The 72089-nt window shown below is 40.3% G+C and overlaps 1 protein-coding gene across 1 annotated transcript; it reads left to right on the top strand.

Annotated features, from left to right (window-relative positions):
- Nucleotides 1-26931: 26931 nt before the first annotated feature.
- CMAS (cytidine monophosphate N-acetylneuraminic acid synthetase) lies at nucleotides 26932-42456 on the top strand. Its single transcript, XM_052640306.1, has 8 exons — nucleotides 26932-27292; nucleotides 34093-34235; nucleotides 34394-34549; nucleotides 37054-37187; nucleotides 38902-38996; nucleotides 39369-39540; nucleotides 40644-40797; nucleotides 41864-42456. The coding sequence occupies exons 1-8, from the start codon at nucleotides 27033-27035 to the stop codon at nucleotides 42052-42054; spliced, it is 1305 nt and encodes a 434-aa protein (XP_052496266.1). The 5' UTR covers nucleotides 26932-27032; the 3' UTR covers nucleotides 42055-42456.
- The last annotated feature ends 29633 nt before the right edge of the window (nucleotides 42457-72089 follow it).

The following is a 72089-nucleotide window of genomic DNA, read 5'->3' as shown; positions in this document are numbered from 1 at the left end:
TCCTCCATCCATGGGATTCTCCAGGCAAGAGTACTGGAGTGGGTTGCCATTTCCTCCTCCAGGGGATCTTCCCGACACAGGGATCGAACCCAGGTCTCCCACATTGCAGGCAGACGCTTTTAATCTCGGCACCACCAGAGAAGCCCTTGAGTATAGCAATACACATATGCCCTCCCTCTTGAGCCCCTCTCCACTTCGCCCATCCAACCCCTCTAGGTCGTCACAGGCACCGGGCTGGGCTGCCTGTTGCATGTAGCAACTTCCCAGCAGCCGTATCTTCCGCGTGATCGTGCGCAGATGTCGATGCTCCTCTCTCCATTTGTCCCGCTCTCTTCTCCCCACTGAGTCCGCAAGTCTGTTCTCTACATCTGCGTCTCCATTCCTTCCCTGAAAATAGTTCATCAATACTGTTTTTTCAAATTCCATATGTATGCATTCGGAGAAGGCAATGGCACCCCACTCCAGTACTCTTGCCTGGAAAATCCCATGGATGGAGGAGCCTGGTGGGCTGCAGTCCATGAGGTCGCAAAGAGTCAGACACGACTGAGCGACTTCAGTTTCACTTTTCACTTTCATGCATTGGAGAAGGAAATGGCAACCCACTCCAGTGTTCTTGCCTGGAGAATCCCAGGGACGGGGGAGCCTGGTGGGCGGCCGTCTATGGGGTCACACAGAGTCGGACACAACTGAAGCGACTTAGCAGCAGCAGCAGCAGGTATGCATTAATATACAATATTTGCTTTTCTCTTTCTGACTTACTTCGCTCTATATAACAGGCTCTAGGTTCTTCCACCTCACTAGAACTGACTCAAATTTGTTCTTTTTTGAGTTGAGTAATAGTCCATTGCATACATGTACCCCATCTTCTTTGTCTGTTCATCTGTAGATGGACACCTACGCTGCATCCATGTCCTGGCTATTGTAAATAGTGTTGCCGTAAACACTGGGGTGCGTGTGTCTTCTAGAATTGTTTTCTCAGGGTATATGTGCAGTAGTGGGATTGCTGGGTCATATGGTAGACTTATTTCCAGTTTTTTAAAGAATCTCCATACTGTTTTCCATTGTGGTTGCATCAGTTTACATTCCCACCAACAGTGTAGAAAGGTTCCCTTTTCTTCACATCCTCTCTAGCATTTATTGTTTGTAAACTTTTTGATGATGGCCATTCTGACTGGTTTGAGGTGATACCTCATTGTAGTTTTAATTTGCATTTCTCTAATAATTAGTAATGCTGAGCATCTTTTCATGCATTTATTGGCCATCTGTGTGTCTTCATTGCAGAAATATCCATTTACATCTTCTTCCCACTTTGAGGGGAGGCTGTTTTTCTGATATTGGGCTGTATGAGCTGCTTATAAGTTTTGGAGACTAATCCTTTGTCAGTTGTTCTGTTTGCAATTATTTTCTCTCATTCTGAAGATAGTCTTTTAATTGTGTTTATTGTTTCCTTTGCTGTGCAAAAACTTTTAAATTTCATTAGGTCCCACTTGTTTGTTTTTATTTCTGTTACTCTAGCAGGTGGATCAAAGAGGATCTTGCTGTGATTTATGTCAGAGTGTACTGCCTCTGTTTTTCTCTAAGAGTTTTGTAGTTTCTGGCCTTACATTTAAGTTTTTAATCTGTTTTGAGTGTATTTTATACTCAACATCTTCTCTCCATATTCTTTCCTTATTTTTTCTCCCTTTGGAATCAACAGAAAAATATTTTATTCATTCGATAAGATCAATTTGTAGACTCCCCTAGAATATAGGTCATTGTGTTTTATGATAGTAGAAGATCATTGTTTACTGATTTCTCTGTGCTTTATGCACCCCTCATCTACAAGGAAATCATGTTCCCATCTTCACTTGCCAACACTTTAATTATTTTACAAATCATTTACAGAACAGTAAATAGTAAACTTTAAAGGTAAGTCAAACTTTAGCAAAGTCAAATGAAGAAATTACAGTGCTTCCTCCCTTCCTTTCCTCCATCTTTCTATTTGTTCAGTCACTCAGCAAATATTTACTGTATTCCTGCTACATGCAGGCTCTGGGTTTACAGTGGTGAGCAAACTATGGCGAATGGAACTAAGAATGAATCACAGGAACAGGAACAGCAAAGAGAAGACAGAGACAGAATTACAAGTTGAAGATCCTGGTCATTTTTATTTCTACTCCAACCAGCTCATCTTCAGCCCACCTTAATGCTCTATTGTGTTCAAGAAACAAGAGGTCTCAAACTCACCTGTGTCCTCTTAGTAGGTAAAGAGAAAGAAGCCTGGGAGGAAGACCAGGGGAAATGACATGACAGTGAAATGAGAACATGTGCTGTATTGCATCCGTCCCTTCCCGTCCTCTGTAGGGCTCGTTCCAAAAGGCCATGTCCTCCTGGAAGTCTCCCGATGCTCTAACTGGAGGGAGTTTTCCCTTTGGGCTTCCCTGGTGGTTCAGATGGGAGGTCTCCCATGTGGGAGACCTGGGTTCAGTCCCTGGGACAGGAAGATCCCCTGGAGAAGGAAATGGCAACCCATTCCAGTACTCTTGCCTGGAAAATTCCAGGGATGGAGGAACCTGATAGGCTATAGCCCATGGGGTCGCAAAGACTCAGAAAAGACTGAATGATTTCCCCTTCCTTTCCCCTTTAAATACTAAGCTCTATTATTTATTCTTTGGTACTCACGTTTCTCCACCCACCTTCTGTTAACTCTACTTACACAATGCCCTTCAATAACTCCTTGAAGATAAAAACTGTCTCTTACTCATTCTAGTATCTTCTACATAATATAATCAATAAATGTTGATTACTTGAATCTTTTTTTAACTCTAGTCTTAAAAGTTTTTTTATTTATTTTCTTTTTGATTGAAGTATAGTTGATTTACAATGTGTTAATTTCTGCTGAACAGCAAAGTAATTCAGTTATATTAATACATATATATACATTCTTTTTTTAAAGATTGAATCTTTAAAATCATAATTAATCTGCCTACAACCAAATGTTACACAAATCAAACTGACTTGTTTAGCATCGATTGTCCTTTAAAAGAAGTGCACTCAATTCAAAATTCTGTGTGCGTGTATATACATACACAAAATGTGATCATTTATATTTTATACAAGTATATATATTTCATATGATGAAATGTTCTAGTCTATAAACCACTCTATCACAGTACCCAAGGGATCATTTCAAATATAAAAAGTCACTTCATGAGTGCTCTCAAACAGATCCCATTGAATGAAATAAAATCCTTTTCCAGGTTACTAAGCTGGCTTTCATCTTCAATTCATAACCTTTTATGAGAAAAATAAAAGTTGTGATTAAAAATTATTTGGCTATTTGAAATCTAGTAGGAGATAACTACCCTCCACCTCCCCAAAGAGTATGAGGCATACAAAATAGTTCCTGTATTTGAAATATCAAATCAAAAGCAGACAAAAAGATATAAGATTTGCACAACTTAGTTCACTGAGTGAAAACTGAACAATATTAGAAAATCTGTTGAACCATCCAGAAGCTAAATATACACCACAGTCACATTTTGTAATCATCTCTGAGGAAGGCTTCTTAGTAACTTTTCTGCCAACAAGGTCTGTGAATTAAGGTTAGCAAAACTCAAAAGAAAGTGGCAGGTTGCAATGTAGACTGTCAAAGAAACAGTGCAAACTATGAGAAACACCATAAAAGTATTTAGTACTAGAACCCAAAGGGTTCAAAATGGGTTTAGATTGCAACTACGGTGACTCAGATTCTGGCCATGTGAAACAGGTCCCAAATAAATGTTCCCTATAATGATGCTCCTTTGACACATATCTTTAGCAAGGCAGTAAACATCTAGTCAAGCACAACTTCTGGTTAGGATTTTTCATTTTCATTAATAATAGATTGCCACAAAGAACTTATAACGGTAGGTTAGGATTTAGGGAATAAGTTAAGGCAAAACAGAAGTTTATTTCATTCAGAGAAAAGGAATCATAAAGACATCCGAATGTCCGAGATGAGATTTTTAGTATTTTCTGAGTCTGGTGGAAGGAAAAGTCCTGGGTTAAGATTTTCAGGACATTATCCTTAGGTAAACTAACTGACTTTTTTCTCTCATTTCACTCAATTTTGATTTCTTTATGAAAGAATGCATACTATTATTGTTTCTTAGGAATTCAAGGCAATCTACTGAACAGTTTTTAAATGTCAAATCCTTAGTTATCTTTGTATCATTTGAATTTTTCAGTGTTAATCCAGCTCTCTAGTAGCAAGTAAAAATAAGTCAATAGTAAATTACCTTCCATGATGGAGGTAGGATATGATATAATAAAACATAGCTTTTATACACAAGTATATTTACATATACTTTATAAATATAAGTAGCTTTGTAATTTGATTTAGGTAACATGTGAATTAAAATATTTTGTATCAGCATGTTAATCAGGCTCTGAGTACTTTCTCATCTTTATACTGCTTAGATAGCCTGTATATATTCTCAGCAGGTACCCACTGAATTAAATTGATTTCTATTTAAAATTTAAGCAAACAAGACTCTAAATTTGTTACCCTTTCTTATAGCTGATAATCAGATAATTCACACATATTTTTCCTAGGGGTTTTAAGTAAAGTATGATCTGGCTATGGGATTAAATTCTATATTTCTCCAAGTTTATGTTACTCCATGAATAATATAGGGAATTTGGTCAACTTGCTTTTAATTTTGTATCCCATAAAATCGTTATTGTCAATGACATGAGAAATTTGTGCTATTCAAGACTTTGAGATTATGTGTAAAAAAAAAAAGTATATAGATATGGTCATTAAACCCAAATCTTTGGCGTCTTGACATTTATCATAGTATTTTATAAAGCCAACACATGCATATACAACAACACAAAATACTTTCTGAAAATACTACTTTGATACTAAAATATTTTAACTTCAAAAATTTGACAGTAAAGATTGGTTTTGATGCAACTTTCTGGTATAGTGATGAGCAATTATTAAAGTTATTAGCATTATTCACTAGTTACTTGCATATTCAATTAAAGAAGATATTTTATTATCATAGATCTAAGTAAGTCAAGATTAAATAGACCAGAGAGAACAAACTTTTTCCAAGTAATTCAGTGCTTTTTTATGACCCACTGGGTTTTTTGTTGTTCAGTTGCTCAGTCATGTCCTACTCTTTGCGACCACCGGACTGCAGCAAGCCAGGCTTCCCTGTCCTTCACTATCTCCTGGAGTTTGCTCAAACCCATGTCCACTGAGACCATGATGCCATCTAACCATCTCATCCTCCATCGCCCCCTTTTCTTCCTACCCTCAATATTTCCCAGCATCAGGATCTCCACAAGCTTTAGAGAGTCTTAAAATTTGAAACAAGTAGTTTTGTATCTATCTAAACACATGAGGCAACTTTCCTTCAAATAGATTAAGAGACTTGATCAAGTCATCAACACTGAGTGAGTTAAGAGCAAGAACAATGTATTGAATTGACATTAGGGTAATGAAGTAAACAATAAGGCCCCAAATATATAGATATTATGCCTCTCATTAACATCTTGGAAAACTCAAGAGAAATTAAAAATCTAAAAATTATAATAGAACAAAACATGTCATTTAATAATTAATTGCTACAATTTGAGCTGATGAACTTCCAAAGAAGGCAGAATTCCTTACAAAACAAAAGAAGCAGCAAAAACCTGGACTTTGGTTTAGAGAAAATACTGCAAAATGTCAGTGTGATCATAAAGGTGAGTTTACTTCATCAAACTTTTAAGGCAGAAAGAAAATTAAAGACTTAGCTCCCTTGCTCTGTTCCCCTTTCCCCACCATTGTCTTCTCAGCCATAAGAAACCTCTCCCTGTCAGCAGCCCAGAAGCCACAGTTCACCCCTGTGGAAATGGAGATTTTCTACTACTAAGACCAGTTCAGAGGAGACCTGGGGATGGGCTGAAGTTGAAATATTTTCTCCCTAGATTTTTACCAGTTTCACATAATTCCAGCCATCACCTCGGACCACCAAACCTGGATTGGTGTTGTCAGTTGTCCTCCTTTCAGGAAGGGACTTTGCAGCTTTTTGGCTCAATGCAAGCCTGATGGAAGCCGTGTGTGTGTGTGTGTGTGTGTGTGTGTGTGTGTGTGTGTGTGTGCACGCATGTGTGTGAGACAGAGAGAGATCTCCATCCATTAGGCACATATCTGTTAGCATATCTTGTGTGCATGTGTGCGTGTGCTCAGTAACTTCAGTTGTGTCTAACTCTTTGCGACCTTATAGACTGTAGCCCTCCAGGCTCCTCTGTCCATGAGATTCTCCATGCAAGAATATTGGAGTGGGTTGTCATGCCCTTCTCCAGGGGATCTTCCCAACCCAGGGATTGAACCTGCGTCTCTTATGTCTCTTGCATTGGCGGGTGGGTTCTTTACCACTAGCACCACCTGGGAAGCCCATTAACATACATTGCTTAAATTCATATCAAGGAACAATGTCCACTAGGCATCACCTATGTTATATGTGAATAATATAAGCTGAGATGGCATGGCTCCTGTACTTCGGGAGCTCAGAGTAATGCAAAAGGCAAATACAGGCATAGCATAAAATGATGTGTGTAACAAATAGGTTAAAAAATTTTATAAGAGTGTGGGAAAGGAGGGATTATTTGCAAATGGATACTTTGAAAGGGATTTATTAAGCATAATGTCTTGGAAAACAGCCAAAACATTAGCAAATTAAGATGAAAAAGTATACTTACCAGGTAAAGGAACAAAGATAAACAGAGTTATGATAATAATGAAGAATGGTCTTAAGAAACAACAACTAATTTTATGGTAGAGAGTTCAGATGTCAATTTACAGAAGGTTAAAGAGATTATTCCATTTATATTGGTGAACCATGGAGAGTTTTGAGGAAAGGAATAACATAACAGGATGTATTTAAGGATGTTAACTCTGGCACAGTAAGTAGCTGAACTAACAATGGATAAGACAACCAAGGGGCTTCCCAGGTGGTGCCAGTGGCAAAGAACCCACCTACCAATGCAGGTGGATGTAAGAGACATGGGTTTGATCCCTGGGTCAGAAAGATTTTCCTTAGAGGAGAGCATAGAAACACACTCCAGTATTCTTCTGGACAACTCCATGGACAGAGGTGCCTGGCAATCTACAGTTCATGGGTCGCAGAGTTGGACACGACAGAAGCGACTAAACATGCACCCAAGACAGCCAAGAATAACAGTCCACAGAATCCAGGTGTAGGGTCCAAAGCAAAGTGATATCAGCAGAAGTAAAAAGAAGGTTAGATTGGAGATACTTTGACCACAGGATGGACAAAATAAAGTGCAAATATGATTCTAAAATTTTCAGCTAAATTACTTGAGAGAAAGAACTCTGATGCCATTGACCAAGATCAAGAACATCAAAGTATGAAAGTGGAAGAAAGTGAAAGTGAAAGTTGCTCAGTCGTGTCTGACTCTTTGGGACCCCATGGACTATACAGTCCATGGAACTCTCCAGGCCAGAATACTGGAGTGGGTAGCCTTTCCCTTCTCCAGGGGATCTTCCCAACCCAGGGATTGAACTCAGGTCCCCCACATTACAGGAAGATTCTTTACCAGCTGAGCCACCAGGGAAGCCCCATCCAAGTATAGAGAAGGACAATGATAATAGGAGTTCCTGAGGAATACCCATGTGAAGTTAACAATAGGCAAAGGAGAAGATAATCAGAAGGACAGAAACCAGGGTAGAGATGAAAATTTAATTGTAATTCATCCAGATGAAACTGTGCACAGATAAACTACAAAAGAAGAATGTAACATATATACAAGAGAGCATTACTCAGCCATTAAAAAGAATGAAATAATGCCATTTGTAGCAACGTGAATGGACCTAGAGATTGTCACACAGGGTGAAGTAGGCCAGACAGAGAAAGAGAAATATCATATGAAATCCCTTATATGTGAAACCTATAAAGAAATGAAATAAATGAACTTGTTTACAAAAAAGACCCACAGACTTAGAAAACAAATCTACAGTTACCATGGGGGAAAGATGGGAGGAAAGGATATTTAGGGAGTTTGAGATCGACATACACACTGCTTTATTTTAAATGGGTATCCAGCAAGGACTACTGTATAGCACAGAGAACTCTGTTTAATGTTATGCGATAGCCTGGATGAGAGGAGACTTTGGGGGAGAATGGATATGTGTATATGTATGGCTGAGTCCCTTTACTGTCCACCTGAAACTATCACAACATTGTCAATTGGCTACACTCCAATATAAAATAAGAAGTTATAAAAAGAACAATGTAAAGAGAAGACAAGAGTAAAAAAAAAAAAAAAGGGATAAAAAAGTTTTCAAATTTAAGCTAGACCTCTCTTGTTTCCAAAGCTGGCATTTCTGCCTTCTCTTTATGGAAATCATCCAAGAGCAGTAAGGAAAAAGAGAAATATAAACACTGAAGTTGCTTTTGGCAAAATTAGAAGAGAGTTGAAACTTCAAACCAGAAAATAGGTGAAAGGGCTTTCAAAAGCAATAAGGGTCAAGCAGAAAAATGCCCACAAAAAAGTGCAGGTTGGTGGGGGGCGGGGGGGGGGGGGCTGCTGCAACTGTATAACTTGAAAGATCCAGAGTAAAAGTACATATGCCAAAGCAGAAGTGTGCACACTAAGTACAAAATCTTATATCCCCCCGGTCTACAACAGTAGGAGGAAGGTTGTGTGTGTGTGTGCTCGGCCGTGTCCAACTCTTTGTGACCCCATGGATTGTAGATCGCCAGGCTTTTTTGTCTACAGGATTTCCCAGGCAAGAATACTGGAGTGGGTTGCCATTTCCCCCTCCAAGGTATCCTCCCAATCCAGGGATCGAACCAGTGTCTCTTACATCTCCTGCACTGGCAGGCAGGCGCTTTACCACTAGTGCCACCTGGGGGAGCAATGCATCAACTGTAGGAACTTAGTTTCGTTCTTGATGAAGCAGTTTGTCTCCATGATAGTGGAAGAGATTCTCCCTTGCTAAACAGTTGAACTTTGTGGTGGTCTATCCAGCTATTCTGCCACAAAGCCTAGGTCCTTCCACAAAGCCTAGGTTCTTCCACAAAGTGTAGGTTCTTCTGCGCTCTCCCAAATTCCTGCAAATAGCTAGAGGAAATGACCTGTTTCATAAATGACATGCTTGATACATTTTAAAAAGGAAATCTGTTCAGGATCCACATAAAGATATTAGAAGGAGAAGGAGGGGAAAGAGAAGAAGAAAAAAACAGGGGAAAAAAATCAACTGACAAGTTAGGGACATTCACTAAAATTATGTCACCGAGGAAGAAATCTAAATTATCACCAGATAATATAAATAAGAAAAGTCTAAGTTAGTGGTTGCCTCTATGGATTAAGAATAAGGAGCACAGATCAAGCAATTCAACAAAGATTTTGTGAGGAGCTAGAAATAAAATATAAGCAGGGAGAAATAAGAAGAGGAAATATTAAAGCATTCACAGAACAAAAGTGAGTTGGAAGTGGACCTTCCCTGGAGGTGCAGTGGTTAAGACTCCACTCTGCCACTGCAGGGGGTGCAGGTTCAATCCCTGGTCAGGGAACTAAGATCCCATATGCCTCACAGTGTGGATGAAAAAAAAAAAAGTGAGTTGGAAGAAGCACAAAGGAGAATCGGTACTGCTGAAAGTAAGGAGCCTGCGTGTGTGCTCAGCTGCTCAGTTGTCTGACTCTTTGCTACCCCATGGACGGTAGCCCACCAGTCTTCTCAGTCCTTGGGATTCTCCAGGCAAGAATAACGGAGTGAGTTGCCATTTCCTTCTCCAGGGGATCTTCCCAGTGATACAATGAACTGCTGCCTCCTGCAGTGGCAGGCAGATTCTTCTACCACTGAGCGACCTAGGAAGCCCAGAAGATAAAAAATAAGGTGAGCCCACAAAATGAAATAAAATGAAGAGTTAAAATGATGAGAGAAAAATAAAGAAAAAGGATGATAGTCAGGCAACACACATATCAGTGAAATTCCCATCTAAAATAAAACTTCAAGAACACAATATGTATTTGAAGCTATGTTATTCAAGAAACTTGTCCTAAAATAATAGACACGCATCTTTTCAGGAAAATTTGATCCAGAGCAGTCAACATCATGAAACAGACAGATAAAGTTTCTGGATTTCAAATAAGCTTTAGGAATGCAGATATATGTAAAAACAGAATTAAAACTATTCCTGCAAAAATGTTTCAAAAAAGTAGCAAAGGAGGGACCATTTCCCAACTTATTCTGTGCAGCCAGTTTCACTCTGATACCAAAGCCAAAGATATCACAAGGAAACTAGAGATCAGTATTCCTCATGAATAGTCAGGCAACAGTCTTCAACAGAATACTGGTATGTTGGTTTTCTCTTGCTACTGTAACAAATTACCCAGATTTGGGGCTTTAAAACAACAGAAATTTATTCTTTTGGAGTGCTGAAAGCCAAGGAATATGGCCATCATCACTCCAGTCTCTTTATCCACGGTCACATTGCCTTCTCTTATTCTATCTTTAATTTCCTTCTGCCACTCTCTTCCCAAGGTGGGCTTCCCAAGGTGGCTCAGGGGTAAAGAAGCTGCCTACCAAGCAGGAGATGCAGGTTTGATCCCTCAGTCAGGAAGATCTCCTGGAGGAGGAAATGGCACCCCACTCCAGTATTCTTGCCTGGGAAATCCCATGGAGAGAGGAGCCTGGTGGGCTACAGTCCACGGAGTTGTAAAGAGTTGGACATGGCTTATCAACTAAATGACAACAACCACCTTAAAGGACACCTGTGGTTGCATATAGGGCCTGTCTAGATAGTCCAGGATAATCTCCTCTTAATTTAATCACATTTTCAAAATCTTTGCCATGTAAGGTAACAGTCATAGATTCCACCCAGGAATTATGATATGTGTATCTTTTCAATGCAGTTCAGTTCAGTTCAGTCACTCAGCCGTGTCTGACTCTTTGTGACCCCATGGACTGCAGCACGCAGTGTATCTTTTGGAAAGCCATTATATATAGCCTACCACAAGTAAGACCTCAAGTCTAGCAATATAAAAAAGGATTATATACCAACACTAGTGAGAGCTATCTTAGAAATGCAAGGTGATTCAACATTCCCTCCTAAAATCAATCGACGTAATACACTGTATTAATTGATGCAGAAATGGTATTTGAGGAAAATCCAGCACCTTTTCATGATAAAAACACAAGATATTAGGAATAGGAGTAGACTTCCCTAACCTGAGGGAAGGAAGGAATCAAATGGACATCTATGAAAAAGACACAGGTAACATCATAGTTGATGGTGAAAGAGTAATATCTTTCCTACTAAGATGACACAAGAATGTTCACTCTTACCACTTCTATTCAATCTGAAGGTTCTAGCCAGGGCAGTTAGTCAGGTAAAGGAAAGAAAAGTCACCATACTGGAAAAAATAAATAGTAAAACTATTAGCAGATGACAAAATCGTGTATTTAGAAAATCCAAAAGAATCCATTAAAAAACTATTATGGCTAATAAGTTCAGTAAAGTTGCTTGAGGATTAAGATTTTGACTTTACTCTGCAAAGAGTCGGGCACGACTGAGCGACTTCACTTTCTTTCTTTCACTTTCTTTACTCTGAAGTTTACATATAATTCTTTCAGGTGCTATAACCCTGTGCTATTCTTTAAAAGAGTGAACTCAGATGCAATTCAAGGAAATTTTCTTCTACTTGTTCTATCACACATGGTTTCACAGCTGCTCACAGACCATCTCCTACAGTTACAAAATCTAAAGCAGAAAACCTCAGTCCATTGCGTGGCCTCCTCCACCTGTGACGTAAATGCCAACATTCTAGGGTGTTTATGTAATGTCAAAAAATAAGGGTGAAACATCTGGTCTTAGTCATTATTGTCCATCTATTTTAGCAGCTGCTGCCAAGGTCTGCATTCCAATCAGGTGGTGGGTCTATGCAGGTCACCACTGTACTCTCTTTGTCATGACTATATGAGCGATGGGTTAGAAGCCTGGCTAGATCTGATACACATAATCTCTCTTTGCTACTTCTGTTCTTCTTCTCTGGAGACACAAAAGACTTGGTGAGATCAAAGCCCTTCCTCTCCGGGTAACTGACCAGTACACTGAAAACCAATGGCTGTACCCCGTGTTATGCTAGGAGTGAAATATGCTGGTGTCTCAGGGTGCTGTGTCTACATGTGCCTTCTGTAGAGGCTGTCTGCCCCTCCTACACCACGCAACAGCAGGGCCCAGCTGAGGGTCTTACATTTTTACCAGTCTCTGGTAAAGGAAGAGGGCACTGATCCTTTCTGTTTTATTTTATTTATTTATTTTTAATTGAGATATAATGGACAGAAAACACTGTGTAGGCTTAAGGCATACGCTTGTTGACTTGATACCATTTTGTATATCATCATAGCTTAGTCAGCACCTCTATCATGTCACATGATTATCATTTCCTTTCTTAAGTAAAATAGTAACACTTCCTTTTTTAATATATTAATTTTTAATTAATGAATTTGGTTGCATCACATCTTAGTTGTGACGCATGGGATCTTCACTGCAGTGCGTTGACTTTCTAGTTGTAACACATGGGCTTAGTTGCCTGGCAGCATATGGGATCTCAGTTCCCTGACCAGGGATTGAACTCGAGTCCCCTACACTGGAAGGCAGATTCTTAACCACTGGACCATCAGGAAGTCTCAATCATTTCTTTTTTATGATGAGGATATTTAAGATCTAGTATTTTTGAATATAATCTGTGGGCAGTGCATTAGATCTCTAGAACCTATTCATTTTCTACTTGCAAATTTGTACAAATACATAACAACTCCCCGATTCCCCATCCAATCTTTCTGCTTTTTAGAGTCTTCAAGTTTATCCGGTGATTTTTCTCCCCTCTCTCTACTGGTAGAGCCATTCTGAACAAAATTGTCTAGGTGAAGAAATAACAAATTCTTTCACATAAGACATTTAAAATAGATACGCAAAGCAAAGCTACATTCACACACGCATACGTAGCTGAGGACACAGATGAAACACATTAGAATACGTGTAACGGTAAAGGAGAGAGTAAATGGAGATCAGGAATAAAAGGAGACAAAGTAGAAGACAGGCCTCTCATAGATGGACAGTAATAGAAAATAATGAAGATTGTAATCTCAAATATCAGCACATAAATTTAGGAGACAAAACACCTTCTGCCCAAAGACTGTAAGGACAATCAGCTTATACAGAGAACAGTTCAGTTCAGTTCAGTTCAGTCGCTCAGTCATGTCCGACTCTTTGTGACCCCATGAACTGCAGCACACCAGGCCTCCCTGTCCATCACCAACTCCCGGACATGAGTTTACCCAAACTCATGTCCATTGAGTCAGTGATGCCATCTAACCATCTCATCCTCTATTGTCCCCTTCTCCTCCTGCCTTCAATCTTTCCCAACATCACACATCGGTATTTTTCCAATACGAACAATATACTAAAAGTAGTGAAGTGAAGTCGCTCAGTCTTGTCCAACTCTTTGCTACCCCGTGGAGTCTAGTCCACCAGGCTCCTCTGTCCATGGGATTTTCCAGGGAAGAATACTGGAGTGGGTTGCCATTTCCTTCTCCAGGGGATCTTCCCAACCCAGGGATCGAACCCGGGTCTCCCGCATTGCAGGCAGACGCTTTAACCTCTGAGCCACCCGGGATACTATTAAAAATAGTATCCTGCTACAAATATTTATTTACACATATTTTTATCTGAGCTTTAGGAGGACAGTGTAAATTTCCCCATTTCCCCCATTTCCTGGACTTTCAAGTGTATTTCAGATCAATCTTATATAGATGCTTGTCATTCCTCTTTATGTTTGACGATGCGAAGGTTGAATTTAAAATGACTGCTTCAATATTTCATTTTTTCCTTTGTTAGACCTCAAACACATTTTCTTAGTATGATAATATTATAAATGCAAGGAAAGGAAGCAGCAAGGCACTGCATGTGAAAATAAATGCATGGACATGATGACTAAATACATGAAGCTAGATGACACTTCCTATTCTACATTTATTCCTATAGGTCATATTTCACAATTTACCTCTCCGTTCTCCTCCATAGAATGTTAAGGTTTTTTTCTTTTGGAGCTCTGTGGGCTTTTTAAAAGTTATATAACCCACTGCAATGATTAGGAAATTGTTTCTGCTCAGAACACACCCTCAGCAAATATTTGTTGGGTGCAGAGATGAATGGTTCATGAATATGGTGCCGCCAACAACACATATAGTGAGAAACTGAGTTAAGTCCTTGTATAGTCTGTTCTCCCATCTAAAGGAGACAGTTAAATCCTCAAAAAATGAATTTCAATATCATTCCCCTTTTCTTGTCCACGTCTCAACCTTACTGGGTAACACAGAGCAATTTGATCTCATAGACAAGAAAGTCGAGTTCATGGTACAGGTGACATTTGTAAGTAAAAAGGAGAGTGAAAAAAGGAGCTCCTGTATTTATATAACTCTGTAAACAAGAAAGAAAAAGTAGCCAGAGTCTATAGTAACCAGGTTCATGCTTGTGCTCTGTCTTAAGTCGTGTCCGACTCTTTGCGACCCCGTGGACTGTAGCCCGCCAGGCTCCTCTGTCCGAGGGATTCTCCAGGCAACAGTATTGGAGTGAGTTTCCATTTCCTTCTCCAGAGGATCTTCCTGGCTCAGGTTACTGAAAAGGCAAATCATTTTGATGTGTTTCAAGCCCTTGTGTTTTTAGAGATCACGAAACAAATTCTCCAGCCCATGGGGATGGGGCCACCTAGTGGTCAAGAACTTTAATTTTTGCGGTTTTTGAATGCATTCCACCTTTAAAATGCCTGCTACAAGAATCCTGCATTCATCCCTGGAAACCCTACAGATAAGTCTTGGAAATTAGTTGGTCTATATGTATCAGGAGTCCTCGGAGAAGGCAATGGCAACCCACTCCACTGCTCTTGCCTGGAAAATCCCGTGGACGAAGGAGCCTGGTAGGCTGCAGTCCATGGGGTCGCTAAGAGTCAGGCACGACTGAGCGACTTTACTTTCACTTTTCACTTTAATGCATTGGAGAAGGAAATGGCAACCCACTCCAGTGTTCTTGCCTGGAGAATCCCAGGGACGGGGGAGCCTGGTGGGCTGCCGTCTCTGGGGTCGCACAGAGTCGGACACGACTGAAACGACTTAGCAGCAGTAGCAGCAGCATCAGGAGTCCTAAAACTGATGTTGTCCAAGTTTCTCCAGGCTATATAGATGAAGTAACAGAAATGGTAATAATTCAAACTGTCTGGCTTTCCCTGCACCTTTAAGAGCTCATCCTTCCATCAGTGTCCATCAAGTCTTTCAAGCAGTCTTCAGGAATGTCTATAATTTCTTCAAACAAGTTGTACCCTATCAGTGACACTGCTGGTTCTCCTGGCACGGTCTCCTCCAGCCCTTACTCCCTGCCCCCCAGTCATGGACTCTGAGGCTTCTCTCTGTCTGCCAGTAGCACCCTCTTAGCCTAAGAGCAGTGCTAGCCCTCACTTGCCCTGCTCTGTGTCATACTCTCTCAGCCAGAGCCCTAAGCATGACTGCTTTTGCCCTCATCCATCAAATTCTCTTCATGAGGACAGCTCCTTCATCTTCTACCCACAACTCTTTCCCGGAGGCCGACCCAGAGGACTTGGCGCAGGACAGACACCACCCTGTCCTCTGCTTTTCCACTGTTGCCCAATACTCTGTATTAGTCTCCTATGGGTACTGAAGCAAATTTGGCTTCCCCGGTGGCTCAGATGGCAAAAAATCTGCCTGTAATACAGGTGACCCAGATTTGATCCCTGGGTTGGGAAAATCCCCTGGAGAAGGGAATGTCAACCCACTCCAGTATTCTTGCCTGAACAATCCCATGGACAGAGGAGCCTGGTGGGCTACAGTCCGTCGGGTCACAGTCAGTCACAACTGAGGGACCAACACACACACACACACTGTAACAAATTACTTTAAATTTAGTGCCTTCAAACCGCTAAAATTTATTGGCTTACTGTTCTAGAGGTCAAAAGTCCAAAATCCATTTCCCTGGGCTAAGGTCAGGGCATCTACAAGTCTTCAGTCCTTCTGAAGGTTCTATGGGAGAACTCTTGCCTTTTCCAGGTTTTAGAGGCTGCTTGCTTTCCTTGGCTCCTGGTCCCTTCCTCTGTCTTCTAAGACACCAGTGCAGGATCTTCTCTCCTCTCTGGCTTCTGCTTCTGTTCTCACATCTTCTCACTCTGACTTTGACACGCCTGTCTTCTTCTTGTAAGAACTCTCCTAAGTTGTTGAGGATAGCCTCCTCATCTCAAAATCCTTAACTGAATTTCACATGCAAGTCCCCTTTTACCGTGTATCTCATTCACAAGTCCTGGGGGATAGGATTTGGACATCTTTGGGAAGCTGCTATTCAGCCTCCTTTATCTTCCTTCACTGAAACACATGTGCTTTAATGAGAACAAAGATAACTGAGCCCTTCATGACTCATCATTATTTTTGCCAGCCATTCACCAAGATGTCTAAGTTTGGAATCAAACTAATAATAATTGTAATATAAGTATCACTTGTTGCTGCTTGGCCTTTTGGTAAGATCAAATGAAGAAACACTTGTTTATAGATCCTCAAAGTCCTTGTACTTCAAGATTTGAATAAAATTTTCTCATACTCCCATACTGTGTATAGCTGGATATCCATTATCCCTGTGTATTTCTCGGCAGACTTCTGGGATTCTTCCACTTCTACTCGTCTCTACTTCATTGTTTTCCCTGAAGTACAGTTGGTTTGCAGTGTTGCATTAGTTTTAGGTGTATAGCATGGTGACTCAGTTGTGTGTGTATTTAGTCACTCAGTCACGTCCGACTCTGTGACCCCGTGGACTACAGGCTCTTCAGTCCATGGAATTTTCCAGGCAAGAATACTGGAGTGGGTTGCCATTCCCTTCTCCAGAGGATCTTTTCAACCCAGGGATAGAAGCTGCGTTGCCCACATTGCAGATTCTTTACCATGTAAGCCACCAGGGAAGCCCACAGCATAGCAAACATCTTAAAATTGCTCTAATCCCAGCTCATCCACGCCATGTGCTTCACTTTTCCACCCCAAATCGCCTTCCACCCCTTTTAAACCCAAAGAGCTTCTCAAGGCATTAAAAAAATAAAAAGTTCAGTTGTCCTCTGATGAAATACGAAATATTGTACCAACTCATAAACTAACATTTTTTTTTCTCTAATACATAACTATTTCATTAATTCCACTCATTGGTCCCTTATATGATGTGTTATTCATTGCGCTAAATGCTTTTTATACATTGTTCCTTAATCTTCAAAACGATCTGGTGATGTGGCCATTATGAGATAGATGAGAAAATTCAGACTCACAGAGGCTAAGCTATTTGTCAAAGTCAATCAACTAAAAAGTGATAAAGGGAAAATCTGAACACAGAGACTATTGAGCACAAGGCATGCACAGGAGACACTGTCTTCTTTCAACCCAGTGCAAAAATCTTTGTATCACTTCGTGGCAGTTGGAGAAATGGGCAGAATGTTAACTAGGCTACTCTGATACTTCTGGCTTCCTCCAGGGTCACAGACTCCCAAATGCTTAAAAAGAACTGTGCTGGCCAGACCCATGCCCACACTGGGCAGGAGCAGTGCATGTGATCAGGACACTGGTCAACTCTGTGATGTCCTCTGTAGATGACTCATCTCATTCTACAGCCTCATTTTTTCCCACCACAGGCTCCTTCAGGAATGGGGCTGGACCTCCAAGTTGGGCCCTGTTTCTCCTTGTCCCTGTAACCTGGGACTAGGAGCTGTCTTCTGCTCAAGGCAACATCCAGGGACAAAGGTGAGCAGATCATCTGATCATCCAGGTGATCAGATGATTCCCCTTTTTTATCCTCTGATTAAGGGACCACCCTGTGTTTCTACTCACTATGTGGCTCCTTTTAAGATATCTTCTTCCCACCCTTTTCCAGCTGCAGGGCCCCTGGACCAAGGGAACAGTGGAATTTTCTACCAGCTCCCTTTCAGGAAGTAGTTTATGAGGGCACCTGATGATACCAGCACTGCTCACTCCTAAGATCTCATGGTTTCCATAGGTTCTCCACAATCTCAGCCAAGAATTCCATTTGTGTAAAAGACTAGGCACACTGCAAAAGCATCTCTCACCAGATGCTGTTTATTCTGGACCTGGATGCCCTTTCTGTGCTTCCCTCTCCCCATCAAGGCAGACTTCAACTACTAAATCATTCAAAATGGGTTCTCATCACATAAGGGTTCAGAGCCCAGATTCCAGAGTTCAAGATTATACATTCAACCTTTAGACCATGACATTTTTGATCCTTGCTTTACATCCTTGGATACGCTCCAGTGTCTCCTGGTTTATAGTCTACAGGAACTTGAATAGAATTTGTATCCTGCTGGTGTGTGAAAATTATATAAATTTTAATTATGTTGGAATGGTTCATAGTGCTTTTCAGGTCTACTATATCCTTCTATTCTCCCATCTATTCCGTCCATTAATTATTGAGAGTTTGACATTGAAACTCCAACTAAAAATCTTAATTTCTCTACTTAAAAAATAATTTTAATATACAGTGAAACTATATGTAACTTTGTTCCTTATTTTCCAAGTCTTTTGTAAATGTGTTATCATACTTTCATAATTTAAAAAGTAAAAAGGAAAGAAGAAAAAAAAAAAGATTCTGCATTCAAATCTCATCCTGAGCACTTGCTGGTACTGGGGTTTTGAAGAGCACTTAAAGTTCCTTAAAAAGCCAAACGGGGCTCAGTTTTCTTATCTACCATTGGGGACGATGTTAAGAGTTGGGGGTACAGGTTAAAAATAATAATAATAATAAATAAAAGGGTTAGGGTTGTCAAAGATCTTCCCTAGTGGCTCAGAGGTTAAAGCGTCTGCCTCCAATGCAGGAGACCTGGGTTCGATCCCTGGGTCAGGAAGATTCCCCTGGAGAAGGAAATGGCAACCCACTCCAGTATTCCTGCCTGGAGAATCCCATGGATGGAGAAGCCTGATAGGCTACAGTCCACGGGGTCGCAAAGAGTCGGACACGACTGAGCGACTTCACCTTCACACTTTAGGGTTGTCATGACCATACCAGACCACCTGACCTGCCTCCTGAGAAATCTGTATGCAGGTCAAGAAGCAACGTTAGAACCGGACATGGAACAACAGACTGATTCCAAATTGAGAAAGTAGTATATCAAGGCTGTATATAGTCACCCCACTTACTTAACTTATATGCAGAGTACATCATGTGAAATGCCGAGTTGGATGAAGCACAAGCTGGAATCAAGATTGCCAGGAGAAATATCAATAACCTCAGATACACAGATGACACCACCCTTCTGGCAGAAAGTGAAGAGAAACTGAAGAGCCTCTGGATGAAAGTGAAAGAAGAGAGTGAAAAAGCTGGCTTAAAACTCAACATTCACAAAACTAAGATCATATCATTTGGTCCCACCACTTCATGGCTAATAGATGGGGAAACAATGGAAACAGTGACAGACTATTTTCTTGGGCTCCAAAATCACTGCAGATGGTGACCACAGCCATGAAATTAAAAGACACTTGCTCCTTGGAAGGAAAGCTATGACCAACTTAGACAGCATATTAAAAAGCAGAGACATTACTTTGCTGACAAAATTCCCTCTAGTCAAAGCTATGGTTTTTCCAGTACTTATGTATGGATGTGAGAGTTGGACTATAAAGAAAGCTGAGCACCTAAGAATTGATGCTTTTGAACTGTGGTGTTGGAGAAGACTCTTGAGAGTCCCTTGGACTGCAAAGAGATCCAACCAGTCCATCCTAAAGGAGATCAGTCCTGAATATTCGTTGGAAGGACTGATGCTGAAGCTGAAACTCCAATACTTTGGCCACCTGATGGGAAGAACTGACTCACTAGAAAAGACCCTGATGCTGGGAAAGATTGAAGGCAGGCGGAGAAGGGGATAACAGAGGATGAGATGGTTGGATGGCATCACTGACTCAATGGACATGAGTTTGAGCAGGTTTTGGGAGTTGGTGATGGACAGGGAAGCCTGGAGTGCTGCAGTGCATGGGGTCTCAAAGAGTCGGACACGACTGAGCGACTGAACTGAACTGAAGGGTTGTCAAGAACCTGAAATGAGATAACACATGTAGACTCAGCAGTCTGCCTGGCACCAAGTTCTCCGAAAATAACTATACTTATTAATAACTACACTTATAAATACATCCTTCTGTGCTGTGCTAAGTCGCCTCAGCTGTGTCTGATTCTTTGTGACTCCATGGACTCTACCCACCAGGCTCCTCTGTCCACGGAATTCTCCATGCAGGAGTACTGGAGTGAGTTGTCACGCCCTCCTTCAGGGGATCTTCCCAACCCAGGGATTGAATCCACATCTCTTAGGTCTCCTGCACTGGCAAGCTGGTTCTTTACCACTGTCCTTCTAAAAAGCGGTCATTCTCTATTAACATCAAAAAAGTGGTGGGAATTTTTCATTCACCACATTGCACAGTATTGTTCCAGAAACATTATCTGTTCAGGATTTTCTTTGGTTGCTGTTGTCATTCTTGCCTTAAATCTAGTCTTTGAGGGGTTGGGTCCATAGCTTAATGGAATATAAAATCTTGGTGTCTTTCCGACCCTTCTCGTGCCCCTGCCTTGGCATCCTCAGTAACAGTAGATGGCTCCCTTGGCAGTTACACTTTACCTGTTTTCCTCCAAACAAGTCACAGAACCATGGTTTTGTTTGCCTGTAAAAAGCTGATACATTGTCTAGCAGACAGTTCTGATCAGATGTTTTCAATACCACAGGCAACTCCCCCACCCTCTGGCCTCACTCTTATCGACTTCTTCCTCCCATAGAGTTCAAAGTCTCTAATAGCTGGAGGCCTGACTGGTTCTGAGATCAGGTGTTCTAAGGCACCCGTTTTTCCTTCTCCTAAAATGCTTAACAGATAAGGATCCAGGAAGTCCTTCAAGTCCACTAAATAATCTGAGCTTCCACAGTAACATTTCTTTACAGATGAATGCTTCTTTTACTTGTTTCATGAACGTTTTCAAGTTTATTTTCTACAGCTCCTTTCCAACCTGCTTTTTGAGATCGTTTCCTTAGCATTAATATATGCATGTTTTAAAAAAACATTTGTCTTGATATAGATTGAAAAATTCATCTGTTCATTCCAGGTGTTACATGCCAGCTCAAATCTAAAGAAATATAAGGTCTCAAACACCAAACCATGAGCAATTTTGTGGCAGTGGAAGTCTTGTTGGTCAGGATTTTAAACTCTGTTTATTACTTACTACTTCTGCTTGACAGATGTGTATCTTGGGTTGTTGTTGTTCAGTCGCTCAGTCGTGTCCGACACTTTGTGACCCCATGGAGTGCAGCCCGCCAGGCTTCCCTGTCCTTTACCATCTCCTGGAGCTTGCTCAAACTCATGTCCATTGAGTCAGTTTTGCCATCCAACAATTTCATCCTCTGTCGCTCTCTTCTCCTCCTGCCCTCAATCTTTCCCAGCATCAGGGGCTTTTCCAATGGGTCAGCTCTTTGCATCAGGTGGCCAAAGTATTGGAGCTTCAGCTTCAACATCAGTCCTTCAGCATCTTGGGTTACATCCCAGCAAAGAGTCTGGCCAAGTTGAAATTTCTCCCCCACAGGTACTGTTGTCACATCTTCCTGGAAAACCTATGATTTGGTGACCATGTAGGACTCTCTCATGGGCTGTAAAAAAATTCTACCAGATCTATTGTCTGTTTGGGGTTATCAATCTAGTGTTTGGGCTTCCCTGGGATCTCAATTGGTAAAGAAGCTGCCTGCAATGCAAGAGACCTGGGTTCGATCCCTGGGTCGGGAAGATCCCCTGGAGAAGGAAATGGCAACCCACCCCAGTATTCTTGCCTGGAGAAATCCATGGACAGAGTATTCGGGCTTCCTAGGTGGCGCTAATGGTAAAGAACCTGCCTGCCAATGCAGGAGACATAAGGGATGCGGGTGTGGTCCCTGGGTGGGAAGATCCCCAGAGGAGGGCATGGCAACTGACTCCAATATTCTTGCCTGGAGAATCCCATGGACAGAGGAGCTTGCTGGGACACAGTCCATAGGGTCCCAACCCAGGAATCGAACCAGCCTCTCTTATGTCTCCCTTAAGTCTCCCGCATTGGCAGGTGGGTTCTTTACCCCTGGTGTCACCTGGGATGCCCTTGATGGTACTGTTTTTCACTCTGTCTTGAATCACTTGCTCTGGGAATGCAGCTGCTATACTGTGAGCTGCCCTGTGGAGGGGCCCATGCGGCTAGGAGCTGAGCGAGGCCTTTGGACACACAACCAGCCAGCAAGGAACAGAGGCCTGCCAACAGCCAGGTGGATGAGCCACATTACAAGTGGATTCTCTAGCTCGGTCAGGCCCTGAGATAATCGTGGTCCCAGTTGAGAACTTGACTGAAACCTCATGAGAAAACTGTAGCTAGAACTACACATTTAAATCCCTCTCTGAGCCTCAGAAACTGTGAAATTGAAATGTCTGTTCATTTAAGCTGCTAAGTTTTAAGGTAATTTATTGTGTGGCAAGAGATAACTTATACATGAATGGTAATGTGGCCAACCTTCCCAGATAAAGCACTGAATCTTAATTTGGATTCAAACGAAGATGCATTTTAATTGGGTAATTTCATTTATAGAAATCTATTCCAGAAACTATTGCCTACATCATTACAAATTTATACACAATGTTATTGGGGATTATTACCTTACATAAAAGTGTCCAGCAATAAGGAATTGCTAAATAAAGTATGGTCTGTCCCTTGAAAGTAATTTTAAATAACTTCTAACAGAAAGTTTAAGGACTTTATACTGTAAAGATAGAAACAAAAGAAGATAAAATTTTATATACAATACAATTTTATATTGTTATATTTATGTCCCAGCTTTCCTGGTAGCCCAGCAGTAAGGAATCTGCCTGCCAATGCAGAAGATGCAGGTTCAATCCCTGGGTCGGGAAGATGCCCTAGAGCAGGAAATGGCAGCCCACTCCAGTACTCTTGTCTGCATAATCCCGTGGACAGAGGAGCCCAGTGGGCTTCAGTACCTAGGTCACCAAGAGTTGGACTGAGCAACTAAACAACAGCATACACATACACAAAGACATATAGAATTTACAACTCAAAAAAAAAAAAAAAATCCATGTGTTAAAAAACCGGTAAGAAAGTCTTAGCTGTAGCTCCAGAGAGAGAAGTAAGTCTGTGGGTCTCCAGCAACGGCATTCACTGTAAGTCGCAGCCACGACTTTCACTTACATGGGCACATGTAAGACACTCATGAGGACTCCCAGAAATACTAAGAGCAGGGCACTTTCTGCAGAGTTGGGACTCTTCCATCACCAGAGACTGACTGACCTCTAGATTCAGACGTTGGTGTGGCTTCATTCCTACCCATGTGACGGTGAGATTCACCAGCATTAAAGAATGCTAATGGTCAGAGGCCAAAGACCCTTCTACCACTTTTGTCTTCCTTCTTCTCTCACACCCCTCATTTGACCTGTCAGCAAATCGTATTCACTATACTTGGAAATTGGGCACTTTCCACCACCTTCCATCTATTTCCAGGGCCTGGTGAAGTACCTGGGACCCAGTAGTTATGCAGTAATGATTTGTTGAAAGAATGGGGTGAGTCTTATGCTCTTCATAATGTCCACAAGGTCTGGCCCCTAACAGCTTTATGTGCTGTTATCTGGCCCATATGATCCCCTCTCTTATCATCTTTTATCACAAACCCACCCATGTCATATGCTCAAATTATAGTGAACTACTTCTAGTTTCCCAGTTTCTCATTGGGAAGCTGTTTCATTCTTCTGTGACCTCTCCAGTACTATTCCCTCAGCCTAGAAGAGATTCTTACACTTAAACAGTATTGCACGAGTCATCTTAGCCAACAAAAACTCACTCTAGTCTAAATACTTCTCCCTTGTTCTTCTCTCCTTGTTCTTACCCCAGCACATGCATTTCTATCAAAGCACAAACTGCGCTCTACTGAGGTCTGCCTATCTCCCCATCAGAACACTAAGTTCTGTGTCTTGGCCATCTTGCTTTGGCATTCCTGAAGTGTCGCACAAGGCCTGGCTTGTGGAATGCAATAAATGCCAGCAAATCAATGAATTAAAGGACTTCTCTGTGTGTTGAGTTTGCTCACATACAGAATCACAAAACAAGAGGCACTACAAAGACACGTTCTTTCACTATAAATACAAATGAATTATTCTTTGGCAGCAATATACTTCACACTCATCTTTAAAGGAAGGATGAGTGTGAATATTTGCTTTGAGAGCAGTTTATTTTTAACTCCTTCAGAGTAACCCAAAGACAACCTAACATTTCCTCTTCTTGGCACAATCATTATCCTTCTCTTTTCTCAAAATTCCATTTATTGTGTTATGAATACATCTGCCATCTTAAATTTTAAGTGTGCAATACATAATTTTTGACTACAGGTTATTCAACATTGTACAGCAGATTGCTAGAATTTACCAATCTTGTTTGTGTGCGTTCTCAGTCTTAACTGACTCTGTGATACCACAAACTGTAGCCCACCAGGCTCCTCCAACCATGGAATTTTCCAGGCAAGAATACTGGAGAGAGTTGCCATTTCCTTCTCCAGGGGATCCTGAAACTTTATGCCCATTGACCATACATAGGAAAAATATATTAAATGAGTATGGTCTTAATTTTCTTGAAAAAATATTATCAAACTGTCATATATTGAACTAGATAATCACTTTCCACTTTGACTATCCCCTCCCGCATTTCTCTCTTTCTTTCTCAAGATTGGGACTCAACCAGCTGTCAGGTCTAACCAAAACTGCCCTGTAAAAATGCAAAGAATACAAGGTGCTTTATTATCATAAGACTTGCAGTGGGATACAAAAGTATGTGTGGGCAAAGACTGGAAAAGTAACATGAGACAGAGTTCTGCCTATTACCAAGCAGACACTGCAACCCACATGCTATTCCGGATGCAATTACAAAGAAGGAACGGTCCCTTTCCTGGAGGAGTCCACAGTCTCGTAGCTTTAACGCAAATTGCTGTAATCTCCTTTGATAAGAAACAATGGTGCCACTGTGTGGAGGACACCAGTGTGCCAGAGGAGTTAAACTACTCAGATGTCTGTGGTCCACTAGGGTTTTCAGGCCCCTAGGGAATGACCATGGAGAATGGCAACTTTCTTATCAGTGGAAACTAAGGTCATTATTGGAGTGGAGAAGGAAAAAGAGGTTTTGTGTGTCAGAAGCAGTAGTAACCTCACATGGTAATCTCACATGGTTGCCAGAAATAATCAGTGTTGCTGTTTCTCAGCATAATGACTGGGAAGGTCCCATTCAAAGAGCCAGTGCATTGAGGGCAAAATGACCATGTGGCCTGTAGTGCTAGGATGGTTCCTGGGGCCTGGCCCCTTCTCCAGGCCCTGCATTGATATCTGTTTATAGTCATCCTTCCCCATATCCAGCACCTTCTCCCAGAACCAGACCCTAGAAGGGCTTTCACAGGGAAAACCATGAGATGTGAAGTTTCCAGTGACTGGGACTCAAAACACTGCAGGCTTACTCTGTCTCCTTCAGAAAGGGCCAAGACCTGGGAACCACGGAGACCTTCTGTCACTCCTGGAGAAGGAAAGGCAATACTACCACCTTTCATTCATTTTGGGTGGACTAGCTTCCACCTAGGACAGACAAACAGACTCTCTACTTCCAGATACAGGCTTGCAAAAGTGGTAAAATGCAAAGTGTATGTTAGGTAGGAGATTTCTTTCTAAAAAATCACACAAAAAAGATATATGTGTGTGTGTACATGAGTGTGTGTGTGTGTGTGTGTGTGTGTGTGTGTGTGTGTGTATGCACCTTTGAATCTTTTGGCTGGATCAAGAGCTTTTCCCTTCTCCCTGTGCGGCTTAACCCTCCTTCCATGTGAACACAAGCCTCCCAGTCAATTTCAGAACAGAAACTCTCCTCATCCCCCTTCCCTCATCCTGCCCTGAGGATTCAGGTTTAGAGGGTCCTTAGCACCCAAATATTCAGCAAGGAAAAGATCCTTTCTTTCTCAGAGTCTCTGGAAAGGACTCGAGGGGGCTCCGCTTGATCATATTCCTGTCTCCCGGCCACAGATCAGCCTGGGTCATACATTCACTGCAACACTGCTGAAGATTTGTGTGAAATGCCCACCATGTAAGAGAGCTAACAATTCCCGAAAGGAAAAGATTTCAGTAGTCCAAAAACAAACAAACAAAACCAAACAGATGTCTGTTGCACTGAGAAGGGACTAAGCAAGGTTGACTTCCAAGTTTTTCCACCTAGGTGGATGGCGATGTTGGTAGAATATGCAGACAGACATATTCACATTGTAGTGATCATATCTCACTATACACAAACACAGAATCACTACATTGGACACCTGAAACGAACACGTTACATGTCAATTATATCTCAATTTAAAAAAAAAAAAGAAAAAGAAAATGCAAAGATAGAAGTAGTTTGAGCCCGTAGGGAGAGCTGTTTTTAAAATGTTGAATTTAAAGGGCCTGGAGGACATTCGAATGAGGTCATCTCTTAGAAACAAGAAGTAGATAGCATAGCAGAAAAACGGACACTTAAATTTTTAAATGAAAATTGTTTCGAGTTAGGATGCATCAGGGTGTGATGTGGGAAACCCACTACAGTTTCTAATGGGGAAATTCTTCAGCAAAAAACTACTTGTTGCCCGTGTTTCTTATTTATTAAGCTCCATTCAATATCAAGCTCCGCAGAATCTGCACTTCCTTCCAGTCAGGACGGGTGCCCGACTCTGGCTTGGGGGTCGCGCAGTTGGAGCCTACTGACCCTGCGAGCAACCCGCGGACTACAACTCCCGGCGTGCCCCGCGAGGGTGCGGGATCGGAGGTGGGCGGGGCCGGGAACAGCCACCCCCGTGGGCAGTCGGGCGGGGAGATCGGGCGGCGCCGAGCTGAGGTGGCGAGACAAGAGCTCCCGGATGTGGAGAAGCTGGGGAGAAGGCGTGGGAGGAAGATGGACTCGGTGGAGAAGGGGGCCGCCACCTCCGTCTCCAACCCGCGAGGGCGACCCTCGCGGGGCCGGCCGCCGAAGCTACAGCGCAACTCCCGCGGCGGCCAGGGCCGAGGGGTGGAGAAGCCCCCGCACATGGCGGCCCTCATCCTGGCCCGGGGCGGCAGCAAGGGCATCCCCCTGAAGAACATTAAGCACCTGGCGGGGGTCCCGCTCATTGGCTGGGTCCTGCGTGCGGCCCTGGACTCGGGGGTCTTCCAGAGGTGCGCATGTGCGAGAGTGGGCGGCGCGGCCTGGGCGGGGGTCGAGAGGGGGAGCCGGGCCGCCGGAGGGGCCAGGGCCCCCGGGTAGCGGCCCCCGGAAGGGGTGCACAAGATCCGGGGTGCCTGGGCCCCGGCCGCCCGCGGGGGAGGCAGGGCTCCAGTTTCTTCCTTGTTCCGTAACTGCTAATAGCCATGAACTTGGGACTGTTCCTGCCCCAGCCCTTGAGAATGACACCCGTAAAAGGGGAGATTTCCTCTTTTCAAAAGTCTGCGCTGCCCAGGTTGACCTCACAGGGTAAAGGCAAGGAGGCCACCCTTGTGAAACATCTGAGATAATACCTCCTTTAGACGAAGGCCACTAGCTTTCCCCTGTTGCTCAGCGTCTGCTACCCACCTGGTGCTGATCGATTAAGGAGGCGTCAGGTTCATGAATGGAGTGGGGTGTCAAGGCTTTTCTCATTTCCAGCTCAGCTTGGAGATCCTTTCCTGACCTTTGGAAAACACTCTAAGCTATCTGCCTGTTGTGAGTCAGCACAATCTAGAAAGCTGCCCACATTTGTACCTGGGTGCGAGACAGTGGAACAGCATACTGTGGGGCTGTTTGATGAAATGCTTCTAAATGATTTGATCATACCTTTGGAACCTCGTTTGCCCTAAGGACGGTTTTAATTGTGCATCATTTAAGAGACATGGCCATATGCCATGTTAGTCAGGAGTTATGTCATTCATAAAAGGGAGGAGGCATTCTGTGCCAAGAATGAATTTACACATGGTAATTTCAGCCTAATAGTGCTTGAATTTGTTCCCCGTGAAAAGTAAATTATCTTCACCTTTTGATTGTCGAGTTTTGTTTTTAAAGAGATGGCTGTCTCTGGAGCATATTAATTACATACATTAATATGTGAATAAATGATTTTCATTTAACCGAACGTGTTTACAAAGGAGATACCAAAATAGTATAAATTTACTAATTTTCTTGATGTTTTTATCCAAAGGAAGTCTTGGGTGGTGCTGGGTGAATAGAAGCCTGCACACAGAAGATATTAATAACAGTAATGTAACAGGAAGTGTGCAGAGGAGAGATAGGGAAAGACTTGGGGATTTGGTTCAATACGGTAAACACTGAGTCTGAGTTTCTGCCATACACATCCAAGGGGATTACAAGATGAATGTGACATGACTCACAGACTTTGGGACATTTTTACCTCCTCACAAAAGGTACACACTGGAAAACAAAAAAGGACCGAGAGAAGATGTATCCAAGTTAGTAGTGATGTAGTAAAACCCTATTTCTGTGACATAAACCAGAGATCAAAATCACATTCTTAATAGATTGAGAACAGAACTCCTTTACAACTCCTACTGCATATGTCAGGAAACCCTTTTCAAACTGGCTTAACCTAAAAGAAGGTAGGACGTCTTTGAGATACAAATTCAAGAGCAAAAATGATTCATTCATTCTGCAAATATTTATTGACTACCTACTATGTGACAGGCACTGTTATGTGTCCTTAACCAGGAGTTTAGCAGTAGGGTCCATCCATAGATGGAGCTGGCATTATAACAGGGAGAAGATAGTTAATATATAGTGTACTGTATCAGGTAGTAATTCATATTTTTTTTTTTTTAAAAAGTAAGGGGATGGTGCATGTGATCACCATAATCCTGTTTCTTGGTTCCTCTAAGGCTCTCCCTTTTATGGTATGGGGGTGGTTTTGCTGAAAACTGCAAAACTTTATACACATAACAACTCTATCCAAGCCTCTGTGGTCAACCAAACTCCATCACGGTTTCTAACGGCTTAAAGGCTTTGTTCTTAGGATGATTCCAGCCCCATAAAAGGAGTTCTCAATGCTGCCAGGAGGATTTACCTTCTTTCTGGCAGATAGCCGCTATACACCCTCCTTCAGCAGTTAATTTAGGAAACTTGTAATTATCCATTCATTCTCTTCCCTTTGAGGTCTAATCTACCACCCCAAAGGGGTAAGTTTGAATTTAATTGACTTATTCTGAAGCTGCAGTCAGTTTGGAGCAGCCTTCCTGCTTCTCACCTTCTACTTTCTTCAAAAAAAAAAAAATCTACCCTGTGAAGGAATTGGAGAAAACTGTAGCTCACCCTGTTTGTTTTTCAGGCCTGGAGATTACTTTGTCCAAAATCATTTTGAATTGAGTTTCTAGCCTGCTTAGAATCAAAGCTAACAATACTTTCAAGGTTGCTAACTTTGCCCATTAACTTACATAGTTAACAGTCAAGAAAAAAAGCTGTGATATTTTCATTTAGTAAAAAGTCATTGTGAGAGCTGAGTTTGTAAGAGCTTGGTTTTCAACAGTGGTTGAATGCTGTGTAAGTAAATCTTAGAGTGCATCGATTTTTTTACATGTTGCCTAATATATTTGTGAAAAATAAACATAAGTGTTGGTTTCACTTTTAGGGTGTGGATTTATGATTAATGAAAGGCTTGGGCTGTGTTGTCCTTGAAATGGCAGTTTATGATTTGAAGTTTCTGTTTCAGGGACCATGGTTGATGCTCCTGTTCCTCCTCTTAGATGTAGTATGACTTCACTTGAGGCTAAAGCCATCATCATTCCACTTTGATGTTTACTTTATACTTGATTTTAAATTTTATTAAAAAAGCCTGTTTGTTCATTTGTTCATCCTTTTCTCTTGCATTTGCTAATGTAATGGTGCCCCTTAGCTGAGTGGAAATGATTGACTTCCTTATGATGATGTAATAAGTGATAATCACTGTATTTTAAGTGTACATGTAGGATGCTGTTTTCATATTCATAGTGCCATTGCCTTACATAGTACAAATAAATTAAACGTTTGGACCTTTGAAGGTGTGAAAGCAAAACTTCAGTTTTCCTTCAAACAGAGCTAGTGTGAGGATTAAATGAGACTGTCAGCTGTTCCTTTATCACCATCCCTATTATTTTCAATAGCTATTACTTACTAAACATTTATTCTATATTGTGGTTTATATTGATTTGTCGTAACAACCATATTTGATAATGGCTGTCATTGTCACCTCTGTTTTAGTGAAAATTTAGGCTTAGGGAGATTTGGCCTTGGGTCATATAACTAGCTTGTGGTAGAACCAAGACTTGAGGCCCTTCCTTCAGAGTCCATGCTCTTAACCATTTACTGTTTCATTCATTCAGCAAGTGTATATTGAGCACCTGTTATGTTGCAGGCACTATAAAAATACTTTGTAAAAAGTAAAGCATTATAGAAAGGTCAGTTATTGCTTCCTGGCCATTCTCTATTTCTACTAATAGGTTAAGAATTTCTCATGTCAATGAATTTTGTATCCCTGGTGTCCAGAGAAGGGCCTGAAACAGACTATGCAGTCAAGAGTCATTTCCATTTCATGAAAAAAGGAATAAAAGAAGAAACATAGGCAAACCTCTGTTTTTATTTACCACTTAAGCATTTCCAAAAGATCACTGAATCTTGAGGTGTTGAATGTTTATCATAGTAAAGATCAGGATGTTAAAGTAAATGGCTTCAGTAATATATTTCAGTTAGTGAGTTAACTAGATGTCAAAAGACTGGTCTCTTTTACTGTTTACTTTTTACTTTATACCATCACCACCCTTCTTTTATCCTCTCTTTAAAAAATTTACTGAGTTTTCATTGGTACTTCAGTTTGTTGTATACCTTTGTGACATTTTCCAGTAAAAAACTTATACCAAAACTATTTCATATTTTGCAGTGGAGGGAAATGAGGGCTTCTGTGTTCTGCCTTTTGCAAAATGACACGGGTAGATATGACACACTTGACCTCTAGCCAGTGGCTCATCTTGCTTCCTCTGAAAAAAATTAAGGGGCTCATCTTGCTTCCTCTGAAAAAAATTAAGGGGCTCATCTTGCTTCCTCTGAAAAAATTAACGGGCAAGGTAGGGGTTTATTGACTTTATCTCTAAATTTAAATCTTCCTTCTGCCAATAGTAAAGGGAATTTCTTAAATCTAGAGCTGTTAGAAATTTTTCTTTAGTTTCTTTCTTTTCACTCTTGACAGTTGAGCATAGATGTATGAAACATGCAGTTTCTCTTTCTTTCAGTAGATGTTGAATGAAAGGGGTTAAGAAATACTGTTGACTCTTGAACAATAAGAGGATTGAGATACCAACTCCCCTCAGTCAGGGCAGTCAGAAGTCCCAGATCAGCTTTTGATCTCCCATAACTTAACTACTAGTTGCCTACTGTTGACCAAAGCCTTCCTAATATCATAAACACTTTTTTTTTTTAAATTTAGGGCTTTCCTGGTGGCTCAGATGATAAAGAATATGCCAGCAATGCAGGAGACCTGGGAAGATCCCTGGGTCTTCCCAGGGTTGGGAAGATCCCCTGGAGAAGGGAAGATCCCCTGGAGAAGGGAATATCCCCTGGAGAAGGGAATGGCTACCCACTCCAGTATTCTTGCTGGAGAATTCCACGGATAGAGGAGCCTGGCAGGCTACAGTTCATGGGGTTGTAAAGAGTCAGACACAACTGAACATCTGACTTTTTAAATTAATTAATTAATTTTTAATTAAAGGAAAAATTCTTTAAATTCTGTAGTGCTTTACAGTTTTCAAAAGTTTTACACACATGATTTCATGTAATCTCATTTTTTCTCCCTGCCCCTGTATTGGCCTTCCTCCCCCTTTCCCTCTCCCCACTGGTAACCATTAGTTCTCTATATCTGAGACACATTATGCTTTATTTAGTTTTATTTATTTTCATTATTTATTAACACATTTTATATATTTATTATATAGTATGTTACAGTAAAGTAAGCTAGAGAAAAGAAAATGTTAGCAAGGAAATCATAAGAAAGACAAAATACATTTACAGCACTTAGCTATAATGATATCATAATTGTACTTTGTTTACAAGATGGATCATCTATCAGTACCTACATCAATATTGTCTTATACAAAACACTGTAGATATTATATATATTACTAACACTGAACATCAAAAATGAAAAGATATTGTAAAAAAGAAATTCATATTTATCTACAAGTATAATGATTCAGGCATTGATAACAAAGAAGCAGTTATATGATTGCTTTGTGGTAGTCTAGGGCTTCCCTGGTGGCTCAGTGGCAAAGAACCCAGCTGCTAATGCTGGAGACTAGGGTTTTAGTCCCTTGGAGAAGGAAATGGCAACCCACTCCAATATTCTTGCCTGGGAAATCCCATGGACAGAATTGTCTGGCAGGCGACAGTCCATGGGGTCACAAAGAGTTGGACAGGACTAAGCAACTAAACAACAATAATGGTGGTATATTTTAATCAGTATGATTGCTTCATGGTAGCCTGGCCCACACACACTAATGAATGAATCAAAAATTTTATGGTATATAGTATTACAGTCATATTCATAATACAGTGTCAGAAACATTGTTCTATTTTTTAAAATCCAAAAGTGCAACATTATTAACTTTATATTAAGTATCATTCATCTTATACTATGTGAGGGTAGATTATTATCTACATGAAAGTAAAGTGAAAGTGTTGTATTATCATGTATTATCTACATGAAAGTAAAGTAAAGTGAAAGACTCAGTCATGTCTACTGTTTGTGACCCCATGGACTGTAGCCTGCCAGGCTCCTCTGTCCACAGAATTGTCCAGTCAAGCATACTAGAGTGGGTTGCCATTTCCTACTTCAGGGGATCTTCCTGACCCAGGGATCAAACCCAGGTCTCCTGCGTTGTGGGCACATTTCTTTACTATCTGAGCCACCAGGGAAACCCACTATCTACGTATGTTTTATGTATTCATGGCATACCTAACTTTATTTTTTCTGATAGTACTAGGCTGCACAGTTTGCAGTTTTGTTCTAACTGTTGCAGATCTCCTTAAATTTTTCCCATACATTTATTGAAACAAATTCACACAGTTCAAACCGGCGTTGGTTAAGGATCAACTGTATGCATGTATACCAAAGAAGTCATTCAGATGTCTTTGTGGAATGTCAGTCTAAAAGCATTGTGGCTAGAGTAAAACAGTCTGTTTCTAGCAATGGAAATTTATAAAGGTTAAGAAAACTTTAGTAGAGACTAGTATGCATCCCCCAAATAATGTTTTATATTTTACTGTGAGTCATCATCTTATAAAGTGCAAAAGGTCAGCTATGTAAGGTGTGGTTAATAGAGCTGTTACCCTAAGCTCTCCTGAGCCAGTCAAGTCATGTTCTCCATGACTTTGATTGTTATTGGTGGCTCCACCCTGTTGATTCTGTGTTCAGATATTTATGTACCCATTGTTAGTTGCCCCCATCCCACCCAAAAAAGAGTTGGCTTGTCTGACTGTTTTGGGTATATAAGTCTTTACTAAGCTTGAAACTCAGCCTTGCGATTTGGCTAAGCCACATCCCTTTTGTTTCTCAGTAGGCGTAGTAACTATACAATGCTTTGGATTTTGATGGGAAAAAAGAAATAGTATCTTCTTTATTTCCTTTAGATTTGAACTTCCAGGTTTACTAGTATTTTTAATAAACCATTAACCTTAAAAATATCAATTTTTTCTAATTTTATAAACTGATATCTAGGGCTGTGTAAACAATATGTATATAAATATTATATATAATATAAATATTATATCTGGGACCACATTTGTAATTCAAGCATTTTAAAATGTGGTTTCCATAGAAAATTCTTTATTTTTCTTTAAGTTTTATATTGCTTTGAATTTGTAACATTATTTTGATGGGACAAAAACTATTCTAACATTATGTAAGCTGTATTTTGGGGGTTGTAGAATTCCTTTTTATCTTTAAATTTTTTTTTTTTTAATATCTGTACAGTGTATGGGTTTCAACAGACCATGATGAAATTGAGAATGTGGCCAAACAGTTTGGTGCACAAGTTCATCGAAGAAGTTCTGAAGCTTCAAAAGACAGTTCTACCTCACTAGATGCCATCATAGAATTTCTTAATTACCACAATGGTATGAATTTAACTAATAGTTTATTCAAAATGTTATGTAATTTCCAACTTGTTACTCATTTCACAAGACTTGCATAACATTTGAATTTAGATCTTAGTATTACTTGCTTGCAAAGAACTTCATTTTGATGTTCTTTTCATTTGTCTTGTCTTTTTAAGAGGTTGACATTGTAGGAAATATTCAAGCTACTTCTCCATGTTTACATCCTACTGATCTTCAAAAAGTTGCAGAAATGATTCGAGAAGAAGGATACGATTCTGTTTTCTCTGTTGTGAGACGGCATCAGTTTCGATGGGGTGAAATTCAGAAAGGAGGTAATCTGTTGTATTGATTTTTATTTTAGCTCATCTTATGGAGAATTTTTCTTACGTAAATATTCTTTAGGAGTGGGAGAGTTAAAAAGGGAGCAGTACAATAGAACGTGGGATTTCTATCACTGCAGTAGATAATGACATTTATAATCAGTTCTAAATCTTGTGATTGTTGAGATAAAACAATGGAAACTAAATTCATTCTCTATCTTTCTTTTTACAAAGGATTATTTTAACCCTCTATTTGTATTTTGAGGCAAATATGCCATTTTTCCAGAGCAGATACTTTTTTGTGTTATTCTACCTATGAATCATATAGAATGGTGGGAAAAGAAGTCTTCCACCAAAAAGTTCTGGAGAAACTCAAGAATGAATCTGTAGAATTGCTTCTCAAAGTTTGCAACTTCTTATACAAAAAGAGTACCATAACATTTAGTTGGAGCCTTATTTCTCTCCAGACAAACTACTAAAATATATCACAAGGAATAGAATTACCAACAAATAGGTAAATGAAACATACATGAAGAAAGGCAGTATGATTTCTGTTCAGTCCTGACATTTGTTGAGTGTTGGAAAACCGGGCCAATTGTCTCTAACCTATGTTTGCTTTAGAGGAGATAGTAAGGAAGATGCAGTCAAAGTGGAGAAGGTCCACAAAAGAGCGATTAAGATAAGATAAAGTTATAGGCAGAAAATGATTTTTAGTCTCTAAATGTGAATGTCATAAAATATATCAATGACTAGTTTATTGATTTCATTCAATAAACAATTATTATCTTCTCTGTAGCAAATTCGTTGTTTTATATATATAATATTTTGAACTTATTCACTAATATCAAGGGGCTTCCCTTGTAGCTCAGTCAGTAAAGAATCTGCCTGCAGTGCAGGAGACCCAGGTTCAATTCCTGCGTCAGGAAGATCCCCTGAAGAAGGAAAATGGCAACCCACTCCAGTATTCTTGCCTGGAGAATCCCATGGACAGAGCCTGGCAGGCTGCAGTCCATGGGGTCGCAAGAGTCAGACACGACTTAGCAACTAAACCACCACCACTAAATATCAAAAATAAAATATAGGAAGAATTAAAGCTTGAAAAGCACACTTTTGAATAAGTTAAGGAAACCCAGTGTTAAACTGAATGTTGAGCTTTATATGATAAAGTTTTATATGATTAAAGTTAAAAAGAGTTAGAAAATATCTATACATATCGACAAATACAAATTTGCAAAAAGTTTAGTGCAAAGGCAAGGGAATTCCGGTATGTACTATACTATGCTATTAATGTACATAGGTTTGACCCTGCCACCCCCACCAGGTTGCATTTATAGGAAAGAAATTATAGAGAAATATACCAATAATGGAGAGAAAAAATCCACTTAAATACCTTGCAAAACTAGATTATCCATAAAATCAAATATTTTACAACCATTGAGAATAGTATTGTAATATATACTCTCGGACATAGTCAGATGTCACAAGTTTTTCACTTTAGAATTAAGCAAGTGTTAATGTATTTGTCAAGTGTCTCCTCTATGCATGCTTGGATCTGGCTGCTGAGACTTATTTCTTACAGAGTGTGTGGTCTAATGATGTCAGGATTTTAAATATCAGTAATGAAATGTTATTAAATACATAATAACTATAAACCATGTATGAGATACATATTTACTAGGACAGTTCGGGTCTAAAAAGAAAAGTATAAGGATACTATGGGAGCGTGTGATCTGGGGACTTCAGGAACAGCCTTTGAATCACATGTGAAGATTCAGTGGAGAAAAATACTATAGGACCTTTAATAGAAAGGCTTCATTTATTATATCATGGTGTAATTAATGTTGGTATTGTTTGGCCTTCATTATTACCAATGATAATAAACATAATTTATTCTTAAGTATATTTTATATTAGTATTTTTTAAATTACTGGTAAGAATGTATCATACGTTATATAAACATTTCTCATCAATATGTAAGGTTGAATAATTTAATGAGGAAGTAGTCATTTTTCAGTATTTCCATAAATGTAGTTTCTCAACCACATTAGATAAATAACACACACATTGTATTTCTATAGAAGCACATAGTGTGCAATAGATTTAAAGGGCTCAAATATTGAATATAGTATTTTATGACAAGTTCAGTTCTTTGGCAACTAAGGTTGCTTTTATGTCCTCCCAAAGGAGGAATAGGAATCCCTTAAATTTGTAGGAATCCCTTAAAACCTTAATTATTCAGAATTTCTCCGTAAGATACTTTATTTTCCTCTTATTATTATTATTGAAGAGCAAAGATAAATCACCAAAATTATTTATCAGAATTATTATCAGATACATCATCTGAGAGTTGTTATCAGAGGTTTTGTTCCTTTAAAAAAATCTTGTAAATTGTTTATTTAGAAACAGAAATATTCTATATTCTGAGTTTATTTTTGTTTGCTTTTTTAAAAAAATTACTGAATGAACTATTTTGGTGTTCAGAGCACCTGGGACTTATTGTAGCTTTTTGCCTTTAGTTCGTGAAATGACTGAGCCTCTGAATTTGAATCCAGCTAAACGACCTCGCAGACAAGACTGGGATGGAGAATTATATGAAAATGGCTCGTTTTATTTTGCTAAAAGACATTTGATAGAGATGGGTTACTTACAGGTTTGTGCCCTTGTTTTGCAAAAAGTCTTTTAAACCCTTTTGTTTAGGTACTTTGTTCTAAGAAAAAAGTACTACGGCACAGTTCATAAAGGAAAGTGTCAACCCCTAGAGGAAAAGGATTAACTGACAAGATTTATCATCCAATGTATTTATCTGGCACACTTAAACCTGAACTGATTTGGGATACATTCAGTGAATGTGTGAGGGATTCTGCTTCAATTCTAACATTAAGAAAAGAAATCAACTATTGAGTATTCTACATATGTTGTGGTATTCATATTATTTCATTCAAAACTCTAATCCATGGTTGTATTATTGTCAAGTTGTGGTGGTACAGTTGAATAATCTTTGCTGCTTTTAAAAGAGACAAAAAAAAAAAAAGCAGCAGTGTAGTAGAGGTAAAAGAGCAACCAAGCTAAGCATCAGGAAAACCAGATTATAGTAATATCTCTATCTGTAACTTTAACCTTGAATATATCATTCTACCTGTTCTGCATCTTAGTGCTCTCCTTTTACAATAAGTGGGTTGGATGTCTCTCTCAGCTTTAGAGCTTACATGGTTATATCATACACTATTTGTTCATTTTAGTTATTGTTGATTCAACGCCTACTGTTGATTTATGAAATACTACATAGGTTATGTCGTATAATGAAATAAAGTGGATGTTCCTAGTTTTGTTTCAGAGGAGGACATGGTAGCTCTGAAAAATGAAGTCATTGGCTCAAAGCAAAAACAAGTTGTAAATGGCATTGTTAGGATTTTAATTCAGATCCTTATGTTACTCAAAAAATAGCATTTTAAAACTCCAAAACTCTACTGTTTATAGTAATTCTCATATGACTCATTCTCTAAGGGAAGAAATTTTCCAGTCTTCTGGTCAGTAGGCATACTGTAGGCTAGCTGTTCAGTTAAGTTTGAGTATTCAGGAAAATTAGATTTGACATCTATAGGTACAGCTTTCCCTATGCTCTTTGCTAAGGGGGAGTGTAATTTGACCCTTTCCTAAGTGTGGAGAAAAATAGAAGTTCCTCATTGTAGCAAGATTTGTAAAGAGACTGACAACTGTGAAAAATGTAAATTTCCAGTAATTGATCTTGACCTTGCAATGATTACAATCATAAGTGCCTCAACCCTCTTGCCCTGTGCATACCCCAGGATCATGATGCTCCTTGTTCTTACTTTTGCCCACATGTGATCCATTTAGTTATTGTTGACTCCTGTCTGTACCTCAGAGATCAGTTCTGTGCAATAGATATTACAGTTCCTTTTCCTCCCCAGTCTGACCCCTATTGCAAATAGGAACAGAAGTTCCAAAAATACTTACACTACTGCTTTTGGATGATGAAGGGAGAAACTACCAGAACAAAGGGAGGAATACAACTAGGGATTCTCAGAAAATTCCTTGTGGTCAGAACCCTGGAAGATATGTATTATTTCTACTCTTGTTCAGTGTTAAAATAGAATTCTGAAAAAAATGGGAACTTGCACTGTGTAGGTAGAATTTGAAAGGGTTAATTTACTTGTTTTACATGATTGAAATATATGAAGCTCTCCCCTCCAAAAGAAATTACATGTTGTATGTCTGAATTTGCTGGGTTGTTCATTTTTCTTAGTACTGTAGCAGTGAATTCATTGTTCTGTATTTTAATAAATTTGTTGATAAGCGTGAATGCGTGTTGACAACAGTCCTCATGGTACTCGTCATATGTTTAGGGTGGGAAGATGGCATACTACGAGATGAGAGCCGAGCACAGTGTGGACATCGATGTGGACATTGATTGGCCTATTGCAGAACAAAGAGTATTAAGGTGAAAACAAGACCTCAGAGCCTTTGCACTAGATCATAACAAATTATCTTTAGTAGATCCATTTAAATTCACTTTTAGACACAGATTTCTGACCCTCCAAACATCTTAGAATCTTTTGTAATATTCTGCTTACGTGAGGAAGACATATACATAAAATATGCCTATAGATGGCTTATTCGGCAACCACATAGTTTGGTTGGACCACACTTAAAGTTCTTGCACTGTAAGCTGAAGTGTGTGTGAAGTAACTTGAAAAGGTAATGTTTGAATAATTGGATGGGAATGGATTATCAACTTTATTGGCGTTAGCCAGATGAGAGGGAGTGATTAGTTTCACACTTGGATTCAAAGGTCTGTTTTGGTTTCTTTTAGATACGGTTATTTTGGCAAAGAGAAACTGAAGGAGATAAAACTTTTTGTTTGCAATATTGATGGATGTCTCACCAATGGCCACATTTATGTATCAGGAGACCAAAAAGAAATAATATCTTATGATGTAAAAGATGCTATTGGGATAAGTTTATTAAAGAAAAGTGGTATTGAGGTATGTGCCCCCTGAACCTAGCGGTATTTTTCAAGATTGTGATATAGGGTCAAGGTACATGTGACTGAAATAAGAGATTTACATTTTTAGTATTATCAATTAAAGTGTCTCAAATTTAGCCTTGACATGCCTAGAAAATTTACGCTGTTTTTACTTTTAGGTGAGTAGAATTAGGAATCTATCAACAAAGAGATTTCTTATTTATTTAATGAATGTGAATATATTATTTTAAATAGTTGCTACCTAATGTTTCCTATAGGATCTTGCAATCAGAAAGATTTCATAGAAAATAGGTGTCAGCATTTGGAAGAAAGCAAATGTCAGATGGATTTTTTTTTGAATGTAGCTTATTCTTGCGATCCCTTGGACTTCAAGGAGATCCAACCAGTCCATCCTAAGGGAAATCAGTCCTGAATATTCATTGGAAGGACTGATGCTGAAGCTGAAACTCCAATACTTTGGCTACCTGATGCGAAGAGCTGACTCATTGGAAAAGACCCTGATAGGAGAAGGGGATGACAGAGGATGAGATGGTTGGATGGCATCACCGACTCAATGGACATGAGCTTGAGTAAATTCAGGGATTTGCTGGTGGACAGGGAGGCCTGGCGTGCTGCAGTCCATGGGGTCGTAAAGAGTCAGACACGACTGAGTGACTGAACTGAACTGAACTGATTCTTACGATTGAATATTTTAATTCAAAGTAACAATACTTATTTATATTTTCAAAAATGAAGTTTAAGATGATTTATTATGATTCATTAGAGATCTTAAATATGTGTTCCTGAGCAGGTCAAAAGATAAGTTATAGACTCTCCTCTGAATAAAATGAATTATAGGGGAATCTTAGACTGCTAACAGACAATGTATGTTTTATTTTTTTCCCTGTAGATAGGTTACTTTTCACTGTGGAAAACAGTCTTTCACCTTTATTGGACTACTAGAAATAAAATCTGCTAAAGCTTCGTCATTTTAAAATAAGTTCGTTGATTTTTCTTAATTAGTCCTTCAAAGGACTACTCACTTGTGATTTGTATTATTTAAAAGGTATTATTTTATTGTGAGTGATATCTGTTTTCTCACTTTGCCCTTTTATTTTTTAGGTGAGGTTAATCTCAGAAAGGGCCTGTTCAAAGCAGACCCTCTCCTCCTTAAAACTGGACTGCAAAATGGAAGTCAATGTGCCAGATAAGCTTGCAGTTGTAGATGAATGGAGAAAAGAAATGGGTCTGTGCTGGAAAGAAGTGGCATATCTTGGTTGGTATCCTTCTTTTCAGCCATAATAATGGAAAGCCATAATTATGCAAAGAGATACTTTAATATTTATTATCTTTCACTGAAAACAATTCAAATTTCCATATATTTAATAATTAAAATTTTCAGTAGATAACATGTAGAACAAATTTAAAATAAACACTCTTTACCAACATTTTATTAGTAGTATTTGGTCTATATTATAGTAATAGTTGTATTCAGAATGATGAATGTTAGGTCCTGGGAGTTTCTGAAATTTATCCAATCAAAGGAAAGATAAGAGAGGGAGGGAGAGAGAGTAAAAGCAAGGCAGGGAGAGGGGTATAGTTAGGTCAGTGTGATGATAATTATTTATCAAGCAGCATACAAATCAGAACTGTTAAAGGGAGACTTAAGATGTATATCAACAAAATGCAATATGTGGACCTTTTTTGATTTCTGACTCAAATAAATCAATTATAAAAAGACAATTTTGAGACAGCTGAGGATATTTGAGCATGTACTAGGTTATTAGATGATAGTAAGGAATTACTGTTGATTTTGTTAATTGGATGATATTGTGTCACTTTCTTAAAAATGTATTTATTATAGGGAAATGGTGAAGTGTTTACGGCTTAAGTATGTTGTCTGGGAACTCCTTCTTCCTTTCCTTCAAAAAACCTGGCAGGGAATGGATAAAAATATTGATAAATAAGGCAAAACATTAATAACTATTCCACATAAGTTTGGGGTTCTTCCTTATTAGAAATTTTCCTTCATAAAAAAGTTTAAATAATTATAATTTATATGTAGAATTTCTAGTACCTGTAATAGGCATGGCACACAGAGAGGATACTCCATTCTCCTCTAATTGATAAGCATTTATTTGAATTGCTTAAGAAAAAACACTAGACCTCAAGTATTTACTATACATAGAAATACTTTAACTCATTTTGTTCCATCTAACCTGTAGCATTCTTATATGCAGTGTCTGAAGTTGCCAGAACTGTTTATTGACTGCTCTTTGCATTATTTAGAAGGAATATTCCTCATCTTTAAATATTTAACTAGTGTTTCTTCAACTTGATAGGAAATGAAGTGTCTGATGAGGAGTGCCTGAAGAAAGCGGGCCTCAGCGGCGTTCCTGCTGACGCCTGTGCCGCTGCCCAGAAGGCTGTTGGATATATTTGCAAAAGCAGTGGAGGCCGTGGTGCCCTCCGAGAGTTTGCAGAGCACATTTTCCTACTCATGGAAAAGGTTATCAATTCATGCCAAAAATAGAAAGTAGTGTTAATGTTGGAAAAGAACATATGCAGCCTTCGTCAACCATTTTGACTTTTATTTTTGATTAACTACAATTCCATGCTGTCATGTTAACAGTGTGATTTAATTTGTGATCTATCTGATATCTTTTAAAGCACTCAAACTCTCACTCTGAAACCTTCTATGAAATAACCGTGCTCTACTTTTCCTCTTTATGCGGAATCATTAATTAGAGGTTGATTACAGTCTTTCTCAGATTTTTAGTCAATGCAAGTAAGAACATCATCAGAATTGACTTTGTATTGTACTCTGTAAAGTTGTGCGTTTGTGTGCTTTTAATGATGCTGAAACTTTATTTATTTGGGGATAGTTTGTCTGATAAGACATGCTCTTCTATTAATAAAATTACATTTCACAAACTTGATGAAAACTGCCTTGTTGTTTTAGAAGAGATTTACCAAACATTGCCCAATTTCCTTTAAACACTGACAGTGCAATCGGCATAAGAAACAAGCTACCAAATACCAGCTGTAGAGCATCCTGTTGTACTTTATATATGGATACATATAGCACATAAATACAAATAGAGATGTCTGAATAAATTTGTGTATTGTGAAGGTTCTATATTGATTTGTAGTATATCATTTGCAATTACCTGTGAGGTCATGGTGATTTTGTATACTATATTTGGATATTATTACAATTTTACAACCACCACAAATCACTCTCCTACCTGCTTAGATTCCAGGAATGGGGCATTAGCTCATAAATGTGGACCCTTACCTAATAAACACTAGCCATTTCCTGTGGAACATTTTCATCTATTTCCACTATAGAAAGAGTTCATGTAAAACTCTAGCAAGAAGCAGGCCATTCATACTGTGCTATATAGGAAGTTGTTTTTCTGTCAGGGCTGAGTGAATCTTCAGTTCCACGACTGCCCCTATAGGCCAGACATAAGGTAGAAGAAAAAAGGATCCTCTTCTACATTAATTTCCTTTACAGTTTGTCCTGGCTTTACTCCCATCTTTCTTGCTTTCCCACAGCAACTTCTTTTCTCCAGTCCCCTTAAATTTACACATTCCCAAAGGTTCTCACCCGTATTCTTGTTCTTCCCAAAGACGACATCTCTTCAAAATTTCAGCTATAGACTCTGTGCAGATGACTCCAAAATCTAATGACTAAAATCTAATGTCCGTTGTGAGTTCTGGTTGCATTTCAAATTCTTATAGGCCAGACACTTGTACCTCATCTCCCAAAGGCCTCATTTTATCATTGGGACACCACAGCCTTCCTCAGTTTCTCCATTTCTAGTCAGACACTAGATCTTGAGCTTGACACTAGAGCCCAATGTCCTTTCAGTTTATCTAATACAATTGCTACTTTGATTATATATTTGCTGTTATCCTTTACAAAACGGATACCACAGAATGTGATCACACATGTCCTGGTCCAAATGTGCTCTGGACATGTAATATTTCCAGCTTTGGTTCCTACTAATCCTTGTGGGTCCCTCCACCCCAATCAAGCTATTCTGTGTAATTCTCCAACAATGCCTCTATTAGCCTATTCCCAAACCCTACCTTCTAATCACCAAATGAGTTACTCATTCCTACAAAAACTCCTGCCAAAATATCTCTCATAAATACCATATGTGAGTATAGATTATACTGGAGTCCTTGCTTCATTTCCATTACCCAAAGCCAAATACCAGGAGACCCTCAGTCCTCACTGTGACTCCTACTTTCTGTGGGCCCGGTAGTAGGGAATCTTAGTCAAGAAAATATATGTTCAGCGCTGACATGTTAAAAAACTTAGAAGTTGCCAACCCCTTCCTCATAAGATGGGCTTCCCTGGTGGCTCAGATGGTAAAGAATCTGCCTGCAGTGCGGGTGACCTGGGTTCAATCCTTGGGTCAGGAAGATCCCCTGGAGAAGGAAATGGCTATCCACTCCAGTATTCTTGCCTGGAGAATTCCATGGACAGAGGAGCCTGGTGGGCTATAGCCCATGGGGACTCAAAGAGTCAGACACGACTGATCCACTAACACTTTGACTTTCCTTAGAAGACAAACAGGCCAAACAAAATCAATGCCCTTTCTTTGGCCTCTCAAGAGAACTGCCGTCTATGGGGTCGCACAGAGTCGGACACGACTGAAGTGACTTAGCAGTAGCAAGAGAACTGAGATAGGACAGACATCCAGAATCTGAAGAGATACACACCTGATAGTGGTTTGCCTAGAGCAAAAGCTGCTGGGTGCCATAAATGAACAGTTAACTACTAATTTGAAAGCTGTTGGAGGCTGTGTGAGCCAAAGTGAGGCAGTAGTCATGGAGATTGTAGTCATGACGGGTGGAAGTGTAGGGCACACCTTCCCTGCAGAAATCACAGACTGGGTCTGAGGATTCAGGAAGAATCCCCATGTGGCCCTGATAGGAGAATAGCCATTGTGAAACCCTTTCTCCCTAGGAAAGGGCCATTCCAGTAGGAAGGACTTCTTCCCCAGAGGGCAATACTAAATGACAACCCAGCAGGGAGAAGGGAACTCTGCTCCACTCCAACTTTTCTGTCTCACCTAAGGTGGGTAAACTCTCCCTTAGTCAACAGGGGAGATAACATCAAGGAAACAGAGTGAATGCTGCAGGCAGAAAGAAAAGCAGGAGGAAGAAAGCTATATACCTTGTAGGAGAGACAAACACTTGTGGAGAACAAGAGAGAGCCAATATTCCCAAGAGCCAACTAAAAGATCAAGACTGAAGATTTTAGAATGTTCTCTGTCTTTCATACCCTATGCCACACACCAACATATTGCTAGCATTACAGTGGATTATACCTTTAAAAGGTACAAGACAGACGTCCTCTGAGGAGCAATACAAAAGGAAGTCCCCAAACTAAAAAGGACATTGGATAAATTTGAGGTCTCTGGTACATCTTGCTACAAGAAACAGCCCAACTCCTAGCAAGATTAATGTGAATCTTCACACTAAAAACCTGTATGTATCAGCACCTATTACTCAATAACATATCTAGCTTTACAAGGCATACCAAAAGATGAGAAAAAGCAGGATCTGAAGAGACAAAGCAATCATCAGATACAGACTCAGATATGACACAGATGTTAGTGTTATCAGACAGGCAATTTAAATAGCTATGATTAATATGAAAGGCTACAATGGGCAAAGTACACAACATGAAAGACTAGCTAGGTAATATCAGTAGAAAAATGGAAACGATAAGGGAATCAGAAAGAAATGCTAGCAATCAGACTCAGTAACAGAAATGAAGAATGTCTTTGAGAGTGGGTGAGTATGCTTGAAACAGCTCAGGAAAGAATGGGTGAACTCTCTAATATTTGCCAATTTTATTTTTCTCTATACACCTGAATTACATGTTTATTTTATTATGTTTTATGATTTTCCAGCTTTATTGAGATTTCCTTGTTGATGTTCAGTCACTCAGTTCTGTACCACTTTTTGCAACCCCATGGACTACAGCACGCTAGGCTTCCCTGTGCACCATCTCCCAGAGCTTGCTCAAACTCATGCCCATTGAGTCAGTGATGCCATCCAACCATCTCATCCTCTGTTATCCCCTTCTCCTCCTGCCTCAATCTTTCCCAGCATCAGTGTATTTTCCAATGAGTCGGCTCTTCACATCAGGTGACCAAATTATTGGAGCTTCAGTTACAGCATCAGTTCTTCCAATGGATACCCAGGACTGATTTCCTTTAGGATAGACTGGTTTGCTCTCCTTGCAGTCCAAGGGACTCTCAAGAGTCTTCTCCAACACCACAGTTCAAAAGCATCAATTTTTCAGTGCTCAGCCTTCTTTATGCTCCAGCTCTCACATCTGAACACGACTACCAGAAAAACCATAGCTTTGACCTGAGCTGTACTTGACATATAACATTGTGTATGTTTAAGGTATTCAACATGATGATTTGAAATACTTATACATTGCATGATTACCACAATAATGTTAATCAACACATCCATTACCTCATACCGTTACCATCCCATGTGTGTGTGTGAATGTGTGTGTGGTAAGAACATTTAAGACTTACTCTTTTAGCAACTTTCAAGTTTCAATACAATTTCAACACAATACAGTATTGCTAACTACAGTCACCATGTTATACACTAGTTCTCAGAAACTTACGCATATTATAACTGAAAGTTTGGACACTTTGACCAACATCATCTATTTGCCTTACTTCCTAGCCCCTGGCAACCATCAATACACTCTCTATTAATCCTTTTTTGTTGGTTTTATTTTATTTTATTTTATTTTAAGATTCCACATGTAAGTGAAATCATGTGGTATTTGTCTTTTTCTCTTGAGTGTATTTCACTTAGCATAATGCCCTTAAGTTTCATTCATGTGGTTGCAAATGGCAGTACTTCTTCCTACTTATGGCTAAATAATATTTCACTGTATGTATCTATGTAAGACTTCCCTAGGGGCTCAGTGGTAAAGAACCTGCCTGCATTGTAAGAGACACAGTAGGAGCCATGGGTTTGATTCCTCGGTCAGGAAGATCCCTTGGAGAAGGAATTACAACCCACTCCAGTATTCTTGCCTGGAAAATCCCATGGACAGCCCATAGGGTAGAAAAAGAATCAGACACAACTTAGTGACACAAACACACACATATGTATTCAACATTTTCTTCATCCATCATTTACAGGTTGTTGACATGAGTTATGAATTTGTCAAGTTAACATTTATAAAGCGGATTACATAGATATGTGTGTGCATGCTTAGTCCTGTCCAACTCTTTGCAGCCCCATGGACTGTACCTCACCAGGTTCTTCTGTCTATGGGATTTTCCAAGCAAGAATAGTGGAGTGGGTTGTCACTTCCTCCTCCAGGGCATCTTCCCAACGCAGTAATCAAACCTGCATCTCCAGTGTCTCCTGCATTGTTGGTGGATTCTTTACCACTGAGCCACCAGGGAAGCCCATCACATAAGGTATGGAATCAACCAATATGGTAACACAAGATACTGCTGAATTCCACACAGACACAGCAGATACACAGCAATTTTCTTTAAAAGAAATTCAAAAACTAGCTGAGTGATTCCTGAACATCAGACACGTGGGAAAAGACCCATGCTGAAACTGGTAGGAAATGCTGAGACACACTCTCCCTATAAACTCCGCCTCCATCACAGTACCAAACAACCAAGAGGAAACTCCCAAATACCAGCTTCTTCCTGAAGACTGAAAGCACCCCCTCTTTTAAGAGTTCTGCCCAAGAAATGGGCCCCCAAAACACCCAACTCTGAGAGCCAATCAGGCTTGCATACCTCAGACCCAGACTGTAGCAAACAGGGAAGAAATTGTTAATGGGCAGGTGAACACTTGCCAACTCTATTCCCTCAGGACTCAGTGCAGAGGAAGCTGGCAAAACACCCTTCTCACAGTTTCTCCCTGGAAGCAGCTAAACTACTTTCTTTACCAGCTGCTGCTTTAGAGTCCAATCTTGGTAAGATATATGTTTCTAGGAATTTATCCACTTCTAGGCTATTCTATTCATTGGACTATAACTTTTCATAGCAGCTTCTTACAGTCCTTCATATTTTTGTGGTGTCAGTTGTAATGCCTCCTCTTTCATTTATAATTTTATTTGAGTCCTCTCTTTTTTTCTTGGTTAGTCAACAGTTTTCCAGTTTTGCTTATTTTTAAAAAAATCAACTCTTAGTTTCACTGATATTTTTCCTGCTGTCTTTCTAGTCTCTGTTTCATTTATTTCTGTTTTAATCTTTATTATTTCATTCTTTCTGTTAACTTGGGGCTTAGTTTGTTCTTTTTCTAATTCTTTGAAGTTAGGTTGTTTGAGATCTTTCTCTTAATATATATGTTTATCACTATAAAATTCCCTCTTAGAACTGCTTTTGCTATGTTCCATAAGTTTCAGTAAGTTGTGTTTCCATTTTCATTTGTCTTGACATATTTTTTATGTCCGGGGGGATGTTAATTTCCACATATGTGTGAATTTTCCCATTTTCCTCCTGCTATTAACTTCTAGTTTTATACCACTGTGGACAGAACAAATTATTGACATGATTTCAATATTCTTAAATTTGTTAAGTCTTGCTTTGTGACCCAACATATGATCTTTGCTAGAGAATGTTCCATGTGTGCTTGAGAGGAATGTGTATTTTGGTGGCCTTGGGTGGAATATTCTATATTGTGTTAGGTCCATTTTGTCTACAGTGTTATTCAGGTCTGCTCTTTCCTTATTGATTTTCTGTCTGGTTAATCTCTCTGGGGTGATTATGACATATGAATAAATTAAATGACTGATAGCATTATCACAAGGGATAGGAAGGCTGACTTGAGAATATGCTCTTATAAAGTGGAGCAGTATAGTATTATTTGAAGGTGGACTTAGCTTATTTTAAAATATATATTATAACTCCTAGGGCAACAACTGAAAATGTGCTTTTTAAATATTAAGATCAAGAGGAAATAAAATAGAATCAATCAAAATTCTCAAACTCATGAAAATCAGAAAAAGATAGGGGGGATAACAATGAACAAATCTAATGAAGAGAAAACAGTTACAAAGATGATATATTTTAATCCAGCTATAGCAATAATCACTTTAAATATGAGTGGTCTATGCACTAGTTCTGGAGGAGAAAATGGCAACCCACTTCAGTATTCTTGCCTGGGAATTCCATGGACAAAGAGGCCTGGCAGGTTACAGTCTATGGGTTTGCAAAGAGTCGGCCGTGATCGAGCATGCCTGCGCACGTGCTAGTTAAAAGACAGAGACTTTCAGACTGGATTAAAGAAAACTAGACCTAACTTCATGCTGTCTACCACAAACATAGTTTAAATATGTGGTTTTTAGCGGCTAAGCCACGTCCAACAGTTGTGACCCCATAGACTATAGCCCTCCAAGCTCCTCTGTCCATGGGATTTCCCAGGCAAGAATACCGGAGTGGGTTGCCATTTCTCCAGGGGATCTTCCCAACCCAGGAATTGTATCCAGGTCTCCTGCATTGTAGGCGGACTCCTGCACCGTAGGCAGATTCTTTACCAACTGAGCTACAAGGGAAGCCCCCACTTAAAATATAATGACTCAGAAAAACTGAAAGTAATGAGATGGAAAAGAAACACCATGCTAACACTAATCAAATGATAATATCATATACTGTACCACTTGTCTATTGCTGTATTATGAACTACTTCAAACTGTATTTGCTTAAAACAGCCACCATTTAATTTCTCACAGTTTTTTGCGTCAGCAGCTAACACAGAATGCAGCATGATTGTGCTTCTGTCTCTCCTGGGCTCACTCTCGTGGTTGCAACCACCTGGTGGCTAGAATGACTGAATGATCCAAGCTAGTTTTACTCACATGATGGCTGTTGCCTAGGTCTTTCTCTTTCTGTAATCTTTCAGCTTCACAGAAAATAATCTAGGCTTTTTAACATGGCAATCCCAGAGCAGCAAGGTGAAATTGAAAGCCACAGCACCTCTCAAGGGCTCCCTTAGAAGTCATCCAATATCACTTCAGTCCCAGTTCTACAGGAGAAAATGAGGCAAGTTGCTGACTACCCAGTCCAGATTAAGAAGTCAGGAGGAGGGAGTCTGTTTCCTAATGGAAGAAGTTTTATTTTTAGCCCACTATCTATGCTGATATGTTCAGGTTTGGGGAATTAAAGAAGCTGGAAAAAGAGATATGTTTAAGGGCTTTTATTATAATTATTGGGTTGGTCAAAAAGTTAAGAAAAAACCCAAATGATCATTTTGTCCAATTTAGTCAATTTCTATGTGCCCTACCTTCCACATTAGAATAGTATCACCTCATAACATTGTGAAGATTAAATGAGATAGTATATTAGTAGTATCTTTACAGAAGTACCTGGTTCATGTAGGGCCCCTAAACATTGATGGTAGTAATGATGATGATGGTGAGTGATGAAATGATTTAGCAATTGTGACTTCTGGATTCTAGATTCAACTTTGTTACTAACTAGCTAGGTGGCATTTTTTAAATCATTGACACTCTCAAGTTAGTTTGACTATGAATTGATAGGCTTATATAATAGACTACCTCTACAATCCCTTCTCATTTTATAATTGCAAATGTTCAGTTCAGTTCAGTTGTGTCTGACTCTGCAATCCTATGAACTGCAATGTGCCAGGCCTCCCTGTCCATCACCAACTCCCAGAGTCTACCCAAACCCATGTCCATTGAATCAGTGATGCCATCCAACCATCTCATCCTCTGTTGCCCCCTTCTCCTCCTGCCCTCAATCTTTCCCAGAATCAGGGTCTTTTCAGATGAGTCAGCTCTTCGTATTAGGTGGCCAAAGTACTGGAGTTTCAGCTTTAGCATCATTCCTTCCAAAGAAATCCAAGGGCTGATCTCCTTCAGAATGGACTGGTTGGATCTCTTTGCAGTCCAAGGGACTCTCAAGAGTCTTCTCCAACAGCACAGTTCAAAAGCATCAATTCTTCTGCACTCAGCTTTCTTTATTGTCCAACTCTCACATCCATACATGACTACTGGAAAAATCATAGTCTTGACTAGATGGACTTTTGTTGGAAAATTAATGTCTCTGCTCTTTAATATGCTGTCTAGGTTGGTCATAACTTTTCTTCCAAGGAGTAAGCGTCTTTTAATTTCATGGCTGCAGTCACCATCTGCAGTGACTTTGGAGCCCAGGAAAATAAAGTCAGCCACTGTTTCCACTGTTTCCCCATCTATTTGCCATGAAGTTATGGGACCAGATGCAATGATCTTAGTTTTCAGAATGCTGAGCTTTAAGCCAACTTTTTCACTTTCCTCTTTCACTTTCATCAAGAGGCCCTTTAGTCCTTCTTCACTTTCTGCCATGAGGGTGGTGTCATCTGCATATGTGAGGTTATTGATATTTCTCCCGGCAATCTTGATTCCAGCTTGTGCTTAATCCAGCCATGCGTTTCTCATGATGTACTCTGCATATAAGCTAAATAAACAGGGTGACAATATACAGCCTTGACGTACTCCTTTTCCTCTTTGGAATCAGTCTGATGTTCCCTGTCCAGTTCTGACTGTTGCTTCCTGACCTGCATACAGGTTTCTCAAGAGGCAGATCAGGTGGTCTGTTATTCCCAACTCTGTCAGAATTTTCCACAGTTTATTGTGATCCACACAGTCAAAGGCTTTGGCATAGTCCATAAAGCAGAAGTAGATGTTTTTATTGAACTCTCTTGCTTTTTCAAATTACAAATATACTGATGTTTTACTGAGAAGAAATGTTTTACATGGGAGAAATATATGCTAAAGTACTTTGGTCACCTCATGCGAAGAGTTGACTCATTGGAAAAGACTTTGATGCTGGGAGGGATTAGGGGCAGGAGGAGAAGGGGATGACAGAGGATGAGATGGCTGGATGGCATCACTGACTTGATGGACATGAATCTGAGTGAACTCTGGGGGTTGGTGATGGACAGGGAGGCCTGGCATGCTGCGATTCATGGGGTCGCAAAGAGTCGGACACGACTGAGCGACTGAACTGAACTGAACTGATGGTAGGTATTTATGGCTCTTGGATGACTGGACACAGAATTGCAGTGCAGAAGTCTTTTAAGTTTCTTTTTAAAAAAATGAACTTGGAAAAGAAATACTCTTCATTAGATTCTGCGGTTCTTTGAGGGAGAGCAACTATCAGCAAAGTAACTTAATCCATTAGGACTATTTACTTTTCTTCACTTCAACAATGGAGCATTTAGCCTATTAAAAATATTGCTATAGTTCCTGAAGATAAAAAGATAAATAAGACACCAGTTCACCACCTCGGCTGATTGATAGATACAGCGGAATGAGATGAAAGATGAGTCTGGAGTGGTAAATAAAGAGAACTAAATCATACATGGTCTTGTTAGTTACACTAAGGCATTTCTATTTTTATTCTAAGACTAAGGGTAGAGAGATGTCCTTAAAGATCTTGAAGTAGGAAAAGCTTTTCAGGTGAAGGTGCAATTTGTCCTGGGCCTTAAAGACTATGGAAATTTATTAGATGTCAAAGGATAACATGAGAGAAATAGGATTAACATATTTAAAGAATAGAAGAGGCCCACTGTGTACATGACCTAGAGAATCTAGAAGGAAATGGTGAGAAACGAGACCAGAAATCTAGGATCAAATTGGGGGTGACCTTTAAAAGAAAATAATCAAGCCTTGTGTTGACTTGGAAATGCCCAAAGTTCTTCCAAGTCAATCTATTGTACTTGTTTGTCTAATTAGCACTTGCAGTTCTCTTTGTAAAAACTTACAGTGACTCCATGGACGTCCCTGGTGGCCCAGTGGTTAGGAATACAGCTGCCAATGCAGGGGACACAGGTTATATCTCCAGTCAGGGAAGATTCCACATGCTGAGGGGCAACTAAGCCCATTTGCCACAACTGCTGAGCCCATGAGCTGCACATCCTGAGCCCATGCATCCTAGAGCTTGTGCTTTGCAATAAGTGAAGCCACCAATATGAGAAGCCCACACACCACACCTAGAGAGTATCCCCACTTGCAGCAACTAGAGAACGCCTGCACAACAACGAAGACACAGCACAGCCAAAAATAAAAATAAAAAGACTTACAGTGACTCAGAACTGCCCAAAGGAACTCTTCCCAGTCCAAGTGTAATAGTTCTCTATATCCTTCCTGCTCTTCTACTCTGATGCATAAATTGGCAGAGAGCCAAAATTAACCTTCCTCTCCTTACTCCACCTGTGCCCATTATTCTCTTAAAGTTCCTTCTTCCTTCATAGTCCTGAGTATTTATTTGGGTGATCAGGGCTTCCCTGGTGGCTCAGATAGTAAAGAATCTGCCTACAATGCGGGAGACTCAGGTTTGATTCCTGGATCAGAAAGATTCCCCAGAGAAGGAAATGGCTACCCACTCCACTATTTTTGCCTGGAGAATTCCATGAACAGAGGAGCCTGGTGGGCTACAGTCCATGGGATCACAAAGAGTCAGACAGGACTGAGCAACTAACAGTTTTGTTTAAGGTCAGAAGGCCAATCTGTTCTGTGGGCATTGTATGGTATCAGCATGGTAATTCAGCGGGTGTTGAGATGGGCAAAGCAGATCATCTTGAGAATGAAGGACTTATTGCTGGGAGTATTGTCAGCAGGTGAGCCTCAGCTGTCAGCCCTCTTAAGTGCTGCTTCAGCTAAAAGAGAGTTGCTTCACCCAAGGTCACCTCTTCTAAAGGGTAGCCCATATCCAATGACTGGATGGACACAGAGGATAAAATTTCTCCCCTGCCCCCTTTCTTCAACAAGAGACAGCACTAATGGGCCATGCTAGCTTCAGAGCTACCTGTGGGGAAAGCGGAAGTCTTTGTTGAGACTGCATAGCAGTCCATCTTCTCCCTCTGCCCAGTCCTTTCAAGATCACTTCCCTGTAAGCCTCCTGGACACTTCTCTCCCTCTCAGAGCCTGCTCCTCAACTGGAACAGTGGGAAATACTTCCTGAATGAGCAAATGAGTGAATACACAGAAGGATAAATCCTATACCAATTTGGAAGGGGAGCTAGATAGAGGGATTCCTAAATATTTCCTAATTATTTAAAGGGCTAGATGTGAATTCGATGGACCAGAACTTGGGCAAACTCCAGGAGATAATGAAGCGCAGGGAGGCCTGGTGTCCTGCAGTCCACAGAGTCACAAAGAGTTGGACACGACTGAGCGACTGAACAATAACAGCAACAACAACAATATGAAGTCTTAATAATGCCTGTTACAACTCTCCGGTGCCTGGTCTTTTGTTTGTTTTCTACATACTGACCCAAATTGCTTTCTCCAAGTGGATAAGTTTTCGTTAAGAATGTCACCTTTGATAACCTGCTGCTCTTGTTCGCCTGAATAGGTTAGAAAAATTCTACTGCTAAAAATATATGAAAGAATTTTGGTTTGTGCTCATTTCATTGATATTATTCTATTTTTTTAATTGGGTAAATTTTTATTTTTAAAAACATTTTATTGGAGTATAGTTGATTGATAATGTTGTTTTAGTTTCTGGTGTACAGTAAAGTGAACCATTTATACATACACGTGTGTGTGTGTTCAGTCACTCAGTGGTATTCGACTCTTCGCAACCCTATGAACTATAGTCCACCAGGCTCCTCTGTCCATGGGATCTTCCAGGCAAGAACACTGGAGGGGGTTGCCATTTCCTCCTCCAGGGGATATTCCAGACCCAGGGATCAAATCTGCACCTACTGCATTGCCGATGGATTCTTTACTGCTGAGCCACTGGGAAAGACACACATAAACAGATATCCACTCTTTTTTAGATTCTTTCCCCATATAGGTCATTACAAAGTATTGAGCAGAGTTCCTTGTGCTATACAGTAGGTCCTTATTAGTGATCTCTTTTATATATAGCAGTGTGTATATGTCAACTCCAATCTTCCAATTTATACTTCCCTCTACCCCTTGCCCCTGGTAACTATAAGATTGCTTTCTATATCTGTAACTCTATTTCTGTTTCATAAATAAGTTCATTTGTACCATTTTTCTTTAGATTCCACATACAAGTGTTATTATTGATGATATACTTAATTCAGGATTATTTCATGCTGTATTACTAAATTTCTCCCAAAATATAAACACTAAGTAGATTCAATATTAAGTATTTGTATGCTGAGGAAACTCAACATTCAAAAAACGAAGATCATGGAACCTGGTCCTATCACTTCATGGCAAATAGATGGAGAAACAATGGAAACAATGACAGACTTTATTTTCTTGGGCTCCACAACACTGCAGATAGTGACTGCAGCCATGAATTTAAAAGACGCTTGCTCCTTGTAAGAAAAGTTATGACTAACTTAGACAGCATATTAAAAAGCAGAGACAGTACTTTGCCAACAAAGGTCCATCTAGTCAAGGCTATGGTTTTTCCTGTGGTCATGTGTGGATGTGAGAGTTGGACTATGAAGAAGGCTGAGCACCGAAGAATTGATGCTTTTGAACTGTGGTGTTGGAGAAGACTCTTGAGAGTCCCTTGGACTGCAAGGAGATCCAACCAGTCCATTCTGAAGGAGATCAGTCCTGAATATTCATTGGAAGGACTGATGCTAAAACTGAAACTCCAATACTTTGATCACCTGATGTGAAGGATTGACTCATTGGGAAAGACCCTGATGCTGTGAATGATTGAGGGTGGGAGGAGAAGGGAACGACAATGGATGAGATGGTTGGATGGCATCACCGACTCTATGAATATGAGTTTGAGCAAGCTCTGGGAGCTGTTGATGGGCAGAGAAGCCTGGTGTGCTGCAGTGCATGGGATCTCAAAGAGTTAGACACAACTGAGTGACTGAACTGAACTGATGCTGAGGAAAATGTACATATTTTAAAAATTTCAGTGATAGCTCAGTTGGTAAAGAATCTGCCTGTAGGCGATCCTAAAAAGGAAGAGGAATAGGACGGGGAGACCACTTTCTCCCCCACAAATTCATCAAAAGAACATTTGAACGCTGAGTAAATTCCACAAAACAACTTCTGAATGCCAGCAGAGGACATCAGGCACCCAGAAAAGCAGCCCATTGTCTTCGAAAGGAGGTAGGAAAAAATATAAAAGATGAAGAGAGAGACAAAAGAGGCAGGGACGGAGATCTGTCCTGGGAAGGGAGTCTTAAAAAAGAGAGGTTTGCAAACTCCAGGAAACACTCTCACTGGCGAGTCTGTGGTGAGCCTTGGAAACACAGAGGGCAACATAACGGGGAGGAAAAATAAATAAATAATCAAAACCCACAGATTATGTGCCCAATGGTAACTCCCAGCAGAGAAGCAGCGCAGACGCCTGCAGCCACCACTAGCAAGCGGGGGCTGGGCAGGGAGGTGCCGGTTGCATTGCTTAGAGTAAGGACCCCTGGCCTGAATGCCCCGAGGGCAATCTGGGGGAACTAACTTGAGATAGCAAACCAGACTGTGGGATAGCTACCCTGCAAAAAGCTCTAACCTAAGACACCACCAGGCCCACTCACAGAACAAAGGATTGACTGCTACTGCTAAGTCGCTTCAGTCATGTCCGACTCTGTGCGACCCCATAGATGGCAGCCCACCAGGCTACCCCGTCCTAAAGGACTGACTAGAGCTACACAAAAAGCCCTAATCTAAGACACCGCCAGGCCTGCTCACAGAACAAAGGACTGAGCAGAGCTAGGCAGCTGTGGACCAGCCCATCCCCCTCCAGAGACAGGCAGGCGAGGGCAGCCAGAGCCGGAAAGGGGCAATTGCAGCCCCAGAGAGGCATTATCTACCAAACTGCAAGCAGGCTTCATTGCTAATCAAGCCTTCTTGGGATTCTGGACTGTCAACATCCGCCTGAGAAGGTGCGCCAGTTGCACACCTAGAAAACCGAGCAGCAGGGGCAGGGGAGGCGATAAGTCGCAGCGACCATGCTCACCAAACACCTGGTCACCTGAGCTGCTTGGACCTGGGAAGGGCACAAAACGCAGGCCCAACTGAGTCTGCGCCTCTGAGGACTACCCGAGTACCTGAACCTGGGCGGCTTAGACTTGGGAAGTGCGTACAACCCAGGGCTGGCCTCAGACAGTTCCCGCCAGAGCAACCTAGAGCCTGAGCAGTGTGGGCAGGGAGGGCACACGTGCTGTGAACAGGGGCAAGCCCAGTGTGGCTGAGACACTGCGAGCACACGCCAGTGTTATTTGTTTGCAGCGTCTCTCTCCCCCACAGTGCGATGGAACAAGTGATCCTAAAAATGTGTCCACCACCACCCCCTTGTGTCAGGGCAGAAATTAGACACTGAAGAGACCAGCAAACAGAAACAGCTAAAACAGAGGGAACCGCCTTGGAAGCGACAGGTGCAATAGATTAAAACCCTGTATTTAGCACCGACTACATAGGAAGTGGCCTATAGATCTTGAGAAGAATAAGCCAGATCAAGGAACTATCTGAAAATGAACTGACCCCACACTGTCCACAACACCAGAGAAAGTCCTAGATATATTTTTACTATTATCACTTTTTAAATTAAAAAAATTTTTTTTTAGTTTTAAGTCCTCTATTACTCCTTCAATTTTCATTTTTATAACCTACTATTACTTTGCAAAAAAAAAAAAGACCCAATTTTTTAAAGCAAACTTCATATATATATTTTATAATTTTTGAGACTTTAAAAAAATATTGTATTTTTGAAAATCCAACCTCTACTCTAGATTTTTAATCTTTGCTTTTTGGTATTTGTTATCAATCCTGTACCTTTAAGAACCCAATCTTCAGTACCCATTTTTACTTGGGAACGAGATTATTGGCTTGACTGCTCTCTCCCCCTTTGGACTCTCCTTTTTCTCCACCAGGTCGCCTCTGTCTCCTCCCTCCCCCTTCTCTTCTCTACCCAACTCTATGAATCTCTGTGTGTTCCAGACGGTGGAGAACACTCAGGGAACTGATTACTGGCTGGATCTGTCTCTTTCCTTTTCATTCCCCCCTTTTATCCTCCTGGCCACCTCTGTCTCCTTCCTCCCTCTTCTCTTCTCTGTATAACTCTGTGAACATCTCTGAACAGTCCAGACTGTGGAGCGCACATAAGGAAGTGATTACTGGCTAGCTTGCTCTCTCCTCTTTTGATTCCACCTCACCTCAGTCGGGTCACCTCTAACTCCCTCCTCCCTCTTCTCTTCTCCTTGTAACTCTGTGAACCTCTCTGGATGTCCCTCACTGTGGAGAAACTTTTCATCTTTAACCTAGATGTTTTATCAATGGTGCTGTATAGATGGAGAAGTCTTGAAGTTACTGTAAAAATAAGACTGAAAACCAGAGGCAGGAGGCTTAAGTCCAAATCCTGAGAACACCAGAGAACTCCTGACTCCAGGGAACATTAATTGACAAGAGCTCATCAAATGCCTCCATACCTACACTGAAACCAAGCACCACCCAAGGGCCAACAAGTTCCAGAGCAAGACATACCATGCAAATTCTCCAGCAACACAGGAACATAGCCCTTAGCTTCAATATACAGGCTGCCCAAAGTCACTCCAAACCCACTGACATGTCATAACTCATTACTAGACACTTCACTGCACTCCAGAGAGAAGAATCCAGCTCCACCCACCACAACACCGACACAAGCTTCCCTAACCAGGAAACCTTGACAAGCCACCCATCCAACCCCACCCACAGCGAGGAAACTCCACAATAAAGAGAACTCCACAAACTGCCAGAATACGGAAAGGCCACCCCAAACACAGCAATATAAACAAGATGAAGAGGCAACGGAATACCCACCAGGTAAAGGAACAGGATAAATGCCCACCAAACCAAACAAAAGAGGAAGAGATAGGGAATCTACCTGAGAAAGAATACCAAATAATGATAGTGAAAATGATCCAAAATCTTGAAATTAAAATGGAGTCACAGATAAATAGCCTGGAGACAAGGATTGAGAAGATGCAAGAAAGGTTTAACAAGGACCTAGAAGAAATAAAAGAGAGTCAATATATAATGAATAATGCAATAAATGAGATCAAAAACACTCTGGAGGGAAACAACAGTAGAATAACTGAGGCAGAAGATAGGATAAGTGAGGTAGAAGATAGAGTGGTAGAAATAAATGAAACAGAGAGGAAAAAAGAATTAAAAGAAATGAGGACAATCTCAGAGACCTCTGGGACAATGTGAAATGCTCCAACATTTGAATCATAGGAGTCCCAGAAGAAGAAGACAAAAAGAAAGACCATGAGAAAATGCTTGAGGAGATAATAGTCGAAAACTTCCCTAAAATGGGGAAGGAAATAATCACCCAAGTCCAAGAAACCCAGAGAGTCCCAAACAGGATAAACCCAAGGTGAAACACCCCAAGACACATATTAATCAAATTAACAAAAATCAAACACAAAGAACAAGTATTAAAAGCAGCAAGGGAAAAACAACAAATAATGCACAAGGGGATTCTCATAAGGATAAGAGCTGATCTTTCAATAGGGACTCTTCAGGCCAGGAAGGAATGGCAGGACATACTTAAAGTGATGAAAGAAAATAACCTACAGCTCAGATTACTGTACCCAGTAAGGATCTAATTCAAATATGAAGGAGAAATCAAAAGCTTTACAGACAAGCAAAAGCTGAGAGAATTCAGCACCACCAAATCAGCTCTCCAACAAATGCTAAAGGATCTTCTCTAGACAGGAAACACAGAAAGGGTGTATAAACTCAAACCCAAAACAATAAAGTAAATGGCAACAGGATCATACTTATCAATAATTACCTTAAATGTAAATGGGTTGAATGCCCCAACCAAAAGACAAAGTTTGGCTGAATGGATACAAAAACAAGACTCCTATATATGTTGTCTACAAGAGACCCACCTCAAAACGAGGGACACATGCAGACTGAAAGTGAAGGGCTGGCAAAAGATATTCCATGCAAATACAGACCAAAAGAAAGCAGGAGTAGCAATACTCATATCAGATAAAATAGACTTTAAAACAAAGGCTGTGAAAAGTGACAAAGACACTTCATAATGATCAAAGGATCAATCCAAGAAGAAGATATAACAATTATAAATATATATGCACCCAACAAAGGAGCACCACAATATATAAGACAAATGCTAACAAGTATGAAAGGGGAAATTAACAATAACACAATAATAGTGGGAGACTTTAATACCCCACTCACACCTATGGACAGATCAACTAAACAGAAAACTAACAAGGAAACACAAACTTTAAACGATACAATAGACCAGTTAGACCTAATTGATATCTATAGGACAGTTCACCCCAAAACGATGAATTTCACCTTTTTCTCAAGCGCACATGGAACCTTCTCCAGGATAGATCACATCCTGGGCCATAAATCTAGCCTTGGTTAATTCAAAAAAATTGAAATCATTCCAAGCATCTTTTCTGACCACAAAGCAGTAAGATTAGATGGACTCCCCTGGTGGCTCAGACGGTAAAGCCTCTGTCTACAATGCAGGAGACCTGGGTTTGATCCCTGGGTTGGGAAGACACCCTGGAGAAGGAAATGGCAATCCACTCCAGTACTATTGCCTGGAAAATCCCATGGACAGAGGAGCCTTGTAGGTTACAGTCCGTAGGGTCACAAAGAGTCGGACACGACTGAGCGACTTCAATTCACTTCACTTCACAGGAGAAAAACTATTAAAAATTTCAACATATGGAGGCTGAACAACACACTGCTGAATAACAAACAAACTACAGAAGAAATCAAAATATGCATAGAAACGAATGAAAATGAAAACATAACAACCCCAAACCTGTGCGACACTGTAAAAGCAGTGCTAAGGGGAAGGTTCACAGCAATACAGGCATACCTCAAGAAACAAGAAAAAGTCAAATAAATAACCTAACTCTACACCTAAAGCAACTAGAAAAGGAAGAAATGAAGAACCCCAGTGTTAGTAGAAGGAAAGAAATCTTAAAAATTAGGGCAGAAATAAATGCAAAAGAAACAAAAGAGACCATAGCAAAAATCAACAAAGCCTAAAGCTGGTTCTTTGAGAGGATAAATAAAATTGACAAACCATTGGCCAGACTCATCAAGAAACAAAGGGAGAAAAATCAAATCAATAAAATTAGAAATGAAAACAAAGAGATCACAACAGACAACACAGAAATACAAAGGATCATAAGAGACTACTATCAGCAATTATATGCCAATAAAATCGACAACTTGGGAGAAATGGACAAATTCTTAGAAAAGTACAACTTTGCAAAACTGAACCAGGAAGAAATAGAAAATCTCAACAGACCCATCACAAGCATGGAAATTGAAACTGTAATCAGCCAATATTGTAAAGTAATTAGCCTCCAATTAAAAAAAAAATTTATATTTAAAAAAATAAATCTTCCAGCAAACAAAAGTCCAGGTCCAGACAGCTTCTAGACAAATTCTACCAAAAATTTAGAGACGAGCTAACACCTATCCTACTCAAACTCTTCCAGAAAATTGCAGAGGAAGGTAAACTTCCAAACTCATTCTATGAGGCCATCATCACCCTAATACCAAAACCTGACAAAGATGCCACAAAAAAAAAAAAAAAGAAAAGAAAACTACAGGTCAATATCACTGATGAACATAGATGCAAAAATCCTTAACAAAATTCTAGCAGTCAGAATCTAACAACACAGTAAAAAGATCATACACCATGACCAAGTGGGCTTTAACCCAGGGATGCAAGGATTCTTCAATATCTGCAAATCAATCAATGTAATACACCACATTAACAAATTGAAAAATAAAAGCCATATGATTATCTCAATAGATGCAGAGAAAGACTTTGACAAAATTCAACATCCATCTATGATAAAAACTCTCATAAAGCAGGAATAGAGAAACATACCTCAACATAATAAAAGCTATAGATGACAAACCCATAGCAAACATTATCCTCAATGGTGAAAAATTGAAAGCATTTCCCCTAAAGCCAGGAACAAGACAAGGGTGCCCACTCTCACCATTATTCAACACAGTTTTGGAAGTCTGGGCCACAGCAATCAGACCACAAAAAGAAATAAAAGGAATCCAAATTGGAAAAGAAGAAGTAAAACTCTCACTGTTTGCAGATGACATGATCCTCTACATAGAAAACCCTAAAGACTCCACCAGAAAATTACTAGAGCTAATCAATGAATATAGTAAAGTTGCAGGATATAAAATCAACATACAGAAATCCCTTGCATTCCTATACACTAATAATGAGAAGATAGAAAGAGAAATTAAGGAAACAATTCCATTCACCATTGCAATGAAAAGAAGAAAATACTTAGGAATATATCTGCCTAAAGAAACTAAAGACCTATATACAGAAAACTATAAAATACTGGTGAAAAAAAAATCAAAGAGGACACTAATAGATGGAGAAATATACCGTGTTCATGGATCAGAAGAATCAATATGGTGAAAATGACTATACTACCCAAAGCAATCTATAGATTCAATGCAATCCCTATCAAGCTACCAATGGTATTTTTCACAGAGCTAGAACAAATAATTTCACAATTTATATGGAAATACAAAAAACCTCGAATAGCCAAAGAAATCTTGAGAAAGAAGAATGGAACTGGAGGAATCAACCTGCCTGACTTCAGGCTCTACTACAAAGCCACAGTCATCAAGACAGTATGGTACTGGCACAAAGACAGAAATATAGATCAATGGAACAAAATAGAAAGCCCAGAGATAAACCCACGCACCTATGGACACCTTATCTTTGACAAAGGAGGCAAGAATATACAATGGAGAAAAGACAATCTCTTTAACAAGTGGTGCTGGGAAAACTGGTCAACCACTTATAAAAGAATGAAACTAGAACACTTTCTAACATCATACACAAAAATAAACTCAAAATGGATTAAAGATCTAAACGTAAGACCAGAAACTATAAAACGCCTAGAGGAGAACATAGGCAAAACACTCTCTGACATAAATCACAACAGGATCTTCTATGATCCACCTCCCAAAATACTGGAAATAAAAGCAAAAATAAACAAATGGGATCTAATTAAAATTAAAAGCTTCTGCACAACAAAGGAAACTATAAGCAAGGTGAAAAGACAGCCTTCAGAATGGGAGAAAATAATAGCAAATGAAGCAACTGACAAATAATTAATCTCAAAAATATACAAGCAACTCCTGCAGCTCAATTCCAGAAAAACAGACATCCCAATCAAAAAATGGGCCAAAGAAGTAAACAGACATTTTTCCAAAGAAGAGATGGCTAACAAACATGAAAAGATGCTCACCCTCACTCATTATCAGAGAAATGCAAATCAAAACCACAATGAGGTACCATTTCACGCCAGTCAGAATGGCTGTGATGCAAAAGTCTACAAGCAATAAATGCTGGAGAGGGTGTGGAGAAAAGGGAACCCTCTTACACTGTTGGTGGGAATGCAAACTAGTACAGCCACAATGGAGAACAGTGTGGAGAGTCCTTAAAAAACTAGAAATTGGAACTGCCATATGACCCAGCAATCTCACTACTGGGCATACACAGCGAGGAAACCAGAATTGAAAGAGACACGTGTACCCCAGTGTTCACCGCAGCACTGTTTATAATAGCCAGGACATGGAAGCAACACAGATGTCCATCAGCAGATGAATGGATAAGAAAGCTGTGGTACATACACACAATGGAGTATTGAGTTCAGTTCAGTTCAGTTCAGTTGCTCAGTCATGTCCGACTCTTCGCGACCCCGTGAATTGCAACATGCCAGGCCTCCCTGTCCATCACCAACTCCAGGAGTTCACTCAAACTCACATCCATTGAGTCGGTGATGCCATCCAGTCATCTCATCCTCTGTCGTCCCCTTTTCCTCCTACCCCCAATCCCTCCCAGCATCACAGTCTTTTCCAGTGAGTCAACTCTTCACATGAGGTGGCCAAAGTACTGGAGTTTCAGCTTTAGCATCATTCCTTCCAAAGGAGATCACCCAGGACTGATCTCCTTCAGAATGGACTGGTTGGATCTCCTTGCAGTCCAAGGAACTCTCAAGAGTCTTCTCCAACACCACAGTTCAAAAGCATCAATTCTTCGGTGCTCAGCTTTCTTCATAGTCCAACTCTCACATCCATGCATGACCACTGGAGAAACCATAGCCTTGACTAGACGGACCTTTGTTGGCAAAGTAATGTCTCTGCTTTTGAGTATGCTATCTAGGTTGGTCATAACTTTCCCTCCAAGGAGTAAGTGGAGAATTACTCAGCCATTAAAAAGAATACATTTGAATCAGTTCTAATGAGGTGGATTAAACTGGAGCCTATTATACAGAGTGAAGTAAGCCAGAAAGAAAAACACCAATACATTATACTGCTGCTGCTGCTGCTACTGCTAAGTCGCTTCAGTCGTGTCCGACTCTGTGTGACCCCATAGACGGCAGCCCACCAGGCTCCCCCGTCCCTGGGATTCTCCAGGCAAGAACACTGGAGTGGGTTGCCATTTCCTTCTCCAATGCATGAAAGTAAAAAGTGAAAGTGAAGTCGCTCAGTCGTGCCTCACTCTTAGCGACCCCATGGACTGCAGCCTTACCAGGCTCCTCCGTCCATGGATTTTCCAGGCAAGAGTACTGGAGTGGGGTGCCATTGCCTTCTCCGAATACAGTATACTAATGCATATATATGGAATTTAGAAAGATGGTAACGATAACTCTGTATGCGGGACAGCAAAAGAGACACAGATGTATAGAACAGTCTTTTGAACTCTGTGGGAGAGGGTGAGGGTGGGATGATTTGGGAGAATGGCATTGAAACATGTATATTATCATATGTGAAACAAATCTCCAGTCCAGGTTCGATGCGTAATACAGAATGCTTGGGGCTGGTGCACTGGGATGACCCAGAGGGATGGTATGGGGAAAGAGGTGGGAGGGGGGTTCAAGATGGGGAACACGTGTACACCCGTGGCAGATTCGTGTCGATGTATGGCAAAACCAATACAATATTGTAAAGTAATTAGCCTTCAATTAAAATAAATAAATTTATATTAAAAAAAAGAATCTGCCTGTGATGCAGGAGACCTCGGTTCGATTCCTGGGTTGGGAAGATCCCCTGGAGAAGGGAAAAGCTGCCCACTCCAGTTTGCTGGCATGGAGAATTCCATGGACTGTATAGTCCCCGGAGTCGCAGAGCGACTTTCACTCACTAGTCAACATTTGGCCACTAGGTGTCATCACAGTTCTAGCTTTAAAAAAATTTATGTATCTATCATATATAAAAATTATTATCTCCTTAATTTCTCTTTATGACCATTCATTTTTAGTGTATAGAAATGCAAGAAATTCTGTGTTAATTTCATATTCTGCAACTTTATCAGGTTCATTAATGAGTTCCAGTAGGTTTCTGGTAGCATCTATAGGATTTTCTATGTATAGTATCACGTCATCTGCAAACAGTGATAGTTTTTGTTTTTTGGGTTTTTTTTCCAATGTGGATTCCTTTTATTTATTTTTCTTCTCTGATTGTTGTGGCTAGGACTTCCAAAACTATGTTGAATAAAAATCATGAGAGTGACATCTTTGCCTTGTTCCTGATCTTAAAGGAGATGCTTTCAGCTTTTCACTGTTGAGTGTCATGTTAGCTATAGGTTTGTCATATATGGCCTTTATTAAGATTAAGGTAGTTTCTTTTATGTTCACTTTCTGGAGAGTTTCTTTTTTAATCCTAAATGAATGTTGAATTTTGTCAAAAGCTTTCTTCTGCATTTATTGAAATGATCATATGGTTTTTAATCCTTCTGTTTTTTGATGTGGTTATCACACTGATTGATTTGTGGATATTGAAAAATCCTTGCATCCTGGGGATAAATCCTACTTGATCATTGTGTATGATCTTTTTAATGTATTTTTTGGATTCAAGGTGCTAATGCTCATCACTTATACTGGACTGCAATTGTCTTCTTTTTGTGGTATCTTTGACTGGTTTTTGTATCAGGGTGATGGTAGCTTCATAGAATGAGTATTCCTTCCTCTGAAATTTTTTGGACTAGTTTCAGAAGAATAGGTATTAATTCTTCTCTGAATGTTTGATAGACTCCACCTGTGAAACCAACTCTTTATGGACTTTTGTTGCATGGGATTTTTTAATCAAAGTTTCAATTTCAGCTGTTCATATTTTCTATTTTTTCCTGGTTTGGCCTTTTTCTTTTCTAGGAGTTTGTCCATTTCTTCCAGGTTGTCCATTTTATTGGTATATATTGCTTGTAGTAATTCTCTTATGAGGGCTTCCCAGGGGGCTCAGTGATAAAGAATCTGCCTGCCAGTGCAGGAGATGTGGGTTCAATCCTGGGTCAGGAAGATCTCCTGGAGAAGGAAATGGCAACACACTCCAGTATTCTTGCCTGGAGAATCCCATGAACAGAGGAGCTTGGCAGACTACAGTCCATGGGGTTGCAAAGAGTCGGACATAACTTAGCGACTGAGCATGCACACACTGTCTCTTATGATCCTTGGTATTTCTGTGGTGTCCATTGTAACTTCTCCTTTTTCATTTCTAATTTAATTGACTTGAGCACTCTCTCCTTTTTTCTTGATCAGTCTGGCCAGAAGTTTATCAATTTTGTTTATCTTTTCAAAGATATATTGGGTGTCATTACAGTTTTATATTTTAAAAAGATGGAATTAACCAAACGGCTGGAAGTAACTAATAAATTATTTGTTCAGTTCAGTTCACATGCAGTCGTGTCCGACTCTTTGAGACCCCATGCACTGCAGCATGCCAGGCTTCCCTGATCCATCACCAACTCCCAAAACCTGCTCAAACTCATGTCCATTGAGTCAGTGATGCCATCCAACCATCTCATCCTCTGTCATCCCCTTCTCCTCCTGCCTTCAATCTTTCCCAGCATCAGGGTCTTTTCTAGTGAGTCAGTTCTTCCCATCAGGTGGCCAAAGTATTGGAGTTTCAGCTTCAGCATCAGTCCTTCCAATAAATATTCAGGACTGATTCCTTTACAATAGAGTGCATAGATCTCCTTGCAGTCCAAGGGACTCTCAAGAGTCTTCTCCAACGCCACAGTTCAAAAGCATCAATTCTTAGGTGCTCAGCTTTCTTAATAGTCCAACTCTCACATCCATACATGACTACTGGAAAAACCATAGCTTTGACTAGACAGACTTTTGTTGGCAAAATAACGTCTCTGCTTTTTAATATGCTGTCTAGGTTGGAGAAGGAAATGGCAATCCACTCCAGCGTTCTTGCCTTGAGAATCCCAGGGACAGGGGAGCCTGGTAGGCTGCCATTTATGGGGTCACACAGAGTCAGACACAACTGAAGTGACTTAGCAGTAGTATCAAGCAGCAGGTTGGTCATAACTTTTCTTCCAAGGAGCAAATGTCTTTTAATTTCATGGCTGCAGTCACCAGCTGCAGTGACTTTGGACCCCCCAAAATAAAGTCTCTCACTGTTTCCCCATCTATTTCCCATGAAGTGATGGGACCAGATGCCATGATCTTAGTTTTCTGAATGTTGAGCTTTAAGCCAACTTTTTCACTGTCCCCTTTCACGTTCATCAAGATGCTCTTTAGTTCTTCTTTGCTTTCTGCCATAAGGGTGGTGTCACCTGTGTATCTGAGGTTATTGATATATCTCCCAGCAATCTTGATTCCAGCTTGTGCTTCATCCAGCCCAGCGTCTCTCATGTTGTACTCTGTATATAAGTTAAATAAGCAGGGTGACAATATACAGCCTTGATATACTCTTTTCGCAATTTGGAAGCAGTCTGTTGTTCCATGTCTAGTTCTAATTGTTGCTTCCTGACCTGCATACAGATTTCTCAAGAGGCAGGTCAGGTGGTCTGTATTCCCGTCTCTTTCAGAACTTTTCAGAATTTTCCAAAGTTTGTTGTGGCCCACACAGTCAAAGGCTTTGGCCCAGTCAATAAAGCAGAAGTATATGTTTTTCTGGAACTTTCTTAATTAATAAGAAATTAATCACGATGGTGTGATCACTCATCTAGAGCCAGACATCCTGGAATGTGAAGTCAGGTGGGCCTTAGAAAGCACCACTACCACAAAACTAGTGGAGGTGATGGAATTCCAGTTGAACTATTTCAAATCCTCGAAGATGATGCTGTGAACATGCTGCACTCAATATGCCAGCAAATTTGGAAAACTCAGCAGTGGCCACAGGACTGGAAAAGGTCAGTTTTCATTCCAATCCCAAAGAAAGGCAATGCCAAAGAATACTCAAACTACCACACAATTGCACTCATCTCACACGCTAGCAAAGTAATGCTCAAAATTCTCCAAGCCAGGCTTCAGCAATACGTGAACCATGAACTTCCTGATGTTCAAGCTGGTTTTAGAAAAGGCAGAGGAACCAGAGATCAAATTGCCAACATTCGTTGGATCATGGAAAAAGCAAGAGAGTTCCAGAAAAACATCTATTTCTGCTTTATTGACTATCCAAAGCCTTTGACTGTGTGGATCACAATAAACTGTGGAAAGTTCTGAAAGAGATGGGAATACCAGACCACCTGACCTGCCTCTTGAGAAATCTGTATGCAGGCCAGGAAGCAACAGTTAGAACTGGACATGGAACAACAGACTGGTTCCAAATAGGAAAAGGAGTACGTCAAGGCTGTATATTGTCACCCTGCTTGTTTAACTTATATGCAGAGTACATCATGAGAAACACTGGACTGGAAGAAACACAAGCTGGAATCAAGATTGCCAGGAGAAATATCAATAACCTCAGATATGCAGATGACACCACCCTTATGGCAGAAAGTGAAGAGGAACTCAAAAGCCTCTTGATGAAAGTGAAAGAGGAGAGTGAAAAAGTTGGCTTAAAGCTCAACATTCAGAAAAGGAAGACCATGGCATCTGGTCCCATCACTTTATGGGAAATAGATGGGGAAACAGTGGAAACAGTGTCAGACTTTATTTTTGGAGGCTCCAAAATCACTGCAGATGGTGACTGCAGCCATGAAATTAAAAGACGCTTACTCCTTGGAAGAAAAGTTATGATCAACCTAGATAGCATATTGAAAAGCAAAGACATTACTTTGCCATCAAAGGTCCGTCTAGTCAAGGCTCTGGTTTTTCCTGTGGTCATGTATGGATGTGAGAGTTGGACTGTGAAGAAGGCTGAATGCCAAAGAATTGATGCTTTTGAACTGTGGTGTTGGAGAAGACTCTTGAGAGTCCCTTGGACTGCAAGGAGATCCAACCAGTCCATTCTGAAGAAGATCAACCCTGGGATTTCTTTGGAAGGAATGATGCTAAAGCTGAAACTCCAGTACTTTGGCCACCTCATGCGAAGAGTTGACTCATTGGAAAAGACTCTGATGCTGGGAGGGATTGGGGGCAGGAGGAGAAGGGGACGACAGAGGATGAGATGGCTGGATGGGATCACTGACTCGATGGACGTGAGTCTGAGTGAACTCCGGGAGTTGGTGATGGACAGGGATGCCTGGTGTGCTGCGATTCATGGGGTCGCAAAGAATCGGACATGACTGAGCGACTGAACTGAACTGATATGTTTTTCTAGAACTTTCTTAATTAATAAGAAATTAATTAATGTTAAATATAATGAGATTATTAAATCTCATGATTATTAATTTTATTAGAGATTTAATCATGTATTTTCATTGTTCAACTGTCATACATTGAACATTAATATCCACTAGAGGAAAGTCTTTGTAAAATACAATTTTAAGACATTTAGTTTTTCTTCACAGTAGATCACATGGAGATGAAGTTTCTTCTAACCATGACTGGAAAATCTTGTGCTAAGTCACTTCAGTTGTGTTTGACTCTTTGTGACCCTATGGACCATAAGCCACCAGGCTCTCCTGTTCATGGGATTCTCCTGGCAAGAAATACTGGAGGGGGTTGCTATTTCCTTCTCCAGGGGATCTTCCTAACCTAGGGATTGAACCCACGTATCTTATGTCTCCTACATTAGCAGGCGGGTTCTTTATCACTAGTGCCACCTGGGAAGCCTTGGCAAATGGAATGGGAAGGCTAAGGCTGAAAGAGAACACAAAAACAGTTGAATTGTTGCCTTTTTAGAGGCCTAGAGCCAACTGTAGAGATTCCCAAGATAAAAATGGCACACAGAGAGAGTTGTTCTAATTCTCACAACTTCTATAAAGTAAGTACTCTTATTTCCTCCATTTTACAGATGGAGAAGCTGAGACACTGAGAGGTTAAAGCTACCCAAGATCATACATGAGCTGGTGGAACCAGAATTCAAGACAGAGAACATCCCCGAGGGTAGCATATTATATTTTTGATGAAGGCCTAGACAGTGTTTTCAAAATGTCATGGTACCTTAACACCTTCATCAAAGTTGTTTATAATCTTTTTTTTTTTTTTAAGTGAAAATCACTCAGTCATGTCCGACTGTTTGCAACCATATGGACTGTGGCATGGACTGTAGCCTGCCAGGTTCCTCTGTCCATGGAATTTTCGAGGCAAGAATACTGGAGTGGGTAGCTGTTCCCTCCTCCAGGGTATCTTCCCAACCCAGGGATAGAACCTGTGTCTCTTGCATCTGCTACATTGGCAGGCAGGTTCTTTACCACTGCACCACCTAGGAAGCCCAGACAGTCTACACGGTCCCTTTAAGGACCCCATTCCTGAGCTCACACACAGAGACTCAGGCCTGCAGAGCTCTGCCACTGGGCTTTTTGATCATCACCCTCCATTTCTGACCAAAAGCACTGAAGAAGCAATATCTTCTGGCTTATTTCCTGGTACTTTCTAGCACAGCACCTGGAATCCATTCTAAGGGATTCTCGATCCTTCTTCCATCACCTGTAAAAATAAGAAAGCCGGAAGTAGTGGCAGGAGGAAAGCAACACAGACTGCAGCAGGAGTAAAGACACGACTGGAGGTGCCTGTGCAAAGGACAATGCATTTCCGTCCTGCTTTTTCCATCCTCTCTCCGCACCTGGCACCCACATGCCTCGTCTTTGCCACTCCTTAGGGGAGAAGGTGGGAAGAGAGAGACCCTGAGGAGAATGGTTTAGGGTGTGAGAAAGATGCTGAGTTACATGGGCCCTGAGGGGTCTTTTGGTCTCATTTTATAGAAATGAATACCATTGCCCAAATTGTCTTTCTTTGAATTGCAGATTTCTCATTTCATAGCAGGGACCCAGGCCTGGGCCAAACTTAAAGAGCCAACACCTCTACATCTGCATCTCTATTCCTACCCAATGGGCTTGTGGACACAGTGTGGGAAGGAGAGGGTAGGATGAATTGAGAGAGTAGCACTGACATATATGCTATCATCTGTAAAGCAGAGAACTAGTGGGAAGCTGCTGTACAACAGGGAGCCCCACCCAGCTCTCTGCGACAACCTAGACGGGTGGGATGGAGGGGTGGGAGGGAGGCTCAACAGGGAGGGGATATATATACATATATATACATTCTAATGGCTGATTTGTGTTGTTGTACAGCAGAAAGCAACTTCCCAGGTGGGCTTCCCAGGTGGCTCAGTGGGTAAAGAATTCACCTGCAATGCAGGAGACGCAGGAGACGTAGGTTTGATCCCTGGATCAGGAAAATCCCCTGGAGGAGGTCCTGGCAATCCACTCAAGTATTCTTGCCTGGAGAATCCCTTGGAGAGAGGAGCCAGACAAGCTACAGTCTGTGGGGTCACAAAGAGTCAGACAAGACTGAGCAACTAAAGGCACACAGCAGAAATCAACACAACACTGTAAAGCAATTATTCTGGAATTTAAAAGAGAGAGAGAGAGGGAGCCAGCACTTCTGACTGAAGCCAGGAGCTTAACAGTCTAGGTGTCAAATAAGGCCTGGCCAGTGAGCTTGTCAGCTGTCCTTCCTGTGACCCTGGGCCCTTTGGTTTGATTGGCATCATAGAAAGAGCACTGTGACAAGTCCTGTCACTGCAGCTCATCCCCCTTGGTCCTTGATTTTATTTGCCCTCTATAGAAGGCTCAAGGAATTCCTACATCAGCTTTGTGACCATCAGGGCAGAAATGGCACTTTACCTATTATTGCCTGCAGAAGCCTGATAACCTTAGTTATGAAACAGAAGCTGAAATCTCACAAAACAGGATACAGTTGACCTTTACCATTTGAGAAGAAGAAGAATGAAACAAGACATTGATCAGACCGGCTTGAACTGACTTTTGGATCAAACGTAACATCAACAGTATTAATTTGTGTGTTTACCAGATGGCTTTTAAATATTTGTCAAGAGTGAATAAACTTCTCTGTGTCATTTTTTCAACTCAGCTGTCTACTACCTGGCCAGATTTAGTTGCTCACATTTATTTTAATTGAAATTTCCTTTGAGCCAGTTACTTAGAATTATGCCCTCTTTTCCTAACCAGGCTGGTTATCACCACTCTGATCTCTCCCTCCATGCCTGCCTGAACCTCTCATTAGGGTCCTTAGCAGAGATCCTGGTGGACTATGAAACTACCACAAAATGAAGGTGCAGTCTAAATAATTGAGAACATTCAAGACCTATATTTTCTCATTTCTATTAAATTTGATAATGTAAATTAATATAAGCCACTGAAATAAATAGAAAATTTGAATTAAGCAGAATCATACTTTTAGAAACATATATATCCAAGTCTA

The sequence above is a fragment of the Budorcas taxicolor genome, chromosome 5, assembly GCF_023091745.1.
Source record: "Budorcas taxicolor isolate Tak-1 chromosome 5, Takin1.1, whole genome shotgun sequence".
In the NCBI taxonomy this organism is placed as follows: Eukaryota; Metazoa; Chordata; class Mammalia; order Artiodactyla; family Bovidae; genus Budorcas; species Budorcas taxicolor.
This window is presented reverse-complemented; position numbering and strand designations above follow the sequence as displayed.

Excerpts from the sequence above, each read along its gene's own strand:
- CMAS (XM_052640306.1), top strand. The coding sequence starts at position 27,033 with ATGGACTCGGTGGAGAAGGGGGCCGCCACCTCCGTCTCCAACCCGCGA. Across the intron at positions 34,550-37,053 it reads GGGTGAAATTCAGAAAGGAG|TTCGTGAAATGACTGAGCCT; the intron begins GTAATCTGTTGT and ends TTTTGCCTTTAG. Across the intron at positions 38,997-39,368 it reads GCAGAACAAAGAGTATTAAG|ATACGGTTATTTTGGCAAAG; the intron begins GTGAAAACAAGA and ends GGTTTCTTTTAG.